Source organism: Ascaphus truei, chromosome 21 (genome assembly GCF_040206685.1).
Source record: "Ascaphus truei isolate aAscTru1 chromosome 21, aAscTru1.hap1, whole genome shotgun sequence".
In the NCBI taxonomy this organism is placed as follows: domain Eukaryota; kingdom Metazoa; phylum Chordata; class Amphibia; order Anura; family Ascaphidae; genus Ascaphus; species Ascaphus truei.
This window is the reverse complement of record NC_134503.1, coordinates 19,853,177-19,925,265: the sequence shown is the minus strand read 5'-3', so window position 1 is coordinate 19,925,265 and position 72,089 is coordinate 19,853,177. Positions and strand designations below refer to the sequence as shown.

At 42.9% G+C, this 72,089-nt stretch overlaps 2 long non-coding RNA genes across 2 annotated transcripts; one reads left to right on the top strand and one right to left on the bottom strand.

The window, feature by feature from the left end:
* Nucleotides 1-23,773: 23,773 nt before the first annotated feature.
* On the bottom strand, nt 23,774-44,889 carry LOC142472401 (uncharacterized). The gene is made up of 3 exons (XR_012789679.1): nt 44,728-44,889; nt 25,844-25,892; nt 23,774-24,094 (listed from the first exon to the last, which is right to left on the bottom strand). It is a non-coding gene; the product is annotated as an uncharacterized LOC142472401 (long non-coding RNA).
* On the top strand, nt 33,205-41,671 carry LOC142472289 (uncharacterized). The gene is made up of 2 exons (XR_012789643.1): nt 33,205-33,592; nt 41,584-41,671. It is a non-coding gene; the product is annotated as an uncharacterized LOC142472289 (long non-coding RNA).
* Nucleotides 44,890-72,089: the final 27,200 nt, after the last annotated feature.

Sequence of the window (72,089 nt, the reverse complement as noted above, 5' to 3'; positions counted from 1 at the left end):
GTAGCTCAGGAAATGTATTATTTATACATGATTTTACTCTTGTACACGTCCAAAGGTTCTCAAACTTTTCGTTATTGTTAGATTACTTCAATGTTAATACATGTTTGCCCACCATACTTTCCTATCTCTGTTGATTAATATATATATTTTTAAATATATTTTTTTATGTGCATACCATATGATTAAAAAATATTGTGCTTGTAAAAAAGCAACCTTTAAACACTCCCATGCTGGAGTGTTTAAAATAAAAGATGCTCAAGCGCTATGTACATTAATGGCGCTATATAAATAAAGACATACAACTCTTTATTTTTATTTTTTTGCGTGTTAAGATGAGAGTTTGGCTGCATTTTATAGTCAGTGAATCTGTGGTCCATTTCTAAAGCTGCTTCATTCACAGTTAGGATATCAAAGGAGACAATGATCAAAGTCCCGTGTCTGCAAAACGGGCGTAAAAACGTGGCGTCCGATTTATCAAAATTGAAAATCCCATCGGTTTCAATGAGACTGTTCTCCCTTTATAAACTCGGTGTATTTTAATTGTTTGCCCTGTTTTTGCTGCTTGGAGACTTCAGTTAATGACTCCCAAGTCTTACAAACACCGGGGGCAAACTTGAAAAACAAGAAGAGAAAAAAAGCTGGCTTCTTTAACAATAGTATTAGTAAATCAGCCCCATATTAACTTCATGTACTCTGCGTGACCTGGGAATGAGAGAATGTATCTCTTCTGAAAACATGTCCTTGGCCCATTACAAGGTATCGCTTGCTTTTGACGGGATCACTAAAACTGTGGGAGAATTTGGCGTTAAGCTGGCCTGCCTGACATTGAGCTGCCATTGTGTGCAGGTTCCTGTGCCAGCACCATACAGTACAAGCTGCGTCCCAGCCTGCACTCTGTGTATTAGGCCCGTAATATAGTGGGTGCGAGCGGCACGTATAGTTGGCTGTGGATAGCCAGCCGTCCTATACTAGGGCCGCGCGCGCACAGCAGTGAGCGTGGAGCCGGCCGACAGGGGGGAAGATTGCGAAAAGAATGTTTTCGCGCCATTGTAGTGTGTGTGTGTGTGTGTGTGTGTGTGTGTGTGTGTGTGTGCACAAAGTTAATAAATAATTTATTCTTACACAACTTGTCTTTATTTTAATTTTTAAAATATATAATAAATGAATAACTCACACAATCTACACACACACACACACACACACACACACACACACACACACACACACACACACACACACACACCACTGCAAAGCTGTCGCTTCCGGCAGCACGGACCGTAAACACAAAAAGTGTGCGTCACGTGCACGCGCCTTCGCACAGGCGCGCGCACCCGCACCTACTATAGAACAAGCCTTAGCTAGCCAGAGAGACAGTACACGAAATTCAACGCGCAGAGAGAAGATGATGCATAAACAAAGGAAGGACGTGCTGGGTTCAGCAAGGAGAGATAAGCAAGACATCAAGGAGATGAGACAGTGACAAAAGACATGTGAGATATCAGCGGGACCTCTGCTATATGTCAGGATGATATCTCAACACATCACAGATTTTCCTTTGAGTTCCCTATTGACATATAACTGGCGGCCCACAGGCGAAGTGTGGCCCTTGGGCTCTCTACTCCTGCTAATTTCATACTACAGGCATACCCCGGTTTAAGGACACTCACTTTAAGTACACTCACGAGTAAGGACATATCGCCCAATAGGCAAACGCCAGCTCATGCATGCGCCTGTCATCACGTCCTGAACAGCAATACCGGCTCCCTCCCTGTACCGAAGCTGTGCGCAAGCGGGGACACTATAGAGCCTGTTACACATGCGTTATTTACATCAGTTATGCACGTATATGACGATTGCAGTACAGTACATGCATCGATAAGTGGGAAAAAGGCAGTGCTTCACTTTAAGTACATTTTCGCTTTACATACATGCTCCGGTCCCATTGCGTGCGTTAATGCGGGGTATGCCTGTACTTTCTTAGGCCGCTTACTGCGTTTTTTCACACTGAAGCTCACTTGTAAGTTGCAGTAAAGTAAATATATATAATATATAAATATTTTCTGGTCTGGTCCTTTGGAGAGCTAGTTGCAAAGCCTGACGTACTATGTATGTGACGAAGGCTTGCACCATGGATACAGTATGATACAGTATGATACAGTATGATACAGTATGATACAGTATGATACAGTATGATACAGTATGATACAGTATGCTCTGTCATGGATTTTTGCTTTTTTTAGATCATGATCTGAATGGAAAAGATTGGAAGCTTTCACAAGCAGGGCCCTCATTACCTCTTGAAACTAGAAAGAGCCTGTATCAAAGAAGAGGAACAGAAGGCTTCTGCTGGCAATGCAACTCCTGCTGCTGCCATTTCCAATGCTGCTATTGTGCATAAAAAGGCCAAGTTGGAAGCCAATTTAGATGCACTACATCAAGCCCAGGCTGAAGTCCTTGAAGCAGCTGCTGAACAAGATGGTGGGGAGAAGCGGAGTAGTCATGTAGTCGCAGAGACTGCCCAGCATACCAGAGACTATGCACTAAGCCATACCAACATGTACTGTATGCCAGATTATCATCTCTACCTGATGGTGAAGAAATAACAGATGCTGAAACCATGCAACTTACACATCTAGTAAACACAGCTTCTCCCAATGAAAACCAGTCAGACGCATGCTCTACCATGGATGTTAATCACCCCCACAGTGATGCACACGCTAGCACACATAGATGCACTACATCAGGCTCACAATTCAGGTACTGCACATAGAGATGCACTACTTCATGCTCTGTGGTAAGGTCCCTGCATTGGAAGTGGATGGAGCTCTGTGGTAAAGTCACTGCATTGGAAGTGGATGTACAGTAGCTCCGTGGTAAGGTCACTGCATTGGAAGTGGATATAGCTCCGTGGTAAGGTCACTGCATTGGAAGTGGATGGAGCTCTATGGTAAGGTCACTGCATTGGAAGTGGATGGAGCTCTGTGGTAAGGTCACGGCATTGGAAGTGGATGGAGCTCTGTGGTAAGGTCACTGCATTTGAAGTGGATGGAGCTCTGTGGTAAGGTCACGGCATTGGAAGTGGATGGAGCTCTGTGGTAAGGTCACTGCATTGGAAGTGGATGTAGCTCCGTGGTAAGGTCACTGCATTGGAAGTGGATTGAGCTCTGTGGTAAAGTCACTGCATTGGAAGTGGATGTAGCTCCGTGGTAAGGTCACTGCATTGGAAGTGGATGTAGCTCTGTGGTAAGGTCCCTGCATTGGAAGTGGATGGAGCTCTGTGGTAAGGTCACATGCATTGGAAGTGGATGTAGCTCGGTGGTAAGGTCACTGCATTGGAAGTGGATGGAGCTCTATGGTAAGGTCACTGCATTGGAAGTGGATGTAGCTCCGTGGTAAGGTCACTGCATTGGAAGTGGATGGAGCTCTGTGGTAAGGTCACTGCATTGGAAGTGGATGGAGCTCTGTGGTAAAGTCACTGCATTGGAAGTGGATTTGGCTCCGTGGTAAGGTCACTGCATTGGAAGTGGATGTAGCTCTGTGGTAAGGTCCCTGCATTGAAGTGGATGTAGCTCCGTGGTAAGGTCACTGCATTGGAAGTGGATATAGCTCCGTGGTAAGGTCACTGCATTGGAAGTGGATGGAGCTCTATGGTAAGGTCACTGCATTGGAAGTGGATGTAGCTCCGTGGTAAGGTCACTGCATTGGAAGTGGATTGAGCTCTGTGGTAAAGTCACTGCATTGGAAGTGGATGTAGCTCCGTGGTAAGGTCACTGCATTGGAAGTGGATGGAGCTCTGTGGTAAGGTCACTGCATTGGAAGTGGATGGAGCTCTGTGGTAAGGTCACTGCATTGGAAGTGGATGTAGCTCTGTGGTAAGGTCACTGCATTGGAAGTGGATGTAGCTCTGTGGTAAGGTCACTGCATTGGAAGTGGATGGAGCTCTGTGGTAAGGTCACTGCATTGGAAGTGGATGGAGCTCTGTGGCAAGGTCACTGCATTGGAAGTGGGTGTAGCTCCGTGGTAAGGTCACTGCATTGGAAGTGGATTGAGCTCTGTGGTAAAGTCACTGCATTGGAAGTGGATGTAGCTCCGTGGTAAGGTCACTGCATTGGAAGTGGATGGAGCTCTGTGGTAAGGTCACTGCATTGGAAGTGGATGGAGCTCTGTGGTAAGGTCACTGCATTGGAAGTGGATGTAGCTCTGTGGTAAGGTCACTGCATTGGAAGTGGATGTAGCTCTGTGGTAAGGTCACTGCATTGGAAGTGGATGGAGCTCTGTGGTAAGGTCACTGCATTGGAAGTGGATGGAGCTCTGTGGCAAGGTCACTGCAATGGAAGTGGATGTAGCTCCGTGGTAAGGTCACTGCATTGACGTGGATATAGCTCTGTGGTAAGGTCCCTGCATTGGAAGTGGATGGAGCTCTGTGGTAAAGTCACTGCATTGGAATTGGATATAGCTCTGTGGTAAGGTCACTGCATTGGAATTGGATGTAGCTCCGTGGTAAGGTCACTGCATTGGAAGTGGATGTAGCTCTGTGGTAAGGTCACTGCATTGGAAGTGGAAGTAGCTCCGTGGTAAGGTCACTGCATTGGAAGTGGATGTAGCTCTGTGGTAAGGTCACTGCATTGGAAGTGGATGTAGCTCTGTGGTAAGGTCACTGCATTGGACGTGGATGGAGCTCTGTGGTAAGGTCACTGCAATGGAAGTGGATGTTGCTCCGTGGTAAGGTCACTGCATTGGAAGTGGATGGAGCTCTGTGGTAAGGTCACTGCATTGGAAGTGGATGTAGCTCGGTGGTAAAGTCACTGCATTGGAAGTGGATGGAGCTCTGTGGTAAGGTCACTGCATTGGAAGTGGATGGAGCTCTGTGGTAAGGTCACTGCATTGGAAGTGGATGGAGCTCTGTGGTAAGGTCACTGCAATGGAAGTGGATGGAGCTCTGTGGTAAGGTCACTGCATTGGAAGTGGAAGTAGCTCTGTGGTAAGGTCACTGCATTGGAAGTGGATGTAGCTCTGTGGTAAGGTCACTGCATTGGAAGTGGATGTAGCTCTGTGGTAAGGTCACTGCATTGGAAGTGGATGGAGCTCTGTGGTAAGGTCACGGCATTGGAAGTGGATGGAGCTCTGTGGTAAGGTCACTGCATTGGAAGTGGATGGAGCTCGGTGGTAAGGTCACTGCATTGGAAGTGGATGGAGCTCGGTGGTAAGGTCACTGCATTGGAAGTGGATGGAGCTCTGTGGTAAGGTCACTGCATTGGAAGTGGATGTAGCTCTGTGGTAAGGTCACTGCATTGGAAGTGGATAGAGCTCGGTGGTAAGGTCACTGCATTGGAAGTGGATAGAGCTCGGTGGTAAGGTCACTGCATTGGAAGTGGATAGAGCTCCGTGGTAAGGTCACTGCATTGGAAGTTTACCAACCTGGTTTAAATGCTAGTTTCAGCTCCTCTTGTGACCTTGGGTTCTGTGCCGTAGACACCAAAATTAGATTGTAAGATCCTCAGGATAGAGACTCTTTGTACCTGCAAAACTATATGTACAACACTGTATACACGGGCAGCGCTATGTAATATATTATTTTATTATTATTACTAAATTCTTTATTCTTGTTGGTATACATGGACTTGCAATATACCAACATTTCTTTCTGCAAATGGCACTGTTGTAGTCTATAACTGCATTTAGACCTGGACTTTTTCCTAATCTAATGCTGTTTTTCTTCTTGCTGAAATGTTTCCTGAACGTCCCTTGCTGTGGTAACAGTTACAGTAGGTTAGAGACTTCTATGAAGTCTGATTACACATCTGCCACTGAGCAATGATCAACAAAGGCAACTGCTCATACCTCCTCGCGATGCTACATTGTTCTGCTCACTGTAGGTGATAAATTGCTTTGCCACCGCTTTCTGCTTGTGAATATAATTTATAGGGAGCTACAGTACATCAAGTTGCCAAGACATCCCCTAGGAGCACTGAAACGTTCATATTCTTCTGCTTCTAAATTGTACATCTTATGCACTGGGATTTAAACATCCACTTCAAAGACAGTGTTCAGCCTCTCATTCTACCGCACATATTGGAGTTTCAATAACATGAATACGTTTTGTATTATTTAGAGGTGATGTCCCACTTAGGACTCAAGTTAAGTAATGGCAGGAGCAGGTTTAAAAGGACACATTTTGCTGATTTGGGCCTAATTTTGTTTATCTTACAGAATTAAGTTGGAAAGTTACATTTAGATCAGAAACCCCTAGGATGGGGGGGGGGGGGGTGGAATCTATCCTGTCACCTTTCCTCTTGCCTTATTACCTGCTATTACTTTGGCCTACAAGCAGGGCCAGTGCAAGGGTATTTGGCACCCTAGGTGAACCTTCAGCCGTGTGCTTTTTTCTTAAATGAACATTGTGCATTAGTTTAAATACAAATTCTGCATTTATATATAGCCTAGCCTTCCGGCAGCTACTTCTATTTCCTGGTCCTTTCCTCTGTCAGTCCTGCTAGTGCAGGCAGTGGAAAGGTTAATTCCTTCCGTAGGCCTGTGTGTGTATTACAGCCTTAGATGATGTAATCAGTATTAAAGGGCTGGTCTAGCAACGTCTGAGGATGTCAATCTGAGGGGTGGATACTGGTTGGAACACACCCTGTATGTGTGGGCCTATCAGTATTCAGATTTGGCTTGCTATGAGTCAGAGTTACAGACAGTCCCCAAAGATTATAAATTATGACATTCTCCCAAATTGGCAGTTCTGTTGAGTTCAGTCCAAAGAATTGAGTTATAGAAGAAGAGAGGAGTCTCTTCCTCCCACCCATGAGGGGATGGGAGGGAAGAGGAGTAGGCCTGAGCCAGGGCTCTGACTATGATGAGAAAGAGTTATAGGAGATGTTGAAGCTACAGCAATGAAGAATGCCTGTTTCTCTGTTATGTTGAGCTGCCTACAATAAACCATCAGAAAAGACAATGCTGTCTGTAACTGTCTCTGTTGTATGGAGGAATGTCAGTAGGGGCCCATTCCCTGAACAACCACAGAGGATCCCTGCTGGCTGGAGGCACTGCACCCACTGAGAACAAGGTATCCTATCCCTCCTGTCCTGTTTCTCCCCACACCACCGCGGATCACTCAGCCCTCCTGTTACCAACAGGTATGCACCACCACACAGCTTAGCAGAAAAAGGCATACCCACCCCTATCTCACTTAGGGGCAGCGGTAGATGGGCTACATATAATTACAGATTTATTTTACATTACAAAGGAGACTATGATACTGATTATACATTTGCTCTACACTTTTCAAGGACATGTACTACTAGAAATGAACATTAGGATGTAGAATTTGACATTACGTGCTGTCAGTTTAGATAGAGACAAGTTTCTTCAGGTCAATGTTTTGTGCAATGTCATGTTCTGTTGACCAGGTGGATAGCCCGACAAGTCTCTGGTGCATCATTGATGAATGAATGTATGTTTTGATCAACTTGAGCTTGGAAAACCTTCGCTCACCACTGGCCACAGAATCAGGGACGGTCAAAAGGATGCAGAGAGCAATACATTTGTTGGGGACATTAGTTGGCGTGACTTCCGGCACCAGAAGTAGAGGAAGAATAGCAGTGACCGGGGCGACGGCTGCTGTTGAGCTTCGGAGCCGTCGGGTCACTGTTACGTGGGGTGCCGCCCGGCCTGGGACAGTTGTCATGGCTCCCCCCCACCCCCCTGGCCGCCGCAGAATCCCTGACAGGTGCTCGCCATAGAATAAATTGGCGGTATGAACAGCATCATAATTCCCGATTTCTATCAGTTGCTATGTGTTAGGCCTTGATTACACCCGGTCCAGCAAAGCGTGCATGTCCTTGTGACGTCAGAGGTGTGATGCGCAGGAGCAACATGGACACTGACAATGGCGATCTCTTGGCGACAGCAGGGGAGGCATGGTGAAGATCAAGATGCTGTGTGGCTTGAGCCTTTGGGATTATGCCAGCTAAATGACGTATACTACTGAAAGCTATAGAAACATCTGTACCAAATGCCAAGAGAATTGTGAAATGTGTGACTGTACTGCATAATATTGTTACAGATTTGGAAGGCACTACTGATGTGACAAAGTCTCATCGTGTGCCCATATCTTCAACCCAGCTGGCAAGACATAGGGCAAATAATCCTGGAACTCAGATTGCAAAAGGAATTCGTGATTCACTTAAAACCTGTTTTAATGCTGATGGGGCTGTGCCTTGGCAAGTTACTGTGTAATAATTGTTAAGAACCAAATGATAATTTATGTTCTGTGACTGAAAAACCAAAGCATATGATGTGTTGTTTCTGTACGTGTAAATGAAATAAAATCTGATTTTCTTGTCATGTATTTATATATTTATGTATGTATGTCTGTAACAGGGACTTATCCCTGCTGAAGAAAATGCCTCTAAACCCAGCAGGGAGCTGGTTAACTGCAGACAGGCAATTAACCAGACTGAGACAGGTTTAACACTCCTGCTAAAACAGACCTAGAGAGATTTTCCTCAGCACACAACAGTGCTGACATGAGGAGAGGGTCTTGAATATACAGGAGGACTGCACAGTTACTGTAGGTCCGGAAATAATTGGACACTGATACAAGTTTTCTTATTTCGGCTATGTACCAAATTAATTCAAGTTACAGTTAAATAATGAATATGGGCTTAAAGTGCAGTCTGTCAGCTTTATTTTGAGAGTATTAACATCCAAATTGGAGAAAGGGTTAAGGAATTACATCTCTTTAATATGTAGCCCCCTCTTTTTCAAGGGACCAAAAGTAATTGGACAATTGACTCAAAAGCTGTTTCAGGGACAGGTGTGGGCTATTCCTTCGTTATTTCATCATCAATTAAGCAAGTAAAAGGTCTGGAGTTGATTCCAGGTGTGGCATTCACATTTGGAAGCTGTTGCTGTGAACCCACATCATGCGGTCAAAGGAGCTCTCAATGCAAGTGAAACAGGGCATCCTTAGGCTGCAAAAAAAAAAGAAAATCCATCAGAGAGATAGCAGGAACATTAGGAGTGGCCAAATCAACAGTTTGGTACATTCTGAGAAAAAAAGAACGCACTGGTGAGCTCTGCAACACAAAAAGGCCTGGACGTCCACGGAAGACAACAGTGGTGGATGATCGTAGGATCCTTTCCATGGTAAACAAAAACCCCTTCACAACATCCAGCCAAGTGAAGAACACTCTCCAGGAGGTGGGCATATTATCCAAGTCTACCATAAAGAGAAGACTTCACGAGAGTAAATACAGAGGGTTCACCACAAGGTGCAAACCATTCACAAGCCTCAAGAATAGAAAGGCCAGATTAGACTTTGCCAAACAATATCTAAAAAAGCCAGCCCAGTTCTGGAACAGTATTCTTTGGACAGATGAAACCAAGATCAACCTGTACCAGAATGATGGGAAGAAAAAAGTATGGAGAAGGCTTGGAACGGCTCATGATCCGAAGCATACTACATCATCGTAAAACACGGTGGAGGCAGTGTGATGGCATGGGCATGCATGGCTTACAATGGCACTTGGTCACTAGTGTTTATTGATGATGTGACAGAAGACAAAAGCAGCCGGATGAATTTTGAAGTGTATAAGGATATATTGTCTGCTCAGATTCAGCCAAATTCAGCAAAGTTGATTGGACGGCGCTTCACTTTACAGATGGACAATGACCCAAAACATACTGCGAAAGCAACCCAGGAGTTTTTTTAAGGCAAAGAAGTGGAATATTCTGCAATGGCCGAGTCAATCATCTGATCTCAACCCGATCGAGCATGCATTTCACTTGCTGAAGACAAAACTTAAGGCAGAAAGACCCACGAACAAACAACAACTGAAGACAGCTGCAGTAAAGGCCTGGCAAAGCATCACAAAGGAGGAAACCCAGCGTTTGGTGATGTCCATGCGTTCCAATCTTCAAGCAGTCATTGCTTCTCGACAAAGTATTAAAAATTAACATTTTATTTATGATTGTGTTAATTTGTCCAATTACTGTACATTTGAGGCCCTGAAATAAGGGGACTGTGTATGAAAATGGTTGCAATTCCTAAACGTTTCATACAATATTTTTGTTGAACCCCTTGAATTAAAGCTGAAAGTCTGCACTTCTATTGCATCTCGGTTGTTTCATTTCAAATCCATTGTGGTGGCGTACAGAGCCCAAATTATGAAAATTGTGTCAGTGTCCAATTATTTCCGGACCTAACTGTATATTGGCATCAAGACACAAGGGGACCAGACCTCTTTTCCAGGACCCAGGAACTTGCCAGAGGCTGGACCATCAAGCACACCAAGATACCTGGACACCATTGACCTGAAGGGCCATCTGCTTTAAGGTACCGCTGAGAATTTGGGGTGATGACTGGGGAAGTAAGTTAGCCCTTACACAGGGATAGATGTTTGTTATTTTTGTATATTATTGTTTGCTGTGCTATTTAAATGGTCGGGCTCAATAAAGCCATATGTTCATTGCACCCTAAACAGTCTCCATTTGCATACCTCTGCACACATCTCCTACAATGTCATTATGTGATAGTAGTTGATAAGTATGTAACTGGTTCTTGGGCAATATTTTTTATCAATGAATGGGTATGATTAAATATGACACATACACAAGGTTTCAAACTGTATCCAAAAAAAATTATAATTAGAAAGTGCAAAAAAAAATTATAATTAGAAAGTGCAAAAAGTGTTAACATGTCACATACTTTTTTTTTAACAGGGATAACCATTTAACTAAAATAACAAAAGTTCTCAGAAAAATACATAACAAAAGTGATTTTACGTAACAAATATTTTTTTAATCACGAACAGCCTTTATAACCAGTGCTGTCATTTGTTGACGAAGTTCTAATTTTTCTAAAGGTTCTAATTGTCTGATATGAGGCAGCGTTCCTCTTGTCACACACATCCAAAAACTCAGATTATGGAGTTGGCAGTAGATTTTCTTGGGACGAGGAAATCTTATGTATTCCCACACACTCTAGTATAGGAGTTTTAGGTAGGCAGGCTAGCTGGCAGTGCTCTGAGGGAAACATGAGTGTATTGGTCTTCCAGTCGATTATTTCTGGCAATTCCTTGGCTATAAAGTGTACCGAATGGTTCTTGGCAAATTCTATGTCCATAAAATTCCCTGTCGCCTCTGAGTCGACCATTACTGTGGTTGAAAAACGATGTGTTCCTTCCTCGATTATAATAAGAACCAGGAGGTGTGGGTGTAGAGAAGGAGGGTTATCTTTACTTTAAGAAGCAGAGAAAACAGTCTTTGAAATGGTGTGCAGCTAATTTCTCCTAGGGCTCTGGAAAGAAGACCGTCTGGACTTGTTTCGGCAATCGGCGAGATAGTGTACATCGTTTCCGCAATACAAACAGATCTTCTGTTCGGCGTCTATTCCTTTCCCCAGTTGAGATAGGTCCCCGTAATGTATTTAGTAGTAATGTGATTGTAGTAGTGGATCGACTTACAAAGATAGCTCACATCATTGCTGCACAGAATCTCCCTTCTGCAGACCAGACAGCTACTGTAAGTTGATCTTGAAAGAGGTATTCTGGCTTCAGACACACACACACATCCTGGATGGCCCTCCGCCGCCTTAAACTCAACATGGCAAAAACAGAGCTCCTCATACTTCCTACCAAACCTGGCCCTATTCCCTCCTTCCACATTACTGTTGGAAGTACGATCATTCACCCAGTAGCCCAAGCACGCTGCTTAGGGGTCACACTCGACGCATCTCTCACATTCTCCTCTCACAATCAGAACGTTTCTAAAACCTGTCACTTTTTCCTCCGCAATATCACTAAGATACGCCCGTTTCTCTGTTGTTCGACTGCTAAAACTCTGACTCAGGCCCTCATTCTCTCCTGTCTTGATTACTGTAACCTCCGGCTGTCCGGCCTTCCTGCCTCTCACCTGTCTCCCCTACAATCTATCCTAAACGCTGCTGCCAGAATCACTCTACTCTTTCCTAAATCTGTCTCCGCGTCTCCCTGCTGAAATCCCTCTCCTGGCTTCCGATCAAATCCCGTATCACACACTCAATTCTCCTCCTCACTTTTAAAGCTTTACACTCTTCTGCTCCTCCTTACATCTCAGCCCTAATTTCTTGTTATGCACCATCCCGACTCTTGCATTCCTCTCAAGGATGTCTTCTTTCTACACCCTTTGTATCTAAAGCCCTCTCCCGCCTTAACCCTTTCTCACTTACTGCCCCGCACCTCTGGAATGCCCTTCCCCTCAATACCAGACTAGCACCCTCTCTATCCACCTTCAAGACCCACCTTAAGACACACTTGCTTAAAGAAGCATATGAATAGCACTGTGGATTATACTGGACACATGATACATAAAGCTTGGCCCCCTGCAGACACACTTACCAAACTTTCCTCCTACTGTCTTTGTATGTTCTCCCTACCTACCAATTAGACTGTAAGCTCCTCGGAGCAGGGACTCCTTTTCCTTAATGTTACTTTTATGTCTGAAGCACTTATTCCCATGACCTGTTATTTATTTGATTACCACGTGTATTACTGTGAAGCGCTATGTACATTAATGGCGCTATATAAATAAAGACATACAATACAAAACATATACATACACATACATACATACACACACACACACACACACATATACAGTCATACACTCGCGCACAGTATACACAAAAAACGTGTGCGGCACGTGCACACGCCTTTGCACAGGCACGCGCGCCCACGGCCACACACAGTATATAACAGCCCTTATAAAGGCAGGCTGAGAGACAGAACACAGGTGCAGGAGGTACCAGGTTATAGTCTCTGAGAGCACTAGAGAGAGCAACAGCAGTCCCTGTGGACGTGAATTGGTACTGCAGACAAGGATGTCAGGAGAATCTGACACAGTGACAAGCCACCATTGAGCTCATTTACTGCTTGGGAAAGGGCAGGGCTCAGAAAGGGGTGTGCCAGAGCCTGTTTCAGAAGAGTAAGTGGTTGTGCCTTTCCAAATAGTGCATTAAAACTAATTTAAAACCATACAACGTTGAAAATAAATAATTAAAATGCAGTATTATCTAATACTCTCATTCTAATATAGAAATTGATCAACAAAGAAAAAGTACAGGAGTTCAGCACTAAGTCAAGAAACTGCTCAATGACATTTATTATTACATTGCAAGTAGCAAAGGGCTGTCATCAACATTTAGGGCTGGGCTGTCAAACACATGCAGCCCGCGTGGCCCACAAGGTGTCGCCATGTGGCCCCCGGGTGCTCAGACCCTGCGCTTGAACTAGTGGAGAGAGCTGGGATATCAACCCAGACAGCTATGGGGTCCCAGTGCTGGAAGTTTCATCCGGCTGCCGGGCCTCCTCTCCCTCCCACTGGTCCAGGCACTGTCACCAAACTAATGCTCGCCAGAAGTAGGGCCGGGACGCTGTTCCAGCTTCGGCAATCGCATGGCACCGGAGGTTCTCCCCCAAGGTAAGTTTGTGGGGGAGAGTGGTTTTGTGTGGGTATTTTATGGGAGGGTAGCTTTGTGGGGGTTATTGTGGGGCGGTTTTTTTTGTGCGGGTAGGGGTTTCTTTTGTAGGGGAAGTGGGGCACAGTGTGTGTGTTGTAGGGAAGGGAGAGTATTGTGTGTGTGTGTGTGTGTGTGTGTGTGTATATGTGTATGGTGGGGGACCGTGGGTATTGTGTGTGTATACAGTACTGTATGTTTCACACTGTGCATAAGTTGAAGCCCTATTTATAACTATTTTGTCCACTATGTCCCTACAGTGGCCCCTACATACTTTAACCTGGGGGCCCTTGATATCCCCAGTCTGATACTGGCCCCTTCATCAGTATTACCCAGAAATGTCTAATATCAGGGTAACTGTCCTTATTTTTGTAACAGAATGTTAGTTCTAGATTTTATACAGCCTCAGAGGTCTGATATAGGGGAAATAACACAATTGTCCTATATAGCACTGATCGTGTATACAGTGCTGTACACGGAATTTCTGAAGGCACAATGAGTCCATGCTCCGAAAAACTTACAATCTAATTTTTTGTACCTGTGGTTAGGGGTATAAAATGACGTGACCAAGGTCATTTTGAGCTGAGTTCACCCCTAGTCAGTTTCAGCTGTAAACTGTAAGAATACATGATAATATATAAGGATACATTGTAGCTGCTGAGTTACACTGACTGAAGCAGCCATTGTGTTAGGCACACAATCAGGACTTTGACAGATTTATAACAGGAGCACTAAACGATTGCCAGCTTAGGTCAAAATGTAGAATTATAGATTGTCACATCCTTTACATATACAAATAAGGAATAACGGAATAAACAGTTGGAAATAAGTATTGCTGTTTTAAAACTGCTCCCCAAGCCAGACAAATGCAAACCTGTATGATTCAGACACAGAACTTGATACACATGATCGTGTTTTATCCTGGTGGGAACATCAATGTCAACTTTGCCACTTCTAATGGAACAATACCCAGTATCCTGCCGTTTGTCCTGTATAATCGTGCGAGCCATTTAGTTTTCTTCATTGTTAATTGATACAGTATATTCTAATAAAACAGATCTACTGGATAATGTCTAATCTGATTAGAAGGAAAAGAGGAGAGTAATTGCAGTTTAAAAGAGACTATTTGTTTGCAAAGTAGAGCTGCACCTTCAGGAAACTGCAGCTTCTATCCTGGTTCTACACACCAGTGTCTGTGGGAGAGCAGTGAGATCCTTGCTCATATCAGTAAGGTGTTTAGGACGACAGAGAAGCCCAATGCTACATCCAACATGACAAAAATACACAGTAAAATACTTATATATTCTCTTGAAAAAGGGTCATTTAGTTTAACCTTTTGGCAAAAGCATTGTAAGCTTGCGAGCCACGACAAGGCAGACCCTGTTCTCAAGTCCTAACACTACCAGATAAAATACTAATATACCTCTATTAGGATTAAAATTCTCATTTACCTCTATTAGGAGGGAGAAAGACCACCATTGGATCTGTATCCAGTAGAATGAAAGGACCTACTCACTTGGGAAGTGGGGAGGGGCGGGCTTAAAACCTGGGAAGGAGGAGCCACTAACCTCCAGCAGCGGAGACAGCTGAGACAGCTAAGAATAGGTTAACATTTTTGTCATGTTGGATGTAGCATTGGGCTTCTCTGTCGTCTGTTGTATACATATGCCATGCTCAATAGCACTCCATTTTGACACTTATATACATATATATTTTGTGGGGGCTCAGGGGTTCCCAAAAAAAGCTTGCTGAGGTTTTGTGTTTTGTTAATCTAGGTGTTCAGGACGTCCTGGCTCCTATGGGTAAGGTACAGTATGAGTCTATGCAGAATTAATGTGAAACCCACGAGTTTCGTCACAATAACATTGAGGTGATAGTCTCCAAGGTGAAGATCAGCTGATACTGTAAGTGTCAAACTTGTAAATGAGTCATTAGTTTCGCCACATCTGATTTGTATCCCTGTTATGACCAACAATAATAAGTCAATAAGCAGGTTATTACAATTATTTATTGGGGGACAGAAGGGGGAAAAATACAGATATACAGAAAGTAGTTTAAAAAAAAGGACTCAGTGACAAAAAGTCAGAGGGACTGAGAAATATCGTTTTTCTGTAAATAACTAAATTATTTGTGTGTATTGGAAGGGGGGGGTTATTGTGTGTTGGGATCGGGGTTATTACATGTGGGGAAGGGGTTATTGAGTATGAGAGGTGGGGTTTTAAGGGGTAGAGTGGTGGGGGGGCCTATGGGGGGAGAGAGAGGTGTGTTTAAGAGAGAGAGGGGTGTCTTACATTTTTCGCAGTGGCCCTTCTCTTGCAGCGTCGTGTTGGCATGACAACGTGCCATCACATGACGCTGCAACATCACGATGCTACAGGAAGAGGCCCGCCTCGAGGAAATGCCCCCAAAGTCTTGGTGCCTGGGGCCGCTGAGGGTCTTAATCTGCCCCTGGAATTAATCTATCATGTTTTTTTAATAGGTGGGAAGCAGGGGGTGTCCGGAGCTGAACTGCGTTACGTTCAGCTCCAAGGACCCCCTGATTCCAGAGATACTTCCCTCCTTAGGTAATGCCGGTAGCAGCTACGCTGGTGTAAAGCTCCGGTCACGTGGCCAATAGGAAGCCCCCAGGGGATGATGTCATGGCTTCCTAATGGCTCGCGTGACGCAGGAGCTTTAAATCTGCCCTTTCGATAGTCCCACACAACCCGGGCGGAGCTGCTTCCGTCACCCCCAACTGAGGTTAGTGTCTCGGGAAGAAGGGGGTCCCCGGAGCTGCATTTAGCGCGGTTTAGCTCCACAGACCCCCTGCTTGAAACCTATAACGCAAAAAAGAAGGGAAGCAGGATTGCTGCTTTAAAGTCGCTATCCAACGTTTCCCTTTACAACAAATGGCACATCCAACGCTTTACAATGCGTCCCTACGGGCCGTTATCCGACGCCGGAATGCGTTATCCGACGCTCACCGCCACTGATTAACATGGGACTCACTTTACAGCGGTTTCACTATCCAACGCTACTTCCAGAATGGGTTCTGTTGGATAACCGAGGACCGCCTTTACTATTGTGCAAAATGATTATGTATCACTTCTTATAGAGATAAAGATTGTAAACACCCTCTAAATTATTTATTCCCATGTGAAATGTTAAAAGCTTACAATTGTTTTTATTTTAAAATACTTATTTTTGTCGAATGTTTTTTTTTTTTAAAGGTGTCAATCAGCAACATTTAACCCTTTGGGTACCCGCGGCAACTCTGGCACTCAAAGGGTTAATATCAACGTGCCCGTGTTCTTAGTTCACTTTTGTCCCGGACGGGACGGCCCTTAAGATCTCAGTGACCACAACAGTTCCTGTTTCCTATAAATGCTGGGGAGGTGTGGGCTGCATTGGAACACTTGAGCTTTGTCGTGGCGAACTGCACTGCAGGAGGATTACTGTGTGACTAATAAAGGTGAAGACTTTGATCACTGTCTGCTAGTGAGACCCTGCGCTATGCTCCTTCTCTTGCCTGAAGGCTGTATGCTAAAATGCCATGGCTGTTCAAATGCCACGACTTCACAGCCACTCTGCGAAGGCTTCTCACGATTAGAACGTTTAATGATTAACACCACGGAGAGAGGCCGGAACGCTTTCTGGTATCGTAAAAACTCTGAGGACATGGACACCTGACAAAGATTAATCTTGGGGGGGTTGGAAATAATGCAACGCTGCATCCTCACCCCTACCACATGCAGCACTTATCACCTGAGATCAGACTCCAAAAGTCTGTTCATGGTCCCAAGGCTCAACAAAGTATCCGGGCGTTCCTCCTTCTCTTTCCGTGCACCCCAAAACTGGAACAACCTACCAGAGACTCTCACATCCACCACTAGTTTAAGTTCTTTCAAATCTAAGGCTGTCTCACACTTTAATCTGGTCTGTAACTGTTTCATACGCTCATAATATATATTTTCTTTAACTGTGCATGCAATGTCTTGTATATAATGTATACCCTGTTCATTTATGTAACTGTATTTGTAAACATGTATTATTTGTCTTACTCTGTGCCCAGGACATACTTGAAAACGAGAGGTAACTCTCAATGTATTACTCCCTGGTAAAATATTTTCTAAATAAATAAAGACAGATACAGTAAGGGGCATGTTTCTGTAATGAGATATTTTGTCGCAGCTATTTCACCGCGACCAAGTCCGGTCCGGCGCGGCAATTGGCGCCGCAGGACGTTCAGCCGCTTCACCAAGGTCATTTAATTTAAGGGTTAGTTTAGCAGTTAGTGTAGAGGCTAAAGGTTAGGGGTTTTAAGGTAAGGAGATAAGTTTTTAGGGTAGGGAATTAGAGTAAGGGTTTTAGCGCAAGGGGTTAGGCTGCGCTTATAGTGCTGGCGACGCGACGTCGCCTGAAAACAAAAGCATTGTTGCCGTTGCAAGTGCTTATAGTAAGCGCGACTCGACGGCGGTGACCAAAAATTTGGAAGCCGATAAAATTAGATTTTTCAGAGGCTTGCGCCACATGTGACAGCCTCTGAACCAATCAATGGCCAGGTCACCAGCGACGTTGGCGAAAGTTAAATTATAAAGTTCGCGGTTGACGTCATCTGTTGCGTCGCCGTCGTGCGCACTATAAGCGTGGCCTTAAGGTCTTAGGGTAGGGGGTAGCATTAGTATTTGGGGTTAAAATTAGGGGGTTTTAGGGTAAGGGGTAAGGTCAGGGACTTAAATTGGCGGCGAAGTCCCGGCAGCAAGGTGAGTAGCGACTAAACGCCGCGAACATTTGGTCACGGCAAAACGGCCACAACCAAACGTCCTAGACCACACGTTTCTGTGATGTTCTCACAAGGTCCTCCATTGAATATGCTGTGAAGTCGCCTTCTTGCCCAGAAAAATGTCAGCTACGTTCATTTTAATGGAGCTCAAATCTGAAACATGGCTTTGTCGTTTGTAACCCCTTCGCTGCCCTGCAATGTGTGGCAAGCTAGAGATGGGAGAAGGTGTCGAAACTCCAACAGCAAATTATTTCCTGTTTTTTTTTTTTTAACAAATTATGTTTTGCGGATGACGATTAGGACAGATGCTCTAGCTCACTGGTAGAGCTGTTACTCTGAATAGAAGAGTATGTGGGTTCTGATCTTGTTGGGCCTGACAGTACCCCCTTACTCAGAAGGTGCCTGAGGACCTGGCTGTCGGGATAGGCCTTCTGGAAATCTTTTAGGAGGTGTAGGGTGTGAGTCATATACATGAAGTTTGCATATCCTATTAGTATATCTCCACTCCCCCTCAAAAATCATTTTTTTTTTAGGGTCTGGAAGTTGTGAGCGAATGAAGTCATAACATGCACAAATGAATGTATTGACATTCTCAATTCAAGTGTTGAATTCAATGTCATCAAATGTCAAGTCACATGTTAAGTGGTGGCAGCGGTATGGTGAGCATTTGAACAAAGGTGGGCGAATGTGCTCTTTTTAAGACTGAACCGCGGATATTCGTGTCTGAAAGGAACTCCCACATTCGCAGGGAATTCGAAGGTCTGCAAAATATTTGCCCAAATCCACGTCTGGGTTCCTTAGCAGCAATGAAGTTTTTACCAGGGCCGCCAAAGAGCTTTCCCAGGCACAGAAATACAGTCTTGACCTGGGCTATGACTCCTTGAGCTGGGTTAGGTGGGCCGACAAGTTGAGCGGGGAAGGCGGGGGGAGGGGCAGTGTACCTAGCTGCGAGGTAGGGACTTGACTTCCGGGTTTGTTCAGCCAGGTCCGGGTCAGTTGTTCCGGCGCTCCCCCCGTCGTGGACCCTGTTTTTTTTCCTTACCTTCTCTCACAATGGCAGTAAGGACACACACCTCTACCATACCATCTGACAGAAAGATCTCAAATCACCCCCTTTTTAGGGACATTAGACACACACATTACACACCTGTCTCACAAAGACACCATGGACCTCTTACTTTATCGTACACAGTGACCCAAGTGTAACAGTGCTAGGTTGTATGGGAAGCCACTACTTTGTTATTGACAACCTTATGGTTTACTTTTTAATCGAAAGAAATATGGATTTATTTTAGGAAGCTCTTAGTTTCAACTTTCTCAGCATAAATATTGTGTAAATAAAAATACGGTCTTAGAAGCTTTAACTCAATGTTAAATGTTAAATATTTGGAAGCCAGGCACAGTACCACTACTTTTTTTAAGCACCAACTGCTTCTAGAAATAATTTAATGATGTGATCGTGCCACTGTGTCCTAAGGATGTTTTAAAGCAATACCGGGTACGCTTACCTACATAAAACTCAAAGACACATATCCCATATCATTTCAGCAGAGATACAGTATGTACGTTATAACCTTTACATATACAAACATGTCTCAAATTGTCTCTAGATGAGTTATTAAGTCACATGCTTCTGGTCTCCTCCCACAGAGACAGTGTGCTGATGACACATACGGAGACAATGACATGACCATACAGTACTGTACATCTTATTCTTTCAGGCCCTGTAACATTGGGCACATGTAAATAGGTACAGTACACTTTAGCTCCTCTGTCAAAGGTGGATACAGGAGGTTACATGTGAGCACCTGCTATGGAGGGACCCTAACACGTGTATTATATGCACAGATCATGTTACCTATGACAACATTTATTTTTAATTGTATCTGTATATACTTAAATATGCAAATAAAGTCTAAAAATATCTTTAGTGTGAATTCAATGTATATCTTCCTTTTTCATAGGAAACAGAAGATAATAAGTTACAGAGGAGAAACTTATATGTTACAAATGTTACTCCTCTTCCTTAATGTTACTTTTATGTCTGAAGCACTTATTCCCATGACCTGTTATTTATATTATTTGTTATTTATATGATATGTACATGTATGGCGCTATATAAATAAAGACATACAATACAATACAAATGGTGTCGATGCCCCATGTTGGGTGCTCATTCTCTAGAATGGTACAGTAGTTGGCATTAATTTAAAGCCCAAATGCCCTCCTTATGGTGTGGTGAATAATGTCCCAACCGATTTGGTTACTTCTGAAACAGTCATTGATCTTCAGGCTGCAGTGATTAGCTAATGGTAACAAGCTTTATCCAATAGGAGACAGTGGAGGTCACAGCATCAGAAATATGCAGAATGAGCACAGCTGCGGTAGTGTTAAAAAGGTACATTACATAAAACAGGAATGACACAATTCACCAGACATCTCACTGCAGGGTTTAGGTTTTATACCGTTTAGGTTTTTTATGGGTTTACTGCAGCTACATAATTGTCCTAACACACATAAAAATTGGCACAGCCTTGCTACAGTACTGTAGGTGTCATTCGAGGTTACGCTCTTTCACACTAAGGACTGATCTAATTTGTCATTTTTTCAAACTCTGATTTTTTTTGTTGAGTTTTCACCTATTTATTATCTCACTGGCATGCGCTGTAACCATGGCAACCTCTGTTGTCCTAATGAGTGTGAATGGCCCTTTTAATCACACAGGGAGGCAGCGTTTCAACAATTAATTATCTCCAGAACTACCCAATATAACAGTTAGTTTGCTAATGGCAGCAAAAGGACTTTGTAATAGTAAAAATAAAGGAGCCATCTCCTACACACACACACACACACACACACACACACACACACACACACACACACACACACACACACACACACACACACACACACACACACACACACACACACACACACACACACACACACACACACACACACACACACACACACACACACCACACCACACACTAAGACTAATACCTCTTATCCACTAAGGCTTTGTAATGACATTATCTACCATTGTCACATGACTGGCACACAGCGTACCTAACCATTCCACAGAGATATCAAGGACACATACCCCACACACCCTACCACAGACATGCAGTATCAGTGACGCACAGGACTGAGACTGAGATAGAGGTGAACCCAGTTCCAATCCCAGTAGCAGCTCTCCTTGGCCAAGTCACTTTTATTTACTAAACGGTGCTAGTTCTTAGGGCCTCTTCTGGCCTGTGCACTTAAATAGGCCGTAAGATGCCTTATGGCTTAGCAATGATAATCAAATGTGGTGCTTTATTTATCTCAGTCACCATATATTATATGGGTTATATGTATCATCTATGTACCCAAAGTTAACCTCTTGTGTGCCAGATTGATTAAAATACTTAATAATGTCTGCCATATTCATTACAGTACTGTAAAGAATAGTCTGATGTATTGCGCATACGGGCTATTCATGATGTACTTTCCTTAATACGCTCCCACGAATATATATTTGCATATGCCGGAGCAAGGCTACAACTGCCCATTGCAGTGCTTGGGCCTGCAGGAAAAAAACGGCCTCTCAAATTTAAAATAGTTCTTATACAGAACCAATTGCAACAATGTCCTAAAAATTCAGCAGGTGGTAGGTTGTCATGATCTAGTACGTGCCTCACTGCTTCTATGCCCGCTTCACGCGGGATATTCGTGTACTATACCGCGCTGCAGGTTGGCGCTTTACAAATTAACAATAATAACAATTTGTGTAGAGAGAGGAAACGTTCATTGTAACCAATAGATCAGCATGTGACTCAAAATGATATCCCTGTAGCCTTTCCAGGAAATCGGATGTATCCATTAATATATGATGGAATTCGAATAACAGATCTTAGTAAATAATGATCAGACATTAAAAAACAGTTTCGGAGGTTAAAGAAAATAACAATAATATGTGTAATATGACCGGCATAAGGCTATAGGGGTCCATGTTAAAATGGATTAAAAAGTAAAGAGTGACACAGTGTGCTCATTTGCATGTCATAACCCAGAATCCCTTGCTGCAGGGGAAGCACTGTTTGCTAAGCGATGATGAGGAAAGGCACTGCAGACCTGTCTAAGACATGCAAATGTACCCACAAGTGCACAGGAGTGATGTGTTTGCTGATGTGGTTGCTGTCCTCTTCGTTAGAAGCACTTTATTGGCATGGAATTTTCACTTTGCTCTTTTATGCACAGGCACCAATCTCCCCCAGCCTTTTGGATTGGTGTGGCATCGGAGCACAGGTCACGGCAGGACTCTTTCTGGCCTTTTGACCAAAGAAATCCTGGAAGAATCATCTGGGCACAGAAACCATACACAATGGCCCTGGGCATTGACTTGAGAGCACCATACACCTTGGGCACCATGAGAAAAAAAAGAAGCTGTCTGTGAGTAGGGTTACTGGCTCTGCACTTCTTTAACCCAGGCTGTGCTGAAAAGCTGTGTAATGCGGCAGGCGTAAGCTTATAAGGGTCCATGTTTAAATGGATAAGAAGTAAAGAGTGACTAACTGCGAGTGCTCATTTGCATGTCATTACCCAGAATCCCTTAGCACTGTTTGCTAAGCAGTAATGGGGACAGACCAGATTACAGATTTGTCTGAGACATGCAAATGTACCCACAAGTGGCATTTTTATTTGCTAACTAATGATCCACATACTGAGCTAATGGCGGTAGAAGAGAGTCCGTGTCTGCAATGATGGGCCTACCTGGTAGGTTAACGAGCATTTTATCGACCATAGGTAATGAATATAAAGCTGGTCATAAAGGAAACAGAAACATGTTTATCTATCCAGTCATTATCCAAGTCCATCTTAATAACAGTATCAACCTCCTGCTGGTAGTCCAAAGTAGAATCATGAGTCAGAGGCTGATAACATATAGAATCGCTTAGTTGGCCTAAAACCTCTCTTTTATAATCCTCACAGGACATCACAACAGAATTAATGTCGGTACTAACAGGTGGATTGCGTTCCAGAGGCATAAACTGTGATCTGCATTTAAACATCCTGGCAGGGCCGATATAAGGGTATTTGGTACTGTGACAAGGACTTTCAGATCCCTTCCTCAGCCAAAGGTTACTGACCTCCTATATGTTGTTTGTTGTTAAGGGGTTTAACCCTCCAACCCATAGACAGGGTCTATGCAGTTTAGTTTGCATAGTCTGTTTTGTTTCCCTTTAACCCTGTTTTTTTGGTGAAAGCTATTTATCGATCTGAAAGTTATGGCAAATAAAAGCCTGTTTTATTTTCTCTTAAAAACATCTTCTTTCTCACTCTCACTCTGACACTCTCTCTCCATATCCTCTCTCACACTCTCACTCCATGTCCTTTCTCTCTAACACTGCTTCTCCACTTTCTCTCTTTCTGTCTCTCTCTCATCCCACCCTGTCTCTCATAACCCCCTCCTCATCCTCTCTCTCTCTCATACCCCCTCCTCATCCTTTGTCAACTCCCTGCTCCCCAGTTAATATTCCTTGCCTCGCTGGAGAGGCGCTCCCTGGCACTATAATTTGTCACTTGCACAGACCCTGCACTTCCAGGTCGAACCGCATGGGAGGGCTCCACCCCCACCGTCCTCTGCCACAGCCACCCTATCCTCTTCTCCCATGAGTCCTACTGCCACAACCATCACCCCTTCATTGCCCTCCTCCTCCACATCCTCCACACGAGTCCAGCTGCCATCACCTTCAACCTTTCGCCGCCCCAAAATGTGCCCCCCTAGTTCGCCAGTGGTTGCAACCAGCCCAGCATCCTACAGCTCGCTTCTTTGACGGTACCCACACCACCTGCAGAAAAAAAGACTTCAAACTTCAAAATCAAAGCAATTAAAACAAGTGGTTTGTACAAAATTCAAACCTTTTGATAGAACTGTCAACTCATCAGGTAACAATTGTATATGTGGTAAATTAAATCGAACCCTCGGTCTGGTTCGTGGGAGGATTCCTTGTTTTTCTCGTCTCCTACCCCACCTTGTTTTCTGCTTTGGCCTCTGCCTAAAGAAATTAGAGTTAGAATGTCCCAGATCCAGTACAACGTAGATAAACACTCCACTTTGAGGTATTAATTTCAGTGGTTACTAGTGGGGATCCAGGTAATAGTGTGCCAAACAGAGAACAGCCAGCGACGAAAGAAATATATCCCAGGGCAGACTCCAAACTCGGTCAAATCAGCTATTTAATGCAAGCTTCCAAGAAGAACAAGGACTACATGAACGCACCTACGCGTTTCATGCCGAAGCGCTTCATCAAGGTTACTAGTGGGATCTGATTAAATGACAGTGTTGATGTGAACAAAAAGTTTGTTGGTCTCCCTTCAGCCAGGAATATATATTACCTTCTATCTAATCTGTAAGAACTTTTTTGAAATGTGTCCTTTTTAAAAGCCCAAATGTCTTTTCATTTTTGAAGCTTGATACAGTACCTAGCTGACCGAGCTGTGGGTTAATGTCCTTTTGAAGTTTTCAATTGATTGATTTGGACCTCGGTTTTGAGAATATCATTCAATAACCAATAGTATGAGATCAAACACTGCTTTATTCAATAGCTGTCACCTACGGATCCTGATTTTGTCTGCCTATTGTTGGTTGGTTTCGGATAAGGAAACCACAGGGTATACGTTTCTCCTTAAACTATTCTATTAAAGTTAATCCCCTCACCACAACATGTATACCATGTGACATGAGTTGTGAAATATACCGTATAAGGATAAATGAAGAAATTGATGAATTTCAACAAAATGTATACTGTCGGGGAGATGATCCAAAGAAATTGCAGCCAGAAGATCCTAGGAATCTCAAAGGAATTCCAAATGATGAATCATAGAACACAGAGGTGGACTACTTGGGACACAGGAATCTGGTCCGAGAGCTACCAGAGGGGTAGATTTAAAATGGATCCTCTCAATATAGAATTCACTGTAGGTGAAAGACTTGGCTCTTAAAGAAATGGAAGCAGAGCGGTGCAGAAGCATGGTGGGTTCGTATGGGCTGAGCGGTGCAGAAGACTGGTGGGTTTGTATGGGCAGAGAGGTGCATCCAGTGATATCTGAACGTTATATATATATATATATATATATTTATATATATATATATATATTTATGTGTGTGGATGTATTTGAGCTTGCAAATAAGACATAAAAACTACTTTTTTGATAAAAAAAATAACAAAAATACGGTAAAGTAAAGATCAATCCTGGAGAAGGGACCCGAGTGGTCCTGAATGTTTACATTTTTTTTATAAACCTAGCCATTATAGGTACCAAAAAAGGTTTGTATAAACTGTATACACATGCCAAATGTTATGCATTTGTTTTTCCTATAAAAAACATACAACCAATGCGCTAGTTTTTTGTCAATTGTGAATTCATATCATAAATGTCACAAAACAGCTAGTGTGTATGCCTTTATATACATACAATTGAGTATTGTACACATTTGTTTGACAAACATTTTGAAAAAAGAAATCAGTGGTACATTAAGTACTAATCTGTTGTTATGGTGGCACAGAACAATATACTACAAATAATACAGTACTTACTGGTTGTACACAAATTGGTACTCCTCTGTGACTTCTTCACCTCTGGTCGCTGTGACAGAGAGAGGGGAAAATAATCATATTCACACTAAAGATATATTTTTAGACTTAATTTGAAATATTTAACTAAAATCAAGGGGTAGATAATGTGTTCCTCACACTGTAGTCCCTGGCCCACCAGTGGATTTTTAGATGCAGGTCCAATATCTTGTAATATGGTAGACCGCCAAACAATTATTGAAGTGGCTTGTGATATGGAAAAGTTTGAGAGCTGCTGATGTAGAATATGTTTCAAAGTATCAGAAAACTTTGCTCCATACCTTGCACCACTTGCATCAGAGGGTGATATGGGGTGTGGTCCCATGGAGGGGTGGGAGATATTGGTGCACCTATTATAATAGAATATATCAGTTTGTGCCTCTCCTGCAGTCATGTTCCCAATTGTTGGGGTATCAAACAAATGATCATGTCTGAGATGGCCTGAACCAATCTTCTTAAGAGATTTCAGCAGCAACAAAGGAAAGGGTTCTTTACAGTAAGGGCAGTTAAAATGTGGAATTCATTACCCATGGAGACTGTGATGGCAGATACAATAGATTTGTTCAAAAAAAGGTTGGACATCTTTTTAGAAAGGAAAGGTATACAGGGATATACCAAATAAGTATACATGGGAAGGATGTTGATCCAGGGATTAATCCGATTGCCAATTCTTGGAGCCAGAAAGGAATTTATTTTTCCCCTTAATGGGGTTTTTTGTTTGCCTTCTTCTGGATTAATAAGTAAGTATAGATATAGGATAAAGTATCTGTTGTCTAAATTTAGCATAGGTTGAACTTGATGGACGTACGTCTTTTTTTCAACCTTATCTACTATGTAACTATGTCAATCGGATATGGTCAGTATTTGATTTGCGTTGTTATAGGAAAAGAACAGTCAGAACCTGTTAAGGAGACCACTGCCAGCTAGCTCTAATAGCTCCAGTGGTACTAATTTGGGTAAATATAAATTGATATTACATGTGTATGCCAGTTATTAATTCTTGACAGTATTCCAATTTAAGAAAGCGGTGTGCCTAAATACTGAAATATATATATTTTTAAGTTAAGAACAATGTAATTTGATGCTACAAAATATAATTATTTCATTGATGTCAAAATGAAGTCTCTTGCTATTGCAGAATTTATTGTCACAACAACATAGAGTACTTGCTTGTAGGTGTATGGTACTAAGCCTACTTGCCAAAATCACGATTGACTACACTTGTTTTCATATTCCTTCATCATTATAGAATTTTCCTGCGGTAAACTACACAGAGATGGATACAGAATTAGAGCTGCTACATCAGGACTGGATAATAATAATAATAATAAGTTCTTGTATAGCGCTGCTAGTTTTACGTAGCGCTTTACAGAGACATTTTGCAGACACAGGTCCCTGCCCCGTGGAGCTTACAATCTATGTTTTTGGTGCCTGAGGCACAGGGAGATAAAGTGACAGCTATGGATGGGGCTGTACATAGATGAGTGGTGTTAGTAGTGAATATTACTAGATGTTTTAACCCTCGTATTAGAAGATGTCTGGAATGTGGTTTGGTAGTACAAAGCAAGGTGTTCATGGCACAGGGTGAAGGACCCAGTATCTTCTACTTGTTGGAAGCAGGCATGTAACAGTACACCCTTTACACAGCTCTATATTACTGGTTAACCCTGTCCCTGGGAATCCGAAACAGGTGACCACCTTCATACTGACTAACTCTCCTCATATACGAGCGCAGAATCACAGATTTGGATGTGAAAATGTTATCAGTTGTCCCAATGCAAGTCAACAGCCGTTTTACAAATCCCCCGCATTTTCATCACACATCTTTTAAATGTTGGGCAGTATAGTCACCTTACCAAGATGTAACTGCTGAAGAAACAAGGGGCCATTAAAAAATGGCGACGGATAACAAATCCACAGGAATCCTTATCCCTCTGCTTACTAAAAATGTTAATCTTTTAATGGACGGTACTACCGGCCCTGAAACTATGACCAAAGCAACGATCGTTGTAATACATAGGGAAGGTAAAGACAGCACCAACTGTAAGGCATATCGACCAATATCCTTGTTAAATTCTGATATCAAACTATACTGTATGTGAAGAACTTGGCATCTGGACTCAATGCATTCTTACCACAAATCATACACCCAGACCGGTTTTGTACCCAAAGCACAGGCACTAGATAACACTAGACGAATAATGACCTTATCCAATTAGCATATGCAACAAAAACCCCAACAGTGGTGTTGAGCCTGGGCGCAGAGAAAGCATTCAACAGAATTAGCTGGTCCTCGATATTTGAGACCCTGAAGGTTGTAGGCTTTGGTAATAAATTCCTGACAGGAGTTAAAGCCCGATGCACTAACTCAACAGCGGTAGTGACAGTAGGGAGCTTTACGTCTACCTTGATCTCTAAAACAAACGGTACCAGGCAAAGGGTCCCCTGTCCCCGCTAATCTTTGATCTGGTAATTGAATTGTTAGCAGCCAGGATACGCCAAATATAAATATCTTTGGAATAGATCTGTTTACGAAATCATTCAAACTAAGCCCTCCTCGCTGATGATGTGGTACTCACACTAACTAAACCCCTAATCTTCGTACCAAATGTCTTCCAGGAAATCTAACAATTTGGAGCACTCTCAAATTTTAAAATAAATGCAAAATAAAGGCACTCACTATGAATATTCCATACCACACCAAAAAATGAATTGGATGTACATTTTAAATGGAAGAAGGAATCTATTAGATACTTAGGAATAAATATAACCACATCCCTATATAAAGAAAACTACCCTAATATGTTAAAGAAATTGCTGGACTGTTTCTGGAATAGAAAGATTACGTGATATCCTATATAGACCATACCATGGCAATCAAAATGAACATTTTGCCCAAATGGCTATACTATTTCCACACACTTTCAATACCAATACCTAATACATAAATTAACAAATTGCAACAAAAAATATTGACATTTATCTTGAACAATAAAAAGGATAAAACAATTAACAATACAACGTCGCTCAGATCTAGGAGGTCTAGCATTACCTAATTGAAACAAATATTATAAGGCAGCCCAATTAAGCCAATTTATATGCTGGCACAGAGACTAGAAGGATAAAAGATGGGTACAAATAGAAGCTAATCTAACTGGCACAATAAGATTAACAGATGTACTATGCTGTTCCAAAAAAAAGCTAGGCCAAAATAAATGTACAATAATCCCACATTTAGACATAGCTGTCAGATTTGTGATATATGCACATTCTTATATAACTTAAGCAAAAACCCGTGTTTTCTCACTCCTTTTGGGAATCCAACCTTCCCGGCGAGTCTTGATACAAAAGGGTTCTCACGTTGCAGGAAAGCAGACTTATTCTCTGTGTGCGTTCTTAGAGACAAGCAATATTCCAAATCATTTAGCTAGTTAAGAGATCAGTTTAAGCTCCTGAACGCTGAATTCCTGCAGTTCCTACAATTGTGACACTTAATAACGAAACTTAAGCCCCAAGAAGACATGACCCACTGTCACGGGAGACCAAGACTTTTAACACCTTTATACCTCTTGTGATCAATTCACTAGGCAAAATAAGGTAGTGGAATAAAATTAGGTTTATTCGGGTACAGCTGCGTACACACAAATGAAATACAAAACACAGTTGCAATACACACTTACTGGAGGTCTGGGGGTGAAAACTAGCCTCAAATAGGTGCAGGGCGCCTGCTTCAGGAAGGCTTACACTGTCCGCTCCACGTCACTGGACTAAGCCTGGAGCAAGTAACATTGATCCTTAGAACTGGTCCTCAGCTAGGCTAGGCTTCTCCGGCACCTTAATGCTTAGTGCTTTGCTATTGCGAGCGAAGCACCTGGGAAAATCTGCCGGTGCATCACTGGACCAAGTCCCAAGATTGCCTGTAAGTCTGAGAGACTTAGGGCCTCATGCAGAGAGCAGCGCAAAAAGTGAAAGCGGCATTAATTGGCGGATTCTGCCTTCAGAAACGCAGAAACCGGCAAGTTTCAAAAAAAGCGCCATTTTTTTTTTTTCCCCTTCAAATTCGCCGCGCGCCTGGAGAGTTTAAAATCTCTCCAGTTTTTTTCTCTGCCGTATGCAGAGAGCCGCGATCGCCATCTAGTGGCTGTTCGCGCCAAAAAAATGGCGCGATTTTCAAAATTTTCCCTCTCCACCAAGCAGCTGGCGCTCCGCGCCCGGTGGAGAGGGAAAAAAAAAAAAACCCGATTTTTTCCCCAGTAGTTTCAACAGCGCTCATAGCGCTGGTTGAAACTCTCCATATGCAGAAAGGCAGTTTTCTGCCCTTTCTGCATATGGAGATAAAAACTCTCCAAAAAAGGTAAAAATTTTCCCCCTCTCCAATTCTGCATAGCGCTGCTCTCTGCATGAGGCCCTTAGAGAGAGAGCTCTCTGATCGGGCAGCCCCTTACATAGACCTCGATGTCCTATGTCTAACATGGAACAGGGACTGCCCACCAACCAGCGCACGGATTGCAGTGCAACCACCACTCAAAGATGGGGGGGCTGGGCTGGTTGCACTCGTCAGAGGAGGGGGGGCCGTACTGAGGGGCTCAGGTAGCTAGTGAGCAGGAAATTCTGGCTAATGGGAACCGTGCCCACGTGCAACAGCTTTCCCCTTGCCAGCCACATACCTCCCGCTGGGTAGATTACACAGTTTCCCAGAGAACAAAGAGTCTCCCCCGCGGGGAACCTTGCTTCTGGACCTGTTCCTCTGCCCTTCCCTGCTCAACCAAATGGTCCGACACCTTGCTACTTCCCTTCACCCCTTTGATCCACAGACTCTATGCAGACATACTGGCACCTATGTAGATGCCCGGGCTGACTGCCTAGAGTTTAATACATACTGTATAAAACATTAATACCTACAGTATACAACATTAAAACATTGTTTAATAAACTTACATCACTTGGGGAACCTTATACCTGTGTGGGAAATGAGTCTGGGATACTTGGGTTCAAAAAACAGGATTCTGGGGGACCCTTTGTAGCCCCAGTGTAAGTCACCCCACATGCCCGCCAATCATGCCTGCACGCCGGGGAGAATTACAGGACTACCGGTAACTTTGTCCCCCGAACTCCTGCAAACAAGACAAATACATTTTGACCCAAATATCCCACCTGAAACTTACAGTCCCGACATTTCATGTTGCTGGGTCAAGGGGAACAGGTAAAGCCCAAAACAGGTCAGGTTTTTCCTATACTTTACATGAGACTTTCATAATACACCCGTCTTCATATACAGACAGGTACCCGCAAATCATACACTATTTGCGGGTAACATAACAGTACTACCGGTAACTCCGGTCAGCAATACTTTATACAGTTTTTAACCCTAGTTGCTCCCCAATATCCACCCTTAATCTCCTGCTCCCAAAGTCCCTGTCCTGCAGCTATTTCCTAATAGGGATCCTAACTATACCTGGCACCCCTAGCTTACATTCCTGTAGGGGACCGTAAAATGGGAACAGAAATATAGGAAAATACATCAAGGCGCACAACTAGACCCAAGAGATGACGCTTCAGCCCTTGACATACGGTTTTTAGGGGCAGCCAGCTGGGCTTCACTTTATTAATGAAGGCCGGCAACCCCCTACCGTCACACCCACTTTAAAATAATGTGTCGGGAAGGAGACTCAGGGTAGGGTATCACTTCAACCTTATATAAAATGCCAGTAACTGAAGGTTGAAAAGCTAAAAAATCACACATGTTAGAGTGGGAGAGGGAGTTGAGATCTGACCGAGATTTAGAGGACCGGGGTGACATTTGGGAGGCAACAGCCAAGGCATCTATATGTACGGTAGAGTAAGAGAATTCGTACAAAATACTGTACCAATGGTACTACACCCCAACTAAATTACATCAAATATTTCCATCAGTATCACCTCTATGCTTGAGGCAATGTGGACAAGGGGTAACGATGTGACACATATGGTGGTCATGTCCGAATTGACACACAGGGACTGGGGCGAGATCATAGAGATCCAAAGTCGAATACTGAGAAAAAGCATACCCAGCTATCCCTGGCTAAAAATTCTGGGACAACCTATTCCAGAACTCCATAATTGTTAGATGAGGTTAGTATCCTAGATACACTTGGCAACCAGGTGCTTAATTGCAAAGAAATGGAAGGATCACAAACGTCCTTCTCTGCCATGCATTAAAAGTAAAATAATGGGAAATAATGACAATGGAGAAGCTTACTGCTTTCCCCAATGGCACGGCCAGCAGGTTTCAGAAAATGTGGTCACCATGGTTCATATACGCCAAAAATGCAGGCGACACTGCCCCCATGACTTTATAATAAGGAGAATAAGACAAATGGTAGAGTGTGTGATGGGACCAACCCCCATCCCCCCATGAGCCTACTTCAACTAGACAAAGCAAGTGTGACGTATTGTACAGCTGCTGTGAAATATGTCTGCGACATCATTTTAAATGCCTTTACAATACAATGTTTAAACCCTATTCCCTTTAGATTTTTTTACCCCATTCCTATTCGCTTTGATAAAACGTTAATAAAATATGTTTTACATTTTTTTTTTAAATGGTGGCGGTAATATTGTCACCGCTAATAAATACACACAAACTAAACACAGTTGCTAGCTTGTTCTATATTTTTCAGCCAAGCAAAATATTAAGTATACAACAAAGTTGTATTCTATTTATTAGGAGAAGTGCAGGGAGGGGGATATATACCTAGGTTATGAATAAAACCTTTATTAAAAAATCAGCAGCAAATTTAGCAAAGGGAAAAAAAAAACCCATACTGAATGCAAATCCAAAATTTCAATAAAGAACAAAATAAAATAAACAAAAGCAGAAATATAAAACCAAATGCAAATAACCCAGAATGAACATTATACATATGAAAAAGCAAAGCAGAATAAAAGGGGAAAGACTATTGACACATATTGATAAAAAAAAATCTTATATTGTACTCAAATTAACAGGAACAACACAAAAAAAGGGTATACAAAAGTGAAAAAATAGCAAAATAAAGACAATGATTTTGCTGTTTTTTCTCAGCTTGCATATACTTTAGTATACTTGTTTTATCCCTGTTAATTAGTTTACAATAGAATAATTTAGTTTATTATACTTTGGTATGTGACAAAAGCAGCCACTGTTCTTTCCCCATTCTTTAAATATTTTCCTAGCTGACACGATCTTTGAAGTATGTCACAGGTATGCAAAATGATCATTTTTTAAGTAGGCTGTGGCTCTGAAAACCTCCGCCCAGGTAGAGCCTGTGGCTGATTTGAATAACCTGTGAGTCTGTGCCTGGCACTGCTGCCTATTGTATTGCTATCTGAAACCCGGGACACACCCAAGCTCACACTCATTCTACCCCTCCCCCTGCTATTGAAAAAGTCAGCAGGTGTAACAGCTCTACCTTCATTATGAGCTGCAGAAACCACAACCAAGGGATACTGTGCTGAGAGGGAACAAGTAAGACATCCTGGTTTGGAGGTTCCTTTTTGTTTTTAAAGAGTCTGAACTTGTTTCACATCTGCCTGCTGCTTATATTCCATGTGGTATGAAGCTGGGCTGTTGTAAATAAGACCCATTTCTACATCCTTGGATTCAAGGGCAGGAAGGTACACTCAAGGAGACTACACCCAGAGCGCGGATCTGAGCATTGAGCCTGTTCTGTTCCTGTTATGAGCACTGGACAGGTAAGAATCCAGATCAACTCTCCTACTTGCTTTAACTCCTTCACTAATACAGAGGCACAGTGTGTTGTTGGCTTCTGTAGCAGCAAAGAGATTGAAATGATAAAACAAGCCAATGTGTGGGGTGTGTCTCCACTTTTTTAATAATCGCCTTCCAAGTTTTTGTATTAACTGTTGAAATATTTCTTGACATTTGTTGCATCAAGAAACCCAAGGGGTACACAACTGAGGGAGACGCTATGCAGTGAATAGTTAACCAGATTTAATGCTTTTCATGTACACACACACACACACACACACACACACACACACACACACACACACACAGACACACACACACTACTCCAATAGCAAAAAGTTATTTCCTGTCTCAATGTTTCTTCTCACACTGAGACAGGCACACCAAAACCTCACCTTTTTTTTTGGAGTGCCTTTCCCTTCTTTTTGCTTATACCGTGATCCTGACTGAATGTGGACAGTATGCATCCTGCATTAGTTGGCGTGAATGCCCTCTTTCTGGTGTGATATATATAATTTCCCCCATGATTCTATTCTTTCTCTTGTTGGTACAGACTCTATTATAGTGCAGGAATGAGAGGGTTATGCATGATCCTCCTTCAAAGGAATGGTTGTTCTTTTTATTGGTTAGAAGGGGAGTTCATCTTTCAAAGTCGCCCGACTCCAAAGAACAGCATCAGTTTTATCAAAGGGACAAAAAAAAAAAAATCTTTCTTTTGGATGTTTCCCCCCCCCCCCCCCCCTTTTAACAAGGTATTTTCTGTTCCACTGTTGCAGTAGAGAGACTTTTTATATAATAGTGTGCGTAAAGCACTAATAACTACAATACATGGCCATTCATTGTGATCTAATCTCTAGTGGAGTTTCTGCTTTGAGTCTGGGCCTAGGGGGTTAAATTGAACATTCAGGTGCCACGTCCCTGGATTGTCCTGTGTGAATCAAGCTCTGCCAATGTACAAAAAGGAACAAGGTGTGTTTACGGTTTCCCTTCCCCCTTCCTCTGTGGGGAAAACACCATGTGCTTTCTGAAATGTCTGAAAACCCTGTTCTTATAGCAACTACAGGTACAGTACATGTGAGACAATGTAACGTGATTGCAAAGAGCCTTGTGGTAAGGAGTAGGGGCTTTACATTCTAATCAGGGGGGGGGCTCTAAAGGATGAAAATATCTTCCTAGAAGTGAGGGATATGTGAAACCGCACAAATATGGGTACATTATTGATCTAGGGAGAACTGAGTACCGTGTAATGAGATTAGGCATTCATTTGTAGATTTGTAGTAAATTTGTGATGCCTTTTAGGGGATCGATATTGGGATTGTTCATAGGTAACATTATAGTGTACAGAGTTTTGGAAGTGTACCATACGCTTCGTCTTATTTTCCCTTGTGGAACATAGTTGGCAAATGGGCTGTTGCCCGACACACACTTTTTTTTTTTTCCTGTATTTGTAATATTCAGGTTTCGGTTCCTTCTCAACTGGAAAGGACAAAACCCCTGAATTTGGAAAGTTTTCCTTTTCTAATGCGTCGTGGCAACGAGACAGGAAATCCTATTACAGGAACATTGAGATGTGGTCTAGTGAATTTGCACATGTAACAGGTGTTAGAGGAAACTAACACACAGAACAACAAATGACGTGCAGTAAAACTGTCCTTGACACAGACTTTTTCATTTTCCTATTGACTAGAAGTTACAAAGTTTAAATGACTTGTAATAAGGAAGGGCTTCTGTGATTTAAGACTAAAAGAACATATCACAAACTTTAGATCAGAGGTTCTCCAGGACCGCTAACAGTCCATGGTTTAAGAATATCCGCTCATTAATACAGGTGCCCCAATCATTTTGATCCACTTTTATGCTCAAGCAGGGGTATCCTTAAAACCTGGACTCTTAGCGCGGTCCTTGAGGACTGGAGCTGAGAACCCCTGCTAGATCCACTTCAAAGAACCCTGCTTTGCTACTCTGTCCTCCTTGGTAAGAAATAATGGGTTGTCTGGCGAGGAGCCCAGTTCAGCCCTCCATACTTTACTCCTATTAATGGCAGCATTGTACAGTATGTTACGGCCTATGTGGAGAAACAGGTAAACAGAAAATCGGAGGCCGAGTCCTTCCATGACCGGTCAAGAAAGGCGCAGCATGAATTGTCTTTCAAGAGATCCTTTCACACAGATCTTCACAAGCGCTGTAAAAGTATTTGATTCCCTTTTTTTAAAAAAGTTTTTGTTGCAATATTCGTGTCCTAATGAGATTCTAGTCCTGAATCTCCATTGGCCTTGAAAATATATAAGTGTGACACTGTATGCTCTGTGATTAAATTTTTTAAATATTGACTGGGTAAAAATCTTATGTCATAGGATCAGGTTGACGATACTAATATTGGCCACTTTTAGTGGATATAAAAGAAGACCCTAAATCAGTGGTTACAACTAGGATTAGCTCAGCCTAGCATGGGAGACCTGATCACCCTATATTATACATCACAAATACAGTGACTGGCCAGTCCTAAATTGTTTAACAGCACTACTTCCTAGGAAGAAAAAACAAACGCAGAGTGCACCAAAGGTAAAAATTAGGTGTATTGAGCAGAACACAAATTAGCAAGTGTAGTCTTACAATTTAATTGTTTGCAGTTCAGTGGATTGTATGTGGCAGTGCCCATCTTGGGGTTGTAACCCATTTAGGTGGAGGTAGCTTTCAACAGTATGTCCCGCGCGCTGGGATCAGCTGTTCGTCGGCACCGGTCTGCTACTTCCGGGTTCGCGTCTCCCATACGGTGCAGTCAGACTCAGCTGGCTACCTGCCATTTCATTTGGTTTCATCCCCGGTATGGCAGCAAATTACAGGACATCAACTAAGCTCTCTACCGGTGTTCAGGACTGCCTTAACAGCATTATAGGCCCCCGGGCAAAGCAGTGCACTGGGCCCTGCCAACTCTCCGCTACACGTCGTCATTTTTCTCCTTCTACCGAGTTAGCGGGAGATTTGAATGTTGAGGCGGGTGATCGGAAAATTAGTGTTAAATTCTGGTCTGTGCATAGATTAGCGTGGGGCCCCTATGCTCATGGGGCCCCCGGGCAACTGCCCAGCGTGCCCACGCGTTAAGACGGCACTGTCGGTGTTTCTCTTCTGTAAACATGGGAAAGATGTTGATCCAGGAATAAATCTGATTTGTTAATTGCTGGAATCAGGAAGGAATTTTTCTCTTGAGGCATCATTAAATGTTTCACCAGGGTTTTATGTTTGCCGCCGTCTGGCCCAATATACTGTTAATACAATATAGAGTGAGTTTCTGTCATCCAAATTTAACATAGGTTGAAGTCTATGGCCAAGTTCGTCCTCTTTCCCCTTCTCCCTCCAACCTCATCTACTATGTAATAAACACGATTGGACCAAATCACATTTAGCTAGGAAAAATAAATGATTGTGTAGATGTCCTATATCCTGGAATGACGTTACAATCTGTACAGTAGCATTAAAAATAATATTGCCACTTATATCATGCAACGGTTATCATGGTTCAAATAAGACAGATTTAGGATTTTTGAACGCCCATTTTATTGGGCGATTGCCTTCAAAGAGGCATACCTCCAGTTAACGTTTGTGGGGAACCTGTTTACAGTAATGATTGAGACTTTGTCCTGAACCCAGACATAAACACATCTGCTCTCACCCACGCCTCCCTGGCATCACCTCCCATGCAAATGTTGATTTTAATCCTGACCAACCTTAAAACTTGCCCCACAAATCAAGCATCCCAATAGCCTCTGGCTATTGTCCCACGCCCTCAATCACTCCTACCACCCATTGTGACCAAGCACTGCTATCTACAGCACTTATTCATTCACCTGCTGTCTCTATTAGTTTCCCATCATACCTCTTAGGCCATGTCCATAGCAGGGGAAGCCGCGCTGAGCCGTGCGGACGCTCCGCGCTGAGCCCCAGCATCCTCAATGAGGATGTCTTTAGAGGGGGCTCACGCGAGCGTCCGCAGGCGTGCTGAGGAGTTGGATTTTTCAACCAACAGCCAAGCTGTTTTTCAGAGCGCTGTCGGCTGAAAACATCCAATCAGCGCGATGCAGCGTCAACATCACGGCGCCGTGACGTTGACGTCAGTGCGTCGCGGGCGATTGGCCGAGCGACGTCACTGCCCAGCCTCCCCCCGCCTCCCAATCGCGCCCGCTGGCTCGCCTGCATGTGCATGAAATCGCACAGGCTTCAGCAGGCGAGCCTCAGCTTCAGCGCGGTTCAGCACTGCTCTCCCCTCTATGGACGCAGCCTTAGAGGGTAAGCTCTTTAGAGCAGGGATTGCCTTTCCTATTGTCTAATTTTGCTGCGCTTAATGTATTATAACTCCATGTACTGAATTCCTTGTGAAGTGCAGAGTACACTTTTGGCACTATATAGACATACAATACTTGTGACCAATGTGTGCTATCTATTTTTAAATGGTTTTACATAAGCACTTGCACTTTTGTTTTTTAAGGGAGCTGGGCAAAAAAGGTGGGAAATTGGAATCTATTAGAGCCGTAGGAAAGGAGAACCCTTAAGATTATTAGCACAAGAACACAAGGCCAAGTGCCATCTCAATAGTGGAACTGAACTTGGGGTGTGTCAAACCCCATCTTATTAATTTTAAAGCCACAATCTTTCTCTTTCCTTCTCCCACCCCTACATATAAAATTAAGGATCTCTGCTGATCTAAACTGGGCCGTTTTCAGCCCTGGGGATTCCACGGGTTACAGATTTAATAATAATAATATTATTATGATGATGATGATGAAGTGCCAAGGGTTCTTTTTGGGTAAATGTATGACCCACCAAGTCTTCCAGGTCCTGCGGGCAACAGGACTCTGTAACATAATAGGTTGCAGCTTCCTATTGGTCAGTGACAGAAGCCAGGATTGATTTTGCAAGAGGGACATAACTGTAACAATAATTATACGTGGAACCGGAGGGGTCCCAAAGCTGTGAGTAGCACTGTTAAGCTCAGTTGACCCACGCGGTTCCATTTGTAAAAATAAATAACTGATTAAAACAAAGCTATAAATCCCAATGACCATTTTTGTGAGATTGTGGCTTTAAGTTTTTTTTCAATTACATTATTCCGAAATTATTTTTTTATGATATATTTATTTTGAGATTCTGCTTATTTTTAGATCAGCATACTTTGGTAAAAAAAACCAAAAAAAAAAACCCCCGTTTTGACACAATGAAATTATTTTTAAAACAAAATCCACAAGGCTTTTTAAATGAAGACCAACACATGAAAGTGCCCAGCCTTAATTTAAAGGTTGGGGTTCCAGCCTGCATGTGAGAGTCCATGGATGGTTATGGAAACATTCGATTTTTCTTCCTGAGGCAGAGTTTAAAAGAGTGCTTTAAGTTTAGGGGAAAACCTTAATAGGTAATCTTGAAGGCCTAATATTAACCAGCATGAGTAATGTGTAGGGATTTCACTGGGAAGGGCAAGAATCATAATTGCATACACTGCCCTATATACCTATATTGTGATGTAAATTACTTTCTGCAGTGACTAACTTATCTAAGCATTGATAAAAGATTAATAATTACATGACAATCAATCTTGCATGTCTATTACAAAACTTTTTTTTTTTTAAGGTGCAATCATTTTTGTAAATTAACAATTTAATTGTTTTTTCTTATACAAATGTAACCCTGCGTAAAGCAAATATCTGGTTACTTTTTTGGACATTTAAGCTCGTTCTCTTTTTTTTTTTGGGGGGGGGCTCTGAATGTGGGTATATGTTAATCATATGTCTCCTGCCTGTACCCTGATGCCTCCCCGATTCTTATCCTGTACACCCCCTCCTCCATAACTTATTTTACAACTCCCGTTAAAATACTTGCACTATTGACGTTCTCCCCCCCCTCCCCCAGTCTCTACAGTTTTTGGGATTGCTGCGTGCTTTGAGGAGGATGGCCTGCTGTAAGCACACACAGTGCTGCTACTGTGAGATTCTATATGAAAGGTTATAAACCTTTTTTGGAGTGGGATTGTGGTTCCATGAATAGCGTTCTGATTGGACATGTGATGTTGCTAAGCAAATCATCTCATTGTCATGGCAACCAACTTTAGATGACTACTGTAAACTAAACCCCATGGCGCTTAATCACTTCCCCGCTCCCTTCGTATTTGGTCTGTAACCATTTAAGTGCCAGAGAGCCACAGTGCCATGTGCATTGAATGCATTACAATTGACATGCAGTTTTGTATTGATGGATACCTATGTTGCTTGCTATTTAGATGACTGGGAACTGCAACCTTTCGTATGTTAACTCTTCCCAACGTTAAAGAGATATGCAATAATGAGGCTGAAGAACTAATGATTGGTCCCTAGAAATCCGCCACTTTGCTCTCTTAACCACAGAAATTAGTGAATGGATCGGGAATACATCCTAAGACCAAATGTCTTCATGTATCGCAACATTAGACATTTTGTCTTAGGACGTATTCACGATCCATTCGCCAATTTCTGTGAGTAACCGTACAAACTACGTGGGGGGCTCTCTATGGATCCCATTCTAGGGACCGATCATTAGGTCTTCTCCTTTTCCCCATATGCACTAATGCTACAGCATTACATTATCTATAGCTGAGCAGAAGGGCGTTCTTCGGTTGTTGCTGTTATGAGGCTAAAGCCTTGAAATGGGACTTGATTAACTGTGTTTTGATGGTGCCACTCTTGCCAAATGATCCAGAATAGAGAACTATAATGTTGTCATTTTTTTTTATTGCTGGAGTCTGAAGTCCAAGCCGTTACAAAAATTCCCTTTAGAAAGCTTGTTTGCTTAGTTCACATAAATATATTTATTATTAAATTAATTTTTTTTGAAGGTGGAATCCCAGAAAGCCTGCCAAAAAAACATTTAGTAAAGAAAGCAACCTAAACAAATCTAACATGCAATATTTATTTTATTTATTAATTTTTTGGTATGTATGTAATATCCTAGTGGCCTTTGAATTTGGGGACTGTTTGTCAACCAAGGGTTTTTACCTTTTGCCCACTCTGTCCTTCTCGGAGAGAAGGGGGCTCTGACTGTGCAAGTCCTTGTTGAACGCATCAGGACAAAAGGGCCAGAGGAAACAAACCCCCTCATATCCTTACAATATAACGTTAAAATAAGTCAGATTTAGGTGTTTAATAAAAGGAAAATAGTGTAACCCCTTAAACGCTGGCCTTATTAGTTCTGTGGTTTATACAGTAGTGACCAACCTATAAAGCGCCTGTGTTGAATTGCATAGCAAAGAGGGACCTTTGCATGATAAATTAAACAGTACTTCTACAGTACTTTAGGCAAGATAAATATGAAGGCGTCTCTCTAAGAGAATCGGCCAATATCACTATTTTCCCTTCTAAAAAGGCACCACGTGAGTGTTGTCACCTAATGCTGCCACTTATTTATTAAATAGTATCATGCTGCAAGACCTTACGCCCCATTCTAGTGAAGGGTCTCGAGTTGTCTAATGGTGTATTCCCCGCTTCATGAATAAGTCCAAGTGCTCCCAGTCTGATTGTAAAACACATTTGGTTTGCAATAAAGTAAATTTGCCGAGCCATGTGGCACATTACATGCATTCTGTTAAGGTTTATTTCAATGTTTGATAGCATAGCCATTAACACATTACACATTTTACAGAATACATGCTTCCTTAGGCCAAGTTAAAGGATTATATCCCACATTTACTAGACGTGTGTGTTCCTAGAGCACTTTATTTTAATTTTATTTTTTTTCCAATGTTTTGAAAAAAGCTATTTTTGTAGCCAAAATATTGGACTTCTGGCTGAATAAACTGATTTTAAACTGTGTATGTTAAGTCTGTGTGCCCTACTTCTGTGTATTGTGTTGTAGCTGACTTCATTGTGCGTTATCTGGTGCAGCAATGTTGCATAACACCCCCCCCCCCTTCTCCAGCATTCGTGTCTTATTGTATCATTTTCTCTCTCTTCTTCAGGTGGTGGTTTGTGAAGGAAAATCCCTGCAGTTTTACTAAAAAACAAACAAACAAAAAAAACAACTTTTCCAAGTGTTTCTCGCCTGTTCAGCACGATGGATAAAGGGATCAGCATTAATAACCCATACGCCAGTGTAAGTATACCTCGAGCCCAACTGAAGAGCAGCTTTGTCCGCCACCATTTGGGAGACGACCTTGATATTGTGTTTACCAACCCAGCAGCGGTGCCAACCTACCCCTCCTACACAGCCCAAGTGCAGGACAGGTTCCCCAATGAGGCCCCCAAAGTCGATGCGTGGCAGGGCAACAAAATCCACACTCACGAGTCGTGGCGACGTCCTCACAACCCATACGCCTCTGAGAAGGCGCAGAACGGTGGTCACCCAGACCAAATGTACACTGTTGACCTGGACCGGCGCTCTAAGGTTACAGAGAACGCTGAGGACAGCTCTTGCTGTTGCTACCCCTGCTGTAAATGCTGCCCTTGTTGTCCGAAGTCCTGCTGTGTCATCTCCTGAAACTACTGCTGGTCCTTGAATGTCCCCTCCGTTTTTTTTTCTCTTCTTCTTGAGCTACAAAAACAAAGCTTCACAAACGTGTTCTGCGATTTGTGAGCAAAACTGTTGTAATGGGAACTTGCTGCTTGTTGGATGTGGACTGTAAGCTTCTGTTCCTGCCTGAAAACACCTATTAGAGGAATTGGCGTCCTGTTGGGTCTCTTGATATCTTTTGTGGTCAAATTACACTCCCATTCACTGCAGCCACATGCTGTCGTTTTGTTCTATATTGGGGGGTACGGGGGGGGGGGGGGTGGAGGGTTGGAGGGCTTCAGTTGCCAAATAAGACTCTGATTCCACACACTTTCTTTCAAATGGATGAAAATCTACTGATTTTGAAATGTATTGTATAAGATGCCAAGACGATAGCTATTTGATTTTCAGCAGAAAATGTAATCTGAAGTGTATGTATAGCTACCAAAACCATCGCCATACTGTAAGAAAAGGTTTGATATAGACCTCTGTTTAGAGGAGTACAGAGATGACTACTGTACTACTGTGCTGGTCCCTTCCACATTATATATAGACTCCTAATGTCGCTCAGAACTAAGGCACTGTGGGGTCTCTGAAGGGCTTGCATAGCTTTAGTGTAGGAGTGGTCAACTCCAGCCCTCCAAAGGTCACCAACAGATCAGGTTTTAAGGATATTCCTGCTTCAGCACAGGAGGCTGTCATTTGCTGTCACCTGTGCTGAAGTAGGAATATCATTAAAAAAAAAAAACCTGATGTGACCCTTCAGGACTGGAGTTGGACACTCTTACTTTAGTAAGATCCTCCCAGAGGTTAAAACGTGTCACATTCAACTTCGACATCGAGTGTTGATATTATACCTGATTTCAAGAGCCTACGCTTTGCCGTTCATATGCAACAACCAGGTGGGGAAGAGCAGCTTTTTTGGGGGGTGGAGGGGGGGGCAAAGGTTTTAAAGAGTAGGTTGCTAAACAAAGAGCATTGGTATTGAAGGACCCTTAGTCCCATCCCACATCTCACTGTTTTTAACGGTGCACCCAATTTAACAATTTTATGTATTGTTCTCACCTTTATCAATTAAAACATTTTTCCACTTACATTTCTATACTTTTTTTTTAATAACAATAGTGCATATTTGGAAAGGAAGCCTAAACCCTGGATTATTTAAAGATCTACAAATATTCTCTAATGTATCATTAGCATTCACTTGCCTAGACACCATGGACTGGCCCAGCGGCATTGAACCTGGATTGCTCAAGATCTATATTTTAAACGGCCGTCTAAAATGCTGTCCCTACCGATAACATGAGCCACGCACTTAAGTGCTTATTCTTAACCCCTGTCCTTTCGTAGTGACATTTGGAACGTCACTAATTGGACTAACAAGTTAAAATGTTGTTTTTCCATATTTCTCGGCAAACCATCTCACTTTATTTGGGCCCTGGTTTTTGTAGATTTCTTTAGGCGGTGATGACAATTAGGGGATTAGTGTGAGAGATCCTAGGGTTCTTCATAGATTGAATTGCAATGTACAGAGCTCTTGAAACCTCGCAGGCATAAAAGGTATCGCAACTTAGAGTAGGCAGAGTTGGAGATTTCATTGGTGAGGCCTTTTTCCCCTGCCCATTTAATGGCGATTTCCCCCCCCCCCCCCCCCAATTAAAAGAAATCTCGCTAAATGGTGGGTCCCAGGTTAATTTTAATAAGCCTAGTAGGTAGCCAAGAGGCTTTACAAATAAGACACTACAATGGTCTTCTGAGAAGTATAGTGTATCTTGGTCATAAGATAGAATGGACCGTGTTACCAAAGGTCCAGTACTACACTATTTCTTCTGTGGAAGATGTGTTGCTTGCAGATGTAGGAAAAGATCTTGGGTTCCAGACAGCTGTTTTTCTTGTACCCGGCCATGAAGGACAATTAAGTATTACTTGACAACTGCATTGAAGCCAGCTTCATGTTGTACAATGCCATTATTTGTATTTAATGTTTTAATTGTAATCATTTAATTAAATCTACTTTACACTGAATTGTTTTTGTTTTTATTCTCTTTCCCCTCTCCCCCTTGTCTCTTACGTGGATCAATATCTCATACCATTAAGACTATGCACGGTGTATTCAACTGATGATCCATAGGTCACAATGAAAACATATATATTCAATTCTTATTTCATATACCACTTTCTTTCCTCATATACTATATTATCCCGTTTATCAAGAATATCTTTAATTTTAAAGTGAATCTGTGTATAAACATCCACTGTCTATTCAGACCATGTGGTATCTGTAGAAAATAAGAAATTAGACGCAGTGTACGGTAGCAAAGTATTGGTCTCTGTGCCCAGTCAGTAGAGAAGTGGTGTTCAACTTACTCAAGTTTGTGAGTAAGGATGGAGGAAAACCTCACCCGAGAGAGACCTGACTACACTGAGGGCTGCGGATTCAGACTTCGAGTTCCCATCGAGTGGTTGCACTCTCACTCCAGTGTTTTGCAAGGGGAATCTGTTATAGTATTAGGATTTTGTTCCCTCCCCAAAATACATTGACTGTAAAAACACTCGAGCGTTTCTTTACCATGGAAAAGTTGACATTGAAAACATTTATTAAAAGAATACTTACACGTCTGATTTTAAGGTGTTGATCAGCTCCATTGGACCTATAAACATGCCACTGTCTTTCTTTCAGTTTCATCCTAGGACGGCACCCTTTTTTTGTACCCATAAAGCCCCTGGTAACTACAGGGGGAATACAAAATGTAAAAGCCTTATGTAAGCAGCAATATTTCTATTTGTCCATTACTATGCAGAAAGAAACGCACGCCAATGAAAACAAGTAATAAACACTGGAATGTGACCTTGGTGCAGTGTCACCAACTGTTACCAAGAGCATGGAAATCTTAAAAAAAAAAAACTATATCGCATGTTAATACATGACCTTCTCTTGCAACATTTACATGCTGATACGTACAGTAACTTTTCCTATTGCATGCGAATAAAATAACCCCATTGCTTCCAGAAAGATCAGCTACCCCTCTGGCAATTGGGCAGTTGCAGTAATAATAATGCTGCTTTACCTGTTGTGTTCTTATTGCTCGTGGTGTGATCTCCTCCAGATGTGGGCTCCTAAGTAAACAGAAATATATTTTTGCAAACCCGTTGACCTGTTTCTGCAGTTCCATCCTTGGAAAACACTCTCTAGGGGAAAGCAAGTGAGCGCAGGAATTAATTCCATCCGGCGCTTGGGATGCATGGACATGATTGGATCTAATGATGCAATCCCATGTAACTGGTCAGAAAATAATCTTTTGTGACTAATTGAATTTTAATTGGCTTCCCTAAATCAATCTAACAGTGCTAATACTAAATCTGTGTCTGCTTTTTGTTTGGGGGGGGGGGGGAAATAAGGGGACATTGCATTTCGTAGGGACTCTAAGTGGGTTAGTGTTTAATTATCTTAGTGTTTAATTATTGATGGGGTGGATGAAGGAAAACAGAGCCTAATATATATATATATATATATATATATATATATATATATATATATATATATATATATATATATATATATATATATATATATATATATATATATATATATATATATATATATATATAAAATCACTACCTGTCCTTGCAATGTGTTGTATCAACTCCACATAAAATACCAGTGTAATGCTACACTAACCAGGGTGTGATAAATACACAGGGCGCCTGGGCACTGGCAGAGTTTCCATGAAGCCGGGGCGGCAAATATGTCGGCCCCCATATACAGTTGGGCCTGATGGGAAGGCACTTGCGTGTTGCTGCCCTGCTCCTCCTTTTGAATTGCAGCGTCACGTTGCCACGGCGCCGCGATGACAAATGACGTGTTACCATGGCAGCGTGACACAGTGCCACGTTGGTGACGTCAGCGGCGTCATTTGCAACTGCGATTCGAAAGGAGGGCGGCAGTTGCATGTCAGTACCTAGGGGCTGCGCCTTGGAGACCTCTGCAGCAGGCAAGGCAACAACCTTACTTTAATATTTAAGGGCAAGCATAGAAGAGGGTAATGGTGTAATAGGTACAATCACGGCCTCTAGATCTAACAAATCCTGTTTGAATCTCAATGTGACCTAAGGCAAGTTACCTTATCTCCCTGTGTTTTCATTTACACCTCAAACTTGGGTGCAGGGACTTGTGCCTGGAAAATTGTGTGGACAGTGTGGTATTAACTGCGGGTAAGACTTGATTAGGATCCCATGTATGCAGCTGTCTGTATACTGCAGATTCCCTAACCTGTTTCATACAAGACCTAGTTATGTCATGCAGTGGTAACGATTCTAGAGATGAATTAGTCATTTATAGCTCTCGCTCCATTTTAAACATTGACGCCCTCAAAGAAAAATATATAATTATTATTATTATTAGGAGAGACGCTGATTTTTCTATCCAAATTGAGTTCTCTGAAAAGAAATGCAGAGGTAAAGACAACTCTAGCTGCCTGTGTTCAGCAATATGCTTTCATTCTGGGACACTTCTAACCAACAATGATTCTTAGCATCAGCTACTGTCTGTGTATATTAGGGGTTTTCCTGTTAATCTTAGTTTGGAGTAACCAAAACATTATGCAAATAGAACAGCTATGTTTATCCTGGGCTCTCATTACCTCCGTAGCTTCCCGCAACCGGGGCTTAGAAAAATTAGCCATTTTATTCTTCTATTTCTATCACCCGTCACAATCTTTCTAGGGTCACATGGGTCACATGGGTCGCTAGCACAGCAGTATAGTTGGGGTTCACAGGGCGTGAAGCTGTTCCTGCCTAGGAGGACAGTGAAGTAAGGACAGCAGCCTTAGTAAATGGGTTAAAACGCCAGATTCCCCATAATGTTTTCTTTAACCCCCTCCCAATTTTTTATTTTTAAGATAACCAGGATGGAAACCAGGGCTTCGGTCCCCTTGTGGGAAAGCACAATGTCCGTTTAGGTCTCTGACAAGCTAAAAAATCCCTGTATACAATCTACGTGAATCCTTTTGTAAAGTTTATATCTCTCTGGTGTCTTCCTGATGGGTGGCTTAGGGTACATTTTAGTAATTCATTATTGTGTCATGGTATATATACAACATCAATCAATTGTATATGAACCTAGTTATTATATTCTATTGATTAACATGTCATCCGTATTCCAAATATGAATTATTTTTATTGCAATGTAGTGAGTTGGACTATATATACTTTTGTATGTTTTTATTATTAGCTTATATATGTATAACTTAAGCACTTTCCTTATATATTTTTTCCTAACTAGTTATTTTTGTGATTGTTCAGCAGTCTTTGTTTTTAACTCTTGTTTTTAACTTATTTTTTTGTATGTTGTATGTAAGTTTCACATTTGGTTTGGTGTTTTGCATGTGACGGTCTCTGTATTGGATTGTATAACGTGAGTTAATACTCATTCTGCATATGAGAGGGGTTTACCCTTCAATTAATTTGTGACCAATCAGAGCGCGGTTCTGTCTATATAGAGATTGTCTCAGGCTTAGGGAGTTACTCTTTGAAAAAGTCCGTAACCCGGACGAATCGCGTCAGAGGTTAACTATGGCTGTTGTTCACTTGTTCAATCAATAAAGTTTTTTATTTTTTCTACATGCGTTTTGGCTGTTTGGAGGAGCTGTGACCGCGGCGTCACTTGTTTTTTCATCTACCTCTGGCACCAGGAACCTGTAACATCCGCTGCAGCTTTGTGTTGGTAACATTGGTTGGCATTGCTAGTGCAGGGATTGTTGTGGGTCAGAGGGTGCTGCACTGCAAAACAAACCTCAGGGCGGGAGTGCAGAAATGAGGATAAAAATGTATGTTGGTCAGCCTAGTAAGAGGAGGCAAAAAGACCCACCAATGCTAAGCTCTTCGGGGCAGGGATTTCCTTTCCTATTGTCTGATTTTGCTGCACTTATTGTATAATTATAATTCCCTGTACTGTATTCTTTGTGAAGCGCTGAGTACACTTTTGGAGCTATATAAATAGACATACAATGCGTTTCACGCTTACACTGGCGCTTTATCGTGTATAACACGCCAGTCTCCTTTTACATGGCTAATCAACAATAAATATACTTTTTAGCATTTTTGCACGCCAGCCCTGAGGTTTGTTTTTGCAGTGCACTGCCATATTCAATAAAAAAAAAAACCTCCCTATTCTGATGATACCTCGCGGTCAGCGCGCTGATTAAGTTCCGTGGATCCGATATTGTTTGGGAGCAGAAAAGTGCCGGTACCGTCACATGCAAGAAAGTGGATAGTTGATCCCATAAGAATTCAACAAATATATTCTACATGGCATTCATCTCTATTCCAGATGTTGATTATCTGGGGACTGTGTCGGTGAGAGCTGTGATTGCTCAGGCCACGGTGACTGCCGCTAACCCATTACCTGATACACTAGCACAGTGGTTTGCAAACTTTTTTTGGTAAAGGAACCCTAAGAGAAATTCTGAGGAACCCCCAACCCTCTCTAATAGTGTATGAGATCAGATGCATTATAAGGGACCCCAACCCTCTCTAATAGTGTGCAGTATGAGATCAAATGCATTGTAAGGAACCCCAACCCTCTCTAATAGCGCGTATGAGATCAGATGCATTGTAAGGAACCGCAACCCTCTCTAATAGCGCGTCTGAGATCAGATGCATTGTAAGGAACCGCAACCCTCTCTAATAGCGCGTCTGAGATCAGATGCATTGTAAGGAACCCCAACCCTCTCTAATAGCGCGTATGAGATCAGATGCATTGTAAGGAACCCCAACCCTCTCTAATAGCGCGTCTGAGATCAGATGCAAGGTAAATTCTTCTGTATTTGATACAATTTTCAAATGACCAGAAAATTAATTGCAGGGAACCCTTTAGGGACGCCTGGGGAACCCAAGGGTTCCTTGAAACCCTGGTTAAAAAGAACTGCCCTAGTAGGTACCATCTATGGGACCACATATAATGAAGAAGGTACTACAGTATAACAAGTCTTGTTCACATTGCTATAAGAAGAGGAACTCTGCATATACTGTATCATATTGCTTAATTTTACTGACTGTTCTTAGTTTTTTTGAGCGCGATAAGGGATTTGTTGTTAATGTACAGTACTACTATTACAGGCGTTAGTTATTTTTACCAGGAAGTATCTCTGGAAGTGGGGTGGTTTTGGAGCTTAAAATAACAGGCTTCCATGGAAGGCGGATTTTTAGGAGACCAACAGCAAGGTTCTACAGTACATAGATGAAATTGTAGTGTACAGATGTTTAGAAACCTCGCAGGTTTCTTTTAAAGTATAGTACTGGAAAATGACCTATAGAGCACAGGAGAGAAAAGGATAAAAACAGAACACAGTGTACTCTATAATATAAATGGATAATCCCTGCTGTAAATGAATGCACTTACAAGATGATAATTTAAATCAGGCAGAGTAAATAATCTTAGCTGGATATGTTGTTAGGGATGACCCACTCTGTCAGGCTCAGCTGGGCTTCTCAGCAGAAATGCAAACACTGCACTCAGCCAGGAAAAATCCTCCTCATGCAAAGAAGCTTCCTCGGATCTGGTAGATCCTTCTATGGACGCAGCCTAACACAACATACAGCACGGTTTCTGATTACGTCCTTATTACTGTTACACAGAACAGATACCCCTTTTACATTGTAAAGTCTCAAGCCATTTTTGAATATGAAGGTCTTCTTTTTATGCTACCTTTAAAGGTGCAGCCACTCCTCGGACCAATGTGTACCAATGACAATGACCAGTTTAGCTGAGACTTGGGAGTGGTTTGGTTCCCTCTGGCTACTTGCTTTTGTCTGATGTCCTCGTCTGTTTAACAAGCGTTTGCACAGGCAACCAGCTCCATCCCCATCCCCACCTCTTACCTCCTAGACTTATCTTTGACTGCCTGATAAGTAGAGATATGTGAATTACTTGCCAACATTTGACTTTGCAGCGAATAAGGTGTTCCTTTTTATGCTACGTTTTTGAAAGGGGACATTGGCCTACCTTTGTTGGAATGTATGTAATACTGCCGGCCACCACGATTTGCACATTCTAAAGTTCAGACGTTCCTGTCCCTGAAATATGGGATTTGCGTTCTCTCTCCTTTCCTCTTACTTGGCAAAACCCATATTTCAGGGTCAAATTGAATGACGAATTGTGGCCTTTGGTGGAATCGCATACGTTTAATTTTTGGAACCCCTTTGCATTGGAAGAGTCACCCTTGAATCGAATGTTGACACATTTGTCAATCTCTACTAATAAGGACAGGGTGGGCTAAGGGTAAAGAAAAGCATAACCATCTGACATTGTGCACTCGCTACTCTCTGGTCCTAATATCGGAGATAGGATGTCTGTTCCCTGATACCACCCTGAGTGATATCAACATCGATAATTATGATAAGAATGGGAACCCACATCTGCACCACCAGGAGAAGGGATGGCCCGTCCCAAAAGCATTGTGTAATTGCGAAGATGTTGTCTCGCTTCCCCATCTTTATCATACTATTGCTCTTTATGTGAGTTTTCCCCCCCGACCTTTTTGGCGGGCTGGTTCCCATACCTATTTTTGCACACTTGCACGTAAAGAAAACACTTGATTGACAATCCCTTCCCCGGTCAGAGGCCCCTAAAAAAAAGGCAATTTGAAATTAACTTAAAACAAAATAAAGCTGACAAATCTTTGTCATTAGCACTGTTGGATTTGTTTCGGGAAGCCAATTAGATTATTACGTTCTTAATAAAGGCTGCTTTCTGTCCAGCTTTGTGGGATTGCACTGTTACACCTGTGAGTACCTTCTCTTGAGAATAATTGATGGGCTTTCTCATTTATACAATCATCGTTACTCCAGTGCTGGAAAATAAGCCTCAGTGGACGACTTGTGCAATGTTTAGTGCCACTAAGTGCAGGAGACTTAGCAACCGTATTCATATACTGTAGGTGTGGGGCTCATTTTAAAAGAACTGTTTAAAAATCAGTGAGCAGGAAAATACACTATTACGTTGTATAGTGTACAAATGGGCATTGTTACATAGTGGATGAGGTTGAAAAAAGACATGTCCATCGAGTTCAACCTATGCTAAATTTAGACGACAGATACTTTATCCGAACTTATAGTATTTTACAGTACGGGGTCTATTTATGCAGTGCATATCCATTAATAATATATTGGTGTGTTGTTTACATGCATGTAATATAGCAAATTAAGGTCTACGCCAACTGATCCCCAAACGCCTACATTTTTCATTTGTAGAACTTTTGTTGCACGATTTACAGATGTAGCCACAATTATTGGAACCGCGGTGCAGCGGGACTTAAACGGCTCATGAAAGTGCCTGTTTTGAACCAGCATTGCGCAAGAAGAGGGTGGGGCTAGTGAGCTGTTTCCCCAGCGGAAGTGCGAGTGGAATAACGTTGGTTTTACATCTGTATACAGTATAAGGCCGATGACTCTACAAATTCAATATTCCAGACTACTGGCCTTGAAAATCACAGGGCCATATTTACTAAGACGGGGCACTCCATAAGACACCTTCCCTGCTGGAAGAAACTCTAGAGCAGTGATTCCCAACCAGGGTTCTGCGGAACCCTGGGGCTTCGTGGAGCAGTCCCAGGGGTTCTGCTAGCCACCCGCACTCAATATGCAGCCCGCTACAGCTATCCTGGCTCTCCCCCCTCCCCCCTCCCCCAGGCTCTCCCCCTCCATCCCCATAGCCCGCTCACAGGCGCAATCTAGCAGTGAGGCACTTCCGATGCCTGCTGCTAGTGAGCGCGTGCGTGTGGGCAGTCCTCGCCGCCGCCTCCTTCCCGCAGCCACCTCCCGCCTGTAGCCCCCTCCTGCCCACAACCGCATCCTGCCCGCCACTGCCTTAGGTAGGCATATGGGGGAGAGGGGGTGAGAGAGGGAGATGTGAGATGCAGGGGGGGTGATGTAAGATCCGGGTGGGGGGTGGGTATATGAGGGTGATGTGAGATGCAGGGTGGTGGTATATGAGGATGATGAAGGGTGCTGGGGGAGATATGAGGATGATGATGATGAAGGGTGCTGGGGGAGATATGAGGATGATGATGAAGGGTGCTGGGGGAGAAATATGAGGATGAGGATGAAGGGTGCTGGGGGAGATATGATGATGAGGGGTGCTGGGGGAGATATACGAGAATGATGATAAGGGGTGCTGGGGGAGATATATGAGTGATGATTAGGGGTGCTGGGGGAGATATGATGTTGATGATGATGATGACTTTACCTGTGCGGCCCGATTTAAAAAAAAATATGTATTGTGGGTTTGGGGTCTTTAAAAAATGTATTGGGGTAGCGAGGGTCTTTTAAAAATGTATTGGCAGGGGCATTTTTAATATGTATTGGTGGGGGCATTTTAAATATGTATTGGCGGGGGCGGGTATTTTTATTATGTATTGCGGGTGGGGTTACTTGTATTTAGGGGGCTGGAAAAGAGGGAGTAAGAGTGAGACGGGAGGGGGGGAAAGTGAGTGAGACGGAGGAGAGAGCAATAGATGGGTAGAGGGTGAGAAATAGAAGGGGCTCGTGAGGTTTGAAATTAACCTAATATGTGTCAGCCAGATAGGGGTTCCCCGAGATTTTTCAAAATACTTCAAGGGTTCCATATCTATTAAGCGGTGTTACTCCATTAGACACCTTTTGGGCAAGAAGATCGCCTAATACCCTGTCATTAGAATGGACCTTAAGGGTATTAGGCTGTTCTGGAAGTAGCACTGTTTAGTAAATATGCTATCTTAAGGGAGATACTGTTATCCATATGTAACAGGGTCCCCCCCTGGCGCCCCTCACCTGCGCGGAGTAGCGAGTACCCCTGCACTGTGTCAGGGAGCGGCAGGGGTGAGCGCATTGCCGGGAGCTCTCGGCATCTACAGCCAGTCACCGCCATTTTGTGTGCGTTCGCACATATGCGGACGTTTGCGCCTGAGCAGTGTAGCCCCAGGAGATGCGGCGGCCATTACACAGAGGGAGGCAGGTCACAGATGGTGCTCCGTAGTGCAGGGACCCCTAGAAGTCGCGCATGAGCAGTTAGGGCGATGCGGCAGCCATTACAGAGTGGCGCAGGCTCAATGGAGAGTAGCGGCGGCCATTACACATAGGGCATGCGGCCCCAATGCTAAAGATATCCTGAGTGGACTACAACTCCCAGCAGCCTCTGGGGGCTGCACTTTCACCCTGGTCACAGGCAGCATTGAAGCCAATAGAGCTGGCAGATTCTCATGCTGCCGAGTTGCAACAATGTTGTGTGCAGACAGGGTTTTGTCAGTTGGAGCTGGGGAGCTGTGAGGGAAGGAAGGGTGCGGGGAGCGAGAGCAGCTCCTGCACCCAGATAGGTACCCACATCCCAGGTAGGCCCCAACTCCCCACCAGGTTAGTGGGTAAGTGACCAGGGATGGCCCTAGATTAGGGACGCTGCCCGAAGTGTCGTGAGGTGCCTTATTGTCCGGTCACAGCGGTCAGTGCTGTGAGGCCTGACAAGAAGGCATAGTGTTAGCGTGCAGCAAGTTTGCTGTGCGCATCTAGTAGGTTGCAACGTGTAGCTGCCCCATTAGTTATATGTCAGTGAGAGGCCCCTCATAGGAATAAGGGGGGTTGCTTTCTAGTTAGTAAGTGTGTGTTATATCACCAGTGCCAGTTGCACGTGGTGAGCTGCCAGAGTCTGGGATCAGACAGAAGTTACAGAGAGAGTTCTTCTGCGTGCAGGGACTAAGGTAGAGGTATACCCCCAGGGCCCAGTTAGTGCCCTATGACACCAGAGGAAGCTGTATGGTATAGGGTTGGCCTTAGGACAGGGAATCCTTCACCATAGTTAGAGCAGCAAGAGGGTTGCTGTCTGACAGCGTGTTCAGAGACTGTGTTAAAGAAGCACTCCGGCTGGAGATTCCTTTCCTGTGGATGCAGAGTGTGCACCCACTCCTGCAGAGAGCAGTGCAGCACGCCGTGGGATCACTGTGCGGTGTTGCAGAGCTCCAAGGATTTTCCTGACCAGGACTGGTCAGGGAGGTAGTATATATTAAGTGCACCACCGGGCCCCAACACAGGGAAGCGCTATCCCTCACACTCACACTGGTCTTTATTGCTGTGGACACTCAAGAGACTGAGGGGAATGTGATGATGGACATGTGGGTGGGGGGATGGTACGCAGTTGTATTGATGCACTGTTATTGATATAGTGTTTTGAAGTAAGGTGTTGTCATTGTTCATTCAGTAAACCTGTTATCCATAATACTGGTGTATGTGGTTTCTGAGTGGGTTCCTATGTTAGGGTCATTCTACATTCCCATAGAATCCTACATAGGTGGAGGCGCTGAAACCGAGAACGTTCCAGAGGATTCACCCCAGGCTCTCACTAGTGGAGGCTCAGGCCTCCTGTGAGCCTGCAGGTATAAGCACCACACCTGGTAACACCGTATGTCCTTGCACCCCCACACTATATCTGGGATTGGGGGGGGGGAATACCCGTTACACATAGCTGTGAGCGTGTCTCTATACCACTAATGACCTGGCATTGGTTTAGAATAGTTGATATGTAAACAAGTAGCACATTCCTTATTACAGGGGGCGCAAACTTTTTTCCCTGCGCCCCCCTGCCGGCTGTCCCCTCACTCCCGTGCCCCCCCCAACCCCAACTTACCCGCGCTCCGGCGTAATGACGCCGCGTTGCCATGGCGACGCAGGGAGGAAGCCGCCGGAGCCACGGTAACTTAGGTTTACAGAGGCCCTGCAGCTCCCCCGGCACTTAATTTAAGTGCCTTCGGGAAGCGCGCGGGGCCTCTGTAAACCCCGCGCCCCCCGTCGGCAGTCTCGCGCCCCCCCTGGGGGTCGCGCCCCCCAGTTTGCGCACCGCTGCCTTATTACATGGATTGTATCTATTTTACTTGTAAGAACAACATGATTCACTAAAGACAGAATGTGCAGTACAAACCCGCTCAGTTATTTGCCTTTCTGGGATTCACTGAGCTCCGATAAGGGGAATCGCAGCTCAGTCCCGCATTAACTACCATTGACTTTAAGAGGCAATACAAACCTACAGATGTTAAGAAAAAATGTTCTGAATTGAAGCAGCGGGTCTCGGGAGCTGAACCCCATGAATTTGTAGCTATATTTGGCAAAATACTTAACTAATTTGTGGGACCAAGAAATGTAAGATGAAGCTGAGGCACTATTACACAATAGGTACAGGTGTTCCAGCCTTCAGCATTTGGACTGTCTGAGATTCAGTACCACCCAATGACTCTTATTTATTATATATTATATTATTATTTTATAAAGCCATCTTACCAGTGCGGGAAAATATTTTAATGCCCGTCATTAGAATGGAGCTGATCATCACTTGTCTCCAGCAGGGGGCAGACATTTTTATAGGATCCTGAATAATGCTCCCTCTTAGAAATCTGTGATTTTGTTCCACAATGCTTTAATATTTCTTGAAATATTTGAACTACAGCTCAACCCCCTTATAACATTGTGCTTAGGGTCCAAAGAATCACATCGCGTTATAAGCGGATCGCGTTAGAAATAATGTACAATTGTATGCATTGTACAATAAAGTATTTAAGATACCAATAATCGTGTTGTAAAGAATTCATAATTACGAAAATTGGGAGCCACGCTTGCATCGCGTTATAAGCGGATTCGCGTTGTAACGGATCGCATTATAACGGGGTTGAGCTGTAATTTCAGAGCTTTGGTATGTGCAAAACTGCAAGAAAAATATTTCTATATTTATTCTCTACTAAATGATTGTATAGAATATGTTTGCCATTCTATTTGTGAACTACTTTAACCAATTTAATATAACATGCACAATCTTCAGGGAAAAATGCATGTTTACAATGGATAGGAAATCGAGCAGTAATACAATGTGGCCGTTTGCTGGTAATTACCCAGAACTCTCCTCTGCAGTTTATTCAATGTAACAATAACAATGGAGTTGTGCAGGTAAATGCCCAGAATCCTCTTCTGCACTTGAATTACTATGTAACACTATAGTGAGTGCAAATGCACTTGTGTATGTCTTCACTTCTCTTGGGATCAAAAGGAAAAGTCTGAATATTCAAACATGTGACAAGGTGTCTAGGAGATTTAAAGAGATTAAGAATGATTTACATGACTAATTCCTGTACAGACGTATCTTTATTATTCTACCAGTTAACACGTCAATGTTGTAAAAAAATAAAATGTTAACTGGCTCCCAGAGGTGCATCTTTTTGCATGCATCAACATTTGCTTCAATGGCGGCGCGTCAAAAATGTTCAGTTAAATGGCGTTGCAGCTTCGCTGAGAGCACGCGTTAATGAGGGCAATATGCTACTGCCGGTCTGTGAAACTGCTACACCTATGTTTCAAGGGGCCGTACACAGATCAGGGCTTAACTTTGACTGCCTAAATCTTATCATGGAATGTGGGAATAATGCCAATTGGCCAACCTTGTAGTTTTTTTTGTTTTTTTTCTGTATTTGCTACCGGATAAAACATACCATTGTGTCTCAAGGTTTTGCAGAACACTTGGGCATTGGCTGTGGTTTAACCCTTCCCCATCTAGATGAGTTACGCTGTATAAGAGAAAAGCATTTACTGTACTACGCAGATAAGTAGAGATGCACAAACTATCCAAAGTTTGCTCCGGCTACAATTTGACCAAACTTTTTTTTTTTTTAAAAATCTGAAAATTTGATAATATTCAATCAAAACCTTTATCCTTAAAAATATGGTTGAGATTGATGATGCCGAAGGGAAAGTATATATTTTTGATCAAACTTTGAATTTTGCCAAATATAAAGTTGCCTGAAAGTTGGATTTTTGTACAGAGAGTGGGGCGGAGAGTCATATTTTATTATTCTCTAGTGATTTATATACAGTACCTCCCCAAACTCACCTTAACACCAGGTCCCCGCTGCCTGCTGCAGTGCCCATTATGGCAGGCGCTGCAGGGACAAGAGCTGCCCCTCTATGGGGCCGGGCCCACTTCAAGGGGTGGCTGCCGCACTGCGCCACCAGGAAAATTGAGCTCAATACTGGCGACGAGTGTGGTGGCCACACCCCCTGGCGGCTCAGCCAATGAGGTCGAACCAACATGGGTGACATCATGGCCGCGCCCCCTGGCCCGCCTCCATCATGCCCCCTCACCCCATGTTTTCCCGTGCAGCTCACTGCAGACCGGGATCAGAGCAAGCGTCGCCAGCCTGGCAAGTACGTGTGCAGCGTAGAGAGCGGGGCTGTAGCCTAAGGCTGAGTCCATGGTCAGCACTTATCCGCTGACCCGCGGGGAGGCACTTGTCAGTGAGCCCCTGCAGCCGCAATGAGAGCGCTTCAGCAGGGGCTCGCGCACGCTTCCGCAGGCGTGCGGAAGCATAGCTGCCAATTTTTTTTTTTTTTTAGTCTAAGCACTCACGGGAGCGCAGGGCCGGTCACGTGAGCGGTTCGCCCAATGAGGGCAAACCAGCTCCGTGATGTCACTGGCCCGCCCCCCGACACGACCCCGGACAGTGCGAACCCGCTTTCCCTCAGCCTCTGCGCGCCTCCGCACGGCTGAAGTCTCTATGGACTCAGCCAAATGCAACAGGTGGAGAGATTTATAAGTAACTTGGAACTCCAATAAAATACGTTTCTCTCTCTCAAATTCTAAGTTTAATTTTAATTAAGCAGTAGAATGTGGTGCTCTAAAATCCAATGTGGTTCTATCTGATGAATATATGGTAATAAATGTCCAGATACAAGTGTGATGTCCACAAATAAATGCTGACAGTTGCTGAGAGGGGTATGTGCCTAGTGATGTCCACTTGACAACCACATAGATTGACACAATAATGTACACCCAAACAGTATTCAATATTTGGAACAATGTCCAGTATACACAGGAGAAATTACAGGGCACTGAGGCCCATTACCTGTTGACTTGGAGGAACATCCACAACATCCACAGCGTGCAGTCCGTCAGTGAGAGGAATCCAGAATTGTAGAAGGCAAACAGAGCACAGGCCTATGACTTTCCCAATGGAGAAAGAGAAAAAAAATCCCTGGCAAACTCCAAAAACTAGCAGATCAGTTTAACTTGCAAGCTTCAGCCAATACAAGGACTACATAAACGCACCAACAAAAATAATACTTGAATAATACTTTAATAATGTGGTGCATATTTTGCACCCGGTAGACCTTGATACATATTCCCAATATGTATGGGTAAAATTATATGCTACTTAAATCAGTATGTATGCATATGTACAGTACGTAATCCCTACAGGACTGATGTGTTTCTTGTCAAAATTGGACATGTGTAAGGCTTTTTAAATAGTTTTGTACAACTTGTCGAAGATAGTTGTAAATTGAGATGTAGGAGTTGTTTTAAGTCCCTTCTTCCCTATAATTCCCCTTTTCCCATTTGACAGTCATTAACACCTATGCTTTCGAGTCTTCACTGCAAATTAAAGCTTTAAAAATGACAAAACATATCTATACCTTATATAAGTAATTAGCTAAGTTGCTTATCAATCCGTTCTCCTGTGATCGATCGGCGAAGATTCGGCTCAGGGGTTCACTAAATGCCCGTCAGTGCAGCAGCAGAGGACCAAAGAGGACAAGTATTTTTCATCGTACAGAACTGATTTATTAAAAAAACCACATGTAGGATATTGCTTGTTCAGCAGCTTTAAAGGCAGGTTACACATATCAAGAAACATCTACATATCAATAAAATATTCAAGATAAATAATCATAAGTATCGGACTTCAGGGTGCAGTTAAATGTTCAGTGTTCTGCATCTCTGTGCCGCCCAACGGTGGGCTGTCATTAATTACTCTACCTGTGACACGACCGATTTGGTATCAGCAGGAGGGTGTTTTTGAAATGAGCGTGATTTTAATATACATTTTCATTCAAGACCAGATTTCTTTAGCAATGATATATTGTTACATTGTGCATTATCACGTGCTAGGTCCTTTTAGTTACAGTACCTGTACATTGTATTATCTTGTCATCTATGGAATGCTGAAAGTTCAGTGATATGACATTCTTGTCTATGATACTAGGAACATTCTATACCATATGACATCACCAAAGCGGCACATGGCAAGTTTTTTTTTTTTTTTTTTTAACTATTCAGAACTTCAATACGCCTTTCTAAAATAGTAAAAAGTCAATGACTGCAGATTGCAGGTTGCTGCTCCTTGACAGGGAAAAAGGAGACCAAAAGCGCACCAGCATAAACGGAGCAGGAAGGACCCAAAACGAAACGAAAATGGATTAAAAGGGCACTTTAATGTGACAGGAGACCCATCCAACGGGTTTCGAACGTCACAGCGTTCTTTTTCAAGGATAAAACACAATGTAAAAACATCCATTATATACCCTCTTACCTGTGGGCCGTTTCGCGCCAAAAATCGGAACCTGATGACGTCATGACGCTGCGCGCGTCATCGCGCATGCGCAGAGCGAATCAGTGCCGAACTAAGGGCAAAAGGATGTCCCACAAGCAGTGTGGCCATTTTGGATAAGGACAAACATAGGAAAAACACTACAATGCATTGCAAAACATCCCTGCTGTCCTTGAAAAAGAACGCTGTGACGTTCGAAACGCGTTGGATGGGTCTCCTGTCACATTAAAGTGCCCTTTTAATACATTTTCGTTTAGTTTTGGGTCCTTCCTGCTCCGTTTATGCTGGTGCGCTTTTGGTCTCCTTTTTCCCTGTATTGCAATATGTAGCTGCACAGCCTGCCAACCTACCCCACCAGGATCTGAGTATTGCTTAATTTTCAGGGGAACCTGCCAATGAGACTGATGGTAAGTGGGCTTTACCATATGCCACCTGTCTTCAGGAGGATAGTACCCATATATTACACATTAGGTACTATTTAATTATTAGTACCCTGGTTTAGTGGTTTGGCTTATTTTGATTATTATACCTGCATTGAGCGCTTCAGCTATTTTCCACATTGCTGCTCCTTGACAGTATTTGACCTTTCGTTTTTCCAGGAACTGTGGTGTGAGAGGGGGAATATGTCTGCCCTGTCAGGAGTGACGTGAACGTTCTGCTTCTCAAACGCTGAGCCGGGGCATCCCCCCGAACTGCCCCAATACTCAGCAGTGAGGAACGAGTCGTTGGGCAGGAATTGGGAGACAGATGGTGCCACAGAACGACAACACCAGTGACCATCCGGTGGTGTCCTTAAATGATTGGTTATCTGAGTTAACGTAACTAATAACCAAACACATGCTTGTAACTTGAGTAAGGCTCTTTTAATTTGAGTCTTTGATTCAATAAATATAGTACACTGTAAGGAGTGTCTTTTTGTGAACGACTATGTTCTAGTGTGTCTGTGTGTGTGTGCGTGTACGTGTGTTTGTGTGTGTGTAGGAGAGTTTGTTTTGGTTTCCCGCTAAAAGGCAAACTGGTTTGCTCACACTACTGCCAACGAGTGAGCAGGACCGGCTTGGAGAATCGTGGAGCCAGGTACAATCTTACGCTCCACTGATACCTACCCGTGGGGCAGTTGAAATGGTGGTGCTGGAGAAAGCCCACTGGGTGGTCCTGACACGGAAGTTTGGCAACACCAGAAGTCTGGCACGGCTTTCGGAGATGCTACCTGGGTAGGCTCCCTCTATTGCTGCCATCACTCTCGCTTCACGGGGGGGTGGGAACCTGGGAAGTGTGTGAGGGCCTCTGCAGTACGGGTGTCCAGTGCAGTCCCACTGATGGCATCGCTATCAAGACGACCCTGGTAGAGAATAGCAGTTGTTATTAATCTGGCAGAGTATCCTTCTTTGGCCTTTGGACATGTTGGGGGGGGGGGGGGTATCCTTACACGGAATATGAATTTGACAGCAGGTTCACATTTTCACTTGGAAAAAGAAGACCTACTGTATGTTAGGAGTAAAGGTTGGCAGATTTACCATGTTTGCCCATCTTTAAATTATTGCTAACAATTAGAGGGTGTTTAGGTACTGTCCATCATATCACACTCCTGACGTCACCAGTGGATGACGTTTCAATCCTTATGGTTACTATAACATAAAAAATATAACAAAATTAAAACAGAATCAGTGGCTGCAGGGACCTCTCCCTCAGCTTAATTATGGGGTCAGTTAAGTCATGGTACTGATGTTTATTTATGCTAATATATACTGTTCCTGGATTCAGGATTCATTTAATGGAATTTATATCATTTGAGCTTATTGTGGTGATGCACCAATATACCACATAATCTATGTACTGATGTTATAGGAAGAGATTCACTTCTGGAATTCCAGCCAGACCGCAGAAGATTTTGTTAAACTTAACAAGACGGGTGTTGCCACAACAAACAGAAAGTAGAACGATCACATTATGTGGCTTTTGTTAAGCTTAACAGTGAGGCTTTTAGTGCAGTATTTGCCTTGCACTGGAATGCCTAGGTAGACAGTGACAAAGACAATAATTTCTGGCAACTCACAATGCAAGCCAGATAATATTGTGCTAAAACGCTCTCACTACAGAAGACGAGTGACAATGACAAACATTGTTGGGCTGTTGAAAGATTAATACAGCCTTTGTATAGAAGGATTTGGGGATGTCAGCAGATGCTAAGCCCTGCCCTGTGTTGCCTGGATACATGGACATCAGGGGGGGGGGGTATATATAATAATAGCATGTTCTTGTATAGCGCTGCTAGTTTTACGCAGCGCTTTACAGAGACATTGAGCTGAACCCCATTCATTTTAGTTCAGGGGGCCCTTTGCTTCCAGAGATACTTACGTCCAAAGAGGTATCTCCAGCAGTTTAAAGCTCCTGCATCACATGGGCCAATAGGAAGCCGCACTGGATGAGGTCACGGCTTTCAATTGGCCCACAGGGCTTGGGAGCTTTGAAAATCAGCCATAATGTGAACATTATAGTGCCTGCCAGCACCCACTTTGGAGGTAAGTATCTCTGGAAGCAAATTAATGGGGTTCAGCTCCGGAAACCCCCTGGTTCAATTATGTATATATAACAAAAGAACAGATCCCGCTGTGACATGTGTACATGTAGAACCTAAGTCTGTGTGACAAAGAGGCTATTTGGTTGCATCTTTTGATCCAAACATGATTCAAGCCACCAACATCGTCAAGGTAGACTCTGTTTAGCAGGTAAAGGAGCTACACTGAATATATGCAATTTCTTATTGTCCCATGGACTCAACTTTGTGAAATATGTGAAAGTGCCCTGAAGGGGTTAAATAAATGAAGCAAATGCTTTTGTGATTTGGTGCAATTAAAAGCTGACCAAAGCCAGTATCACAGTACCCTTATTATAAAGGTGAACTGCGGGTGCACAAATACCCTAGTGTGAAATATTAAAGCTTACACATCTCTTATTTCTGTCAGCCATAGACATTCACCTGCTCTTCAGTGGACGGTGAAGTGTAGACGAACAATGAGGTGTATTCCACCTTTATGCTAATTTGAGAATTGGTAGGGGCTATGTCCTGAAAGGAGGAGCCATACATCTCCAAGGAACTGATCAGTAAAGCAGAAACCAGGCTTGATTGCCTCTTTAAAGGGACTCTACTGATTATCTAAGGCCATTTTCCATGACTTTAAATGGGAACCAAAAAACTGTGCCTGCTTAGCCAGGGGGAGGTCGAGACTCTGAGAGAGCTGGGGAATGATCTTGGTCCTCCATGGAACCATTTTGGGCCTGCTTTGGGGCAACACGTTTTGGCTGATGGAGGTCCCCACCAAAGCCCTCCTGTGCTCCACAGATTTGATAGAGACTCGGGGAGAATATCTGGGAATGTTGGAGGTGAGTCTCATTGGAGAAACAAACCCATGGACCATACCAGTGTATCACAGGAGGACACCATCAGGCTCTCTCATGAGTAGAGTTATCTGGAGTACCAAGCCTCAAGTGACTTGGGGTATCCAGCTATTGTGGGTGGCAGTCGCCACTACACCAAACTTTGTAGCCCCGGTTCCCCTGAAAGTCTGGAGAAGTGGCCAGCCGACTGTAACTCAGGAATGTGATTTTGGGCTCATTAGAGCCACTTTACATGGACTAAAATGCCCAGTTTAGGGTGCATCCTGGAGGGAAGTGACCGGCTCTTTCAGACATCTTTTTGCTGAACGTTTCCTAATAAATCCTAAATCTTATTAGCTCCCTGTGTCTGGCTACAGGAAACCTGTGTCCTAGAGCAGCCTCCCCTAGGTTAAAGGCTTGGGGATATTGAAGTGTTCAGCTTACCCTACATGCTCATGGGTCTGCCTAATGTATACTCAGAGAGTCAAGCATGGTCCCAGCAGCATTCTCGGAGCGATGTCTCATGTATATACTTGTATGCATTTATCAAATTTGGGGGCAAGTTCCGCCTTTTTATGGTTCAAATAATAAAACAAATGACACTATAGGGTTTTTGTGTTTGTGCTCTACTTTACAATTTTGAATACTGTATCTAAAATTACATTACTCTAATTTTCTGACTCTTCTACTCATATGTTTTCAGATCTCGCCCCTTTGGAAAATCAACACACACATACATACATACATACATACACATACATACATACATACATACTGTACATACATACATACAGGGAAGCCCAATGCTACATCCAATTTGACAAAATATATATGGTAAAAAGTATAAAGTTAAATACTTCAATAATAATATTTTTTTTCTTGGTCATTTAGTTAAACCCTTTGGCCAAAGCGCTATAAGCCTGCATACCAACGTCACGGCATAACGAAATATGCAGGTCCTAACACTAAAACTGTGAACCTTCCCTTTTACCTCTGTATGAGGGGGAACAACCACAGTGAGTCCTGTACATACAGCACAATGAAAAAACCTCCCAAGTTAAAAAGGTGGGGAGGGGTGAGCTCTGGGATTAGGGACCACTTACCTCCAAACAACTGTTGCCAGTTAGAAATTGAATTAACACACATTCCCAGCAAGCTCAAACCCCAACACCCACCACATCATATACAGAATATTTATATATATATATGTCAAAAGGAAATCAATTGAAGACTCCCAATGTACATTCTCTCCTTGTCCTTATTTCAATAGCACCTACATTTTGTAAGACATTATTTAAGGCAAATTCCATAATAAAGCTTTATGCAGGTGCAGCAGTGTTAGGACGTACAGATGGGCCATACCGTGACGTGGCTGTACGCTTAAAATACTTTGGTCAAAGAATTGAACTAAATGACCCTTGCTTATGAGAAGATATACAGATAAGTATTTAACTATATAATATGTCGTTAGATGTAGCACTACGGCTTTTCGTCTTTTGTTCTATAAATGCTATAACAAAGTAACCATGTTTTTGTATTATTCTTTATTATTACATGCCTTTTGAACAGTAAGGTCATGATCATGATTCACAATAGACTTTCCAACCTAAGAGAAGTATAGAGAATGAACACAAAACACATTCCAAATTCCACACTTTCATAATACTGTATGTACCTGTTCAACAAGCTCAGCGGAATCAACCCCTGTTCACTTTGTAAAAAGATTGCAAACTATAGGAATGGGGAAAGGAAGTAAACAAGACCGTAAGGATTATGGGTCAGGATTATGAGCAGTGTTTTATAATAGCATGTGCAGACAAATGTTATCAACCAGAAAATAATAAAATGACCATGGAATAATGTAGTGATGGGTGAACTTACGAAAAAGTAAGAATATGGATGTAAATCTGTGTTCTACGTCAACATGGATAACGCACGATTTGAAACATTTGCTATCATTGTTAGTTTTAACTCTATATTTTTGTTCTCTTAACCTTTACCAGAATTGTTCATCACTGCTTGACGCTAAACTGTCCCCACGTCATCATCTCCATTCTCTTGCATGGGCTGCACACTGTCTTGGGCTGAGGCCCCACTGCCTCAGACTATGCGCCCGCACTGCAGACAGGCGGCACGTGGAGAGGCAATTGACCGCTCCCTGCGGTCTGTAAGGAGCGGAAGCTGGGGGCAGGGGAGGGCGTGGTTTGAGCGGGGGGGGGGGAGTGTGGTTTGAGTGGAGGGCTCTCGTGCTATCTCCCCCCCTGTCAGTCCCTCTCTCACTCCCGGAGCCCCCCTCCTCTCCCCCCTCCCGGAGCAGGGGCAGCCTGTGAAACGGGCACCAGAGGAGGAGGGGGGGGGGGGGTGCTATGCACGGCTGCACAGACAGGGTAGCCACCTCCCTCCCCGTAGCTGCCTCCCTTCCCTCCTCATTGGCTGACTGCTGCACCACGTGACACGTCAGCGCTTCTGATCACCAGAAGCTTGCAGCATCGTCCGGCTGACGCGTCACAGCACGCAGTCAGCCACGTCTGAAGGAGCCAGTGGGGACCTCCAGACTGGAGGAAAGGAGCTGGTAGCCTGCGGCCGCGCGCCGCCGGACACAGCGGGACCAAAGCCTTAGGGCTTAGCACCGCGTATTGTAGGAAATATGACCTATATTCTAACTACAGATGCACAGTTTACTTTTGCCAGTACTCGCAAGGAAGAACCACGATCGCTGTGGGTCATCCAATCGGAATTGCAATGTCATACTCGTGATGATGTCACAGCTATCTATTGGCCGCCAGAGAATTGAGGCTGCCCTCAGTGGCTATATTGTTTCTCCCGGACAAGTAGTCTTGTAGGGAAATTTAAAAAAAAATGAATGTCCCAGGAACCTGAGGGACCCTGTAGGCTAGAGACACGTGATTCAGCTCAAATAGGCCTTCAGTGAAATTCATATATTTTCTTGGTGTCGTGTATCCCAGCCTTTCAATTGATTGGCCATTAGCTGACCCCAAGCCAATTCTTTCCTAGCCATTCACACTAGAGCACTAGAGAGGTTTTTTTATTTTTATTTATCCCTGACTTGAACCCCACTTCACGTACTTCCTTTTTTATTTGGATAATGACCTTCGATTATGATAATGCCCATTACTCAGCAGTGCAGAAAATGTGCTGAAAATGTTTAATTGGGTGAACATCTTCAGCATGACTGAGTTATGGGAATGACAAACATTCCTCAGGGTAGTCTGGGGCCTGGGGAGGGTACTCTGGCCTAGTGCATGGGTCCCTGCCCTACACACTTACCTCCTCCCCTGTCTGCTTCCCCACCCTGACTGACTTCTTTCCTGTCAGCCTGCTAATATCCCTATCTAGATCCTCCCCTTTACAGCAGGATTCCTCAGCCCTATTGGCTAAGCTAAAACAACTGACGGCCTGCTGCTATGCCTCCTGGGAAGTGTAGATCCCAAGGAGGCTCCTGCCTATGGAGACCGCATGGGCGCCTCTCTAATGGCCGCCCCTCTTGTCCTACCTGCGCCTGCGCTATCCTAATGGCCGCCGCGCCACTTCCCTGCGCATGCGCAACCTCTAGAGGGCCTTCCTGCCTCTCTACCTTCTCCTGTGCTTGCTCTGCCACCTCTAAGATGGCCACCGTACTCGTCCACACCTGCGCATGCGCGGTCAACTCCAACATGGCGGCGCCCGCCCGGATGGTGGTGCCAACCAGTGGAGAGCCGCTGGAGCCTCCCTGCCCCTCCTGCTGCTGGCTATCTCACCGCACCGCCCTAACTAACCGCGCGGCACCTGCCCTTATGACAGGTGCGTCCCATAGCCGGGGAACCGCGCTGGTAAGGGGACCAGGGCTATACCAGACTCACTGTAATGATGAAAAAAATGTGATTGCAACAGCGCTTACTTATAACAATGGAAGAAGGGGGTAAGATGGTCCGTGGTTCACAGCAACTTCAGCAGCCAACGCATGGATGTCTAAAAAAACTTTATTGATCGCTAGCAGCAAACATCAGGCAACCACTCTAACATGTTTCGTCCAGGCTATGGACTTTTTCAAAGAGTGCTGATAGTGTATGGCAGCCAAATAGATATAGGGAGTGGTGAGTGTATGCCACCAATAGAAACAGGGAACGTATTTAAACCTCACCTGTGGTAGATTAATCATTAAAGTGGATAACTATCTCCCCAACAATCCCCATAGCAATGGCTGCACAACAAGGTATTTACAACATACACATGAAAAATCTTAAAAACAAAACAGAACATATAATGGATAAATTTAAAAACACAACTACTGATGTTTTAAGTTACCAGCATCATTATTATTATATAAAGCTATATCAATTAATGGAAGTATACAGATGTATAACAAAGGATTTCATATAGCTAGTACTTATAAAATCTTTTTTGTACTTATAAAGCATTTTCAGTATCAAGATTCACTTTAAAGGGATATAAACATTTTATCAATTTATTCACATAATTCATATCCATGAATACAGTGGCAACCGCATGACAGACAGTAACTTAATATGTCACCTCCCAGATCACAATGTAATTGGGTGAACACTGTGAACCCACCCCAAAACTTAGCCATTACCCCATCAGGAAGTGTTTCAGTTCCCACTCCTGATTGATGCCGGCCGGATGGAGTGTGTTCAGAGTGTACACCCAATACATTTCCTGTTTATTTAATACCCCCTCTCTATGGCCTCCTCTAGCGTTACAAGGGATATGTTCAATTGCCATATAGGAAAAGTTGGCTATTCCCCCTTTAGGGCATCTGGAGAAGTGTCTGGGAACTGGATGAGACACATCATTCTTTTTAATAAGTCTGACATGCTCGGCAATGCGGGTCTTGACTGGCCGAATGGTTCGTCCCACATATAATTTTTTGCAACCACATCTCAAAAGATAAATGGTGTAGGATGTATTACAATTCAAAAATTCTTTAATAAAATATTTTTTTCCATTGATGTCAGTTTGGACAAATTTTGTACTATGAACATATTTACACATGGAACAATTTCCACATGCATAAAAACCTTTAGGAATACTACCAATTCTTTTAAGATCAGTTTTAGTTTGAAAGTGACTTGGCGAGAGGTGTGATGCTAGTGTCTTAGCCCTACGGAATGAAAATTTTGGTCCCTTCAAGGTAAACTCAGCAATATCCTTATCAAGGCACAGGGTGTGCCAATGTTTATGCACAATGTCGCATATAAGCTTGGATTGGCGACTATAAGTCGTGATGAATAATGGACTCATATCACTATACTTGCTCTTAGATTGTATGTACCCCTTATGATGTTTGTCTTTTTTCTTTTTATCGAGGATTCCAGGGCGATCCAAAGTCATAGCGTACTCGTATGCTGTCTGGATATCTGTATATTTGTAACCCCTGGCTTGGAATCTCTCAAATAGTGCTTGTGACTGCAAAGAGAAATTCTCGTCATCAGAACATATCCGTCTCAACCTTACAAATTGGGCCCTCGGAATACTTTTGATTAAAGATTGTGGATGACAACTTTTGGCTGACAGTAGTGTGTTTCGGGAGTTTGGCTTGCGAAATATGTCAGTTTGGATTAGCATGTCATGGTCTATGTAAAGGAGCAGGTCCAGATAATTGATGCAATTTATATTTTGTTCATAAGTGAATTTGATATTAACATTATTGATATTAAGTGTGTTTATAAATGCTACAAGTGATGATTCATCGCCGTCCCATATAATAATGAGATCGTCGATGAATCTTTTATAGTAAATAATTTGTGAACGATAAGAATTATTACTGTGATATATATATTGTGCTTCCCATAACCCCATGAATAAGTTTGCATATGATGGTGCAAAACTTGTGCCCATTACAGTGCCTAATAATTGTAAATAAAAACGTGAATCAAATAAGAAATAATTGTGAGTTAATAAAAATTTAATAGATTCTAATAGAAAAGTGCAAAGTGAAGTGGACAGATGTGATAAATTTAAAAAGTGCGTGATAGCTAATAACCCGTGATCGTGATTAATGATGGAATACAGAGAGATCACGTCAAGGGTGACCCATCTGTATTCTTTTTTCCAGACCAGATCCTTTACATCTACCATGAGGTCCGTGGAATCCTTAATGAATGACGGTAATGCCAGTACCAATGGTTTGAGATAAGAGTCCACATACCGCGATAACCCATCTCCCAAAGATCCAATACCTGCCACTATAGGACGACCAGGAGGGTCGACCAGTGACTTATGGATCTTTGGGAGATGGTGGAATACCGGAATCACGGGATGTGGACTTCTCAAAAATTCAATCTCATGTTTGTCTAATGTACAAAGTATCTTTCCAAATTCAATAATTTCATCTAGTTGACTAATAAAGTCCTGTGTTGGATCCTTTTTAAGAAGTTTATACTGATCCGGATTCCCTAGCTGCCGTAATGCCTCCTGTTTGTATTGTAGGGTGGATAAAACCACAAGGGCTCCACCTTTATCAGCATTTCTAAACATGATGTCTTTGTTATGCTTCAAGGTGTCTAGTTCATGAATCTCCGTGTATGTCAGGTTATTGGCATGCATAGATGAGCAGGAGAAACCTTTAGATAAAATTTGAAGGTCTCTTTCTACCAACCTTTCAAATGCCGTAATGAAAGGCCCCCTATTGGCATTGGGGCAGAAGATAGACTTCTTTTTAAATCCTGAGGAGTGGGTGCCAAAGAAAGGTTGGGAGAAAGCATTGATTTCTTCGCCTTGCTGCTCAAGTAATGCGTCCAAGTCTGATAATACACAGGTTTCCTGAAAGGTATCAAGAGAAATATTAGTTAATGCATCATTAGTAACAATATTAGGTAGTTCATCATCAGTATTGGGTAATACAACATCATTATCAGAGTCAGACAAGTTATTAGTTTGAAAATGTCCTCTTGATATAAAAAACTTTTTTAAGGATAATTTGCGAGTAAACCTTTGGAGGTCAATCACAGTCTGGAACAAGTGGAAGTCCTGAACCGGGGCAAAACCCAGTCCCTTATTTAGTAGAGATAATTGTGCATGGGAGAGTTCCACTCCTGAGAGATTAATGACGTTATTATCACACTCATCTATGTGTACTTCTTTCTTTTTGGTCTCCCGCGAGTTTCCACGTTTTCTCCGCGATCGTCTGGTTCGCGGCGTGATCGTGTTCCTGTGGATAAAAAAGAAGACGAAGAGGGAGCCTGTTCCTGATTTTTTGATCTGGCCCCATTAGATGTGATGGATGACCTGCTGTCGCTCCTAGATCTCCCATGGTTATCCCGTATACTCTCAGTAGAACCTTCAAAAGATACAGAGTGAGATCTCAATTCGCACTCTGAGTAGTCTGACTCCGCACCTGAGTTGTCAGCTGATCTTCCCTTTAAGATAGACTTATTAGGGTTGCTTTTAGACCATCCTTTGGATTGAGGTTTAAACCCCCTTGCTGTATTGGATCCCACATTCTCTCTTGTTTGAGGTTTCTGCCAACAATAAATTTGTCCTTTTATATAATCTACACGGTCTCGTTCGAACTTGCTGTGTTTTTTGTCACTTATTGTGTCCTCTATGGTCTCAATATTAGTCAGCAGGGTTTTGTCGTTTTTTATAAATTGATCCATTTTAGTAAATGGCTTCAAGTTGTTCCTCAAAAGGTTTATAACAATGTCCTAAAAAAGTGAAATAGGTGTAACTATGTGTTTAAAAGCAAATGACAGAAATAATATCTATAAATTCAATTACAACGTGAACTGTGATCTATTAGTTAATCATGTGATAAATCCACCACCCAGTGTAAAAGGTGCTAATAGAAAAGCTACTCAAAACCCTTGTAAAGACTGTTCTCTTAGTCTTTTTGATTGCAGAATTCCTCAAAGATTCAGGGGAGCGCCAATGTTCACGTGATTATATGAAAAAGAAAAATAAAGGCAACATAGTGTGATACAGTCTCAATTCTTTCTTTCTAGTGAAAAAGGTAATCCACTCACAATTTTCCTTTCAAAAATCAGGCATTACAGAGACACTCCTCTCTCTGTTTAGAGCAATGAACATGGATATCCACAGGTGTAGACCCCTTTCACTTTTTCTCCACCACCGCACGAATACCCAGAAATAATAAGAAATACCAAAATTGCGCAATAACGTCTTAAAATGTATTGGAGATCATCACAGATAAAACATATGGCTATGCACTCACATAAGGAATAATAGGTACAGTCATTGTACGAAATCCTGATAGATAAAGCAATTCACCGGTACACAGTGTGTTTCTTCCCTCTGCTTCTCTGCTCCCATCTACGTCACATCCGGTTGACGCAGGGCTGTGGGCGGAAGTGCTGTAAGGGGGATCTCCGGCTGCCAGGACTTCGTAACCCCGACTTGCACAGACTGGATGCTGAACACAGGATTCTACGCGTTTCGTCGGTACGACTTCTTCAGGAATCTAATTGCCCTATCACTGCTTAGCATATTTATAGGCACAGAACTTGTGAATTAATTAATCACTTAATTGCAATCCATATGATAAAAACTTGATGGTAATTGATGGTAATTGTTACGCAACTATTCATTACATAGTAGTGCTCCAAAAAATTTTTTTATAATACACAATGGTATAAAAATGACTATCTATTTAATAAACATGAATGTTACATAATTAAAAACATTTAAGAAATTTTCATTAAAAAGTTTTTTTAATACAAAATCTACTACTAGTAAAATAATTTAATATTGACATACATTACTACATTAATCTAATTATTCAAACCTGGGGGGGAGATAGAAAAAGCAAAATGAGTACTTTATAAAAAATAGTGCAGACAATCAATACAGCAAGCAGAAGAGATGCTTATCACAAAAAAGCTCCTATGTCAATGCTGACATTTAACCCCTCTGGAACCAGCGTTTGGAGTCTATGGATCCAGTATGTTTCACGCTGGGCCAGAAGGGTTAATCTGTCACCACCTCTCCAGTGAACAGGGACATGCTCTATTCCTTTATATGTTACCAGTGTAGGATCTGAATGGTGGTAAATGCCAAAATGTTTGGACACACAATGGGTTAACAAATTTTTCTTAATATTCCCCATGTGTTCCAATATGCGGACTTTAAGGGGTCGTGATGTTCTCCCCACATATTGTAGGCCGCATGGGCACTCCAATATATACACTACATATGAGTATATCACTGTAATGATGTCTGGTATATAGCTAAT